Source organism: Rhinolophus ferrumequinum, chromosome 12, assembly GCF_004115265.2.
Source record: "Rhinolophus ferrumequinum isolate MPI-CBG mRhiFer1 chromosome 12, mRhiFer1_v1.p, whole genome shotgun sequence".
NCBI classification, from domain to species: Eukaryota; Metazoa; Chordata; class Mammalia; order Chiroptera; family Rhinolophidae; genus Rhinolophus; species Rhinolophus ferrumequinum.
This window is the reverse complement of record NC_046295.1, coordinates 45,008,518-45,080,606: the sequence shown is the minus strand read 5'-3', so window position 1 is coordinate 45,080,606 and position 72,089 is coordinate 45,008,518.

Below are 72,089 nucleotides of genomic sequence, written 5' to 3'. Positions count from 1 at the left end.
ATCAGTGTTATCGGCGGCGACCCCAACATTCATATGTTGAAGCCCTAACTCCCAGTACCTCAAAAAATGACTATACTTTGAGAGAGGTCTTTAAAGAGATAACTAAATTACAATGATGTCATTAGATAGGTCTTAATCCAATAAGACTGGTGTCCTTATAAGAAGAAATTAAGACATAGACATGTGCCATGTAAAGACACAGGGAAAAGACACTTACCAGCCAGGGAGAGTGGTCTCAGAAGAAATCAACCCTGCTGACACCTTGATCTAGCCTCTAGAGCTGTGAGAAAATACATCTCTGTTGTATAAGCCATTCAGTCTGTGGCACTTTGTTATGGCAGCCCCAATAAAGGAATATAATCAGTTATTATCATCTGTGCCAAGAATCATTTTCAGAGCATATGTATTCCTTAACTAATGAAAGCTATGCTTTATTAATGACAGAAGTCTTCAGTATAATATTTGAATATAAATTATATTAACCAATCATCTTAAAAGTCATATTTAGAACAACGTTTGCTCTAAAAATATGCTTGGGAGCCTTCTCAACAGCCTCAGTTCTTCCTTGACCAATTCATTCAGAAAGTGAGAAATCCTTCTTTCTAGTGTGCACTAGCTACTTGGGGCAATATCCAAAGGCCCAGGTACCCTCTTTTAGGAATGACATCCTCTCTCCCTGTTCCATTCACATGATTCGTACAGGAGCAGTAGCTACTCTCCCTCCCTTTCCTTTCCCTGTCTTTCTCCTGATAACATGACTTCCTTCGAAACATCCTTTTGTGGAATCTATCTATGCCTTCTATCTTGCCATAGGTGTTGATGTTTGTTCTCTACTTGGCTTCTCGAATCTGCTTGCATTTCAGAGTTTTGTTGACAGTCTCTTCTCTTTTGAAGTTTAAATGAGTTCTACTCAACAAGTGGTCCCCAGAACTGTTTGTTATTAGTTTTATTACCAGTTCAGGAGGAGATAAAAAGCTTTCAACAGTTGATTTACATTCTGGCACTAGCTATTTACCTCACCAAGGTCTGGTACTTGCAGAAGCACTGTCCTACTCTTTCTATTTGCCTCCTTTATCCCATGCCTTTGCCTGTACTTTGGAGCTCCAACAATCTAATTTCTTTTGTTTTACTTTTTTTCTCCCGTTTCCTAAAAGTAGATGTTTCTTTGGTTTCTTCATTTAACTTTGTCCCTGTGAGAATCTCCTCCTCTCCCTTGAATCTTTTTCCAACTTAGAGTATTATTACATATATCGATGGCTGCCCGTGAGACACTCTCTGACTGTACCATAATTCACTGGAAGAAATGTCATGTTGAACCTTTTGCCAGATGTAGTTCTTCTCTGCTCTTAAAAACATGTAGTAGAAGATCAAATTCTTTTCCTCTTCAGGAATTTGATTTCACATTTTACTTCCTGTGCCTTGCCTAAACTTGTTCACTGCTTTCACTAAAATAGTAAGTATATTGAGCTATGCTTGCTATAATATACCTTTTCAAATGTTTCACTTTCTTAAAAAAGAAAAAAAAATGGAAAGTGTGCTCAGGTAATCGTATTTCCAATGGGAAAGTGTTTCCAACAGAGTTCTTTCTGTTTTATTCTGAATTCTTGTTGTGGAGTTCTTTCTAGAATTCCATGTCCAACCTTCATACATGGATTAGGACACGTTACACTAAGACTTAGCATGCAGGTATTTGAGAAGGAGTATTCTTGGGCTCACTCCCCACCCGCATCTACTTCTATGGTCAAGTGGCGACTTATTTCTCCCTGGGAGTGATCTTTGCAGGGAAATGTTCTATCAAAGCCCTGCTCTTGCTTTGCCATCCCCCCAACCATAACCTATAGTGCAGTTAGAACAGAACATCAAGGGGTCCTGTGCTTTTTATTTCCTTCCTTGACCTGTTTCCTTTATTCTTTTGCAGATTCCTGTTTTCTTTCAGTTCCTCAGATTTTTCCTGATAAAGCCTCTTCTGCTGCTTTTGCAGGTCTCACCTTCCTCCAATTTCTCCATCATCTGGCACCATTCAGTGGCTTTTACTCCAGTGCTTCTCTTCTGCTTTTAGCACTTGCTCCTATAACTTTTTCTACACTTAACCATTTTTCTTCTGTGTAAATTCTTGATTTTACAAAAATACAGTTTTAAGACTGCAGGACTCAGATTCTCCTTGGGTCTGTCCTTTCTATTGGCTTTGCCCATAGATAATCACAAACTCTTCCAATAAATGGGACTGGCTGACTGGGTGGAGATTTGTAGAAGGTACTCTTGGAGGTAGGTTTTTATGGGATTTGTGCGATGAATGTCCTAACTTATTTCTCAGACTGAAATAACCTGAATGCTTTATGATATGCTTAAGGTCAACTTCTATTGCTTGTTCTATTTTAGTTAATGCTGAATAATGTCTCATCAGTTTTGTAGTACACCAATGTTGTTAAGCAGCGGTTCTTACCCTGGAGTCAAAGGTGGTAGAGCACAACTACTCAGAACTTGGGCTTTACAGTCAGACAGAATTGCATTCTAAATCTTGCTTTACTGCTCATGAGCTGTGTGGATAAGGGCAAGTATTCATCCTTTCTGGGCCTTTGCTTCCCATTATATCAAATGGAGATAATAATGTCTACTTTCAGGCTTCTAAGGATCCAAACTATACAAATAAATTTAATTTTCTGGATTTCCTGTTGGAAAAAAAATGGCTTAAGGAATATTTGGTGTGGTTCAAAAGAAAACTAGGTTACATGGTAGATGCACAATCATTTTAGGAAAACTTGGGGAAAATAAAAACTCAGGCAGAGTTTCTCCAGAGCAGCTGTTACTGAGATTCAGTGAATAGGCCCATTTGACTTCCTATAAAGACGAATATTTTGTATATATTTAAGACGCTGGGAGCAATGAAAACAATCAATAATTTAAAATAGAAACTCTAAATTAAAGTTGTAATGGTAGCCACTCCTACTTTGAAGGTACGTGTTTCCCAGGAAATAAGACTTAACCAGAAAATAAGCCCTAGTATGATTTTTCAGGATGACATCCCTGAACATAAGCCCTAATGCATCTTTTGAAGCAAAAATTGATATAGGACCCAGTCTTATTTTCGGGAAAATACTGTACTTATTTGTATTTGAGTAGCTTGTCACAAAAGCAATTTGATGTGACTTCCTCAAGAGTAAGTGGCCTAGAGTTATTTATCTAATAATTATTCCCAGTAGGGCTGAAGAGGCCAGGCTAAATGGTATGATGATGTCTCTAAGGTGTCCATCATATAGAAAATGCTCAAAAATCATAGCTATGATTATGCTTAGTTAATATAAGGGCTTTGAAATTGCATTCTGATTTTTATGCATCATATGAGTAGTATGAGGGTTGAACCTCATACTACTTATTCATATTCTTACATGGTTTATATTCATTAAACATATAGAGATATTTTAGCTTCCGTCTCAAATGTAGAATCATCTCGTAGTCTCTGTTGAAATTTGAAGATGTCTTGAGATTGATAATTACACCCATGGAACTTCACTTTAGATTTAGTGTAAAGAAAGCTCAGGCATATGTTTGTGATAAATCATTGTAAAAATCCAGAAACTGGCCTGGAACTGAAGAGATGTTTAGGTTTGAAGACTTGATATATCTGTTAGCTTTGGGTCAAGCTAATATTAATAGCTCCTCCTCATGTATCTAGAGATCTATTTAATTGTTCTGTGAATAAGTCCAGATTCTTTCTTTCGTTGATGATTCTTGAAGTTGTCCCTTGAGAGCTGCTGGTAATTGCCAGTGGTTATATGTGGCGAGACATAATTTTTTTTTTTTGGTGCCCTACAGTATCAAAAATCCTTGCTTTGAGACATTGTATATTGGCTAAGGATGTGGAGTCTTCCTTATCTATGAAAGCTCAAATTATATAGTTCATTTATCAGTGGTCACTCCCATACTGCCAGATGGCCTTATTTCATCAGACAAATACCCTGTTTTCCCCGAAAATAAGACCTAACCGGTCAGCTCTAATGCGTCTTTTGGAGCAAAAATTAATATAAGACTCAGTATTATATTATATTATATTATATTATATTATATTATATTATATTATATTATATTACAGTACATTAATAAGACTGGGTCTTATATTAGATTTTGCTCCAAAAGATGCATTAGAGCTGATTGTCCGGCTAGGTCTTACTTTTGGGGAAACACGGTAGGTATCTGGCACTTCCTACTATAATATGACTAATTCTAAATACAATGTTTATTTCTTACAGAGGTTAAATACTTCCCCCCCACCCCTGCCAAAAGTCAGTTAACATCAGAAATATATTTTCTACTCTGTTGAGCACAGGTCTCGCTAAACCACCTGACTAACTGGATTTTTGAAGGGTGTTGCAGTCCAGGAGTCTTGTTTTTTACTCTTATTTCCTTTTTCATCTTTCAGTAGTAATTTTATGACATGAAACATTTTCTGGCACCTTGGTTAACTACGTTCATGCATTCCTTTACACCTTCTAAAACTGTAAATGTAATCTAACACATGGCTGTTGGAGGGAGCCCAGGAAGTGGGATACTGCAAATCAGAGGTGTGGTAGGGGAGATGAGTGTGCACAGCAGATAACGGTACTTGATTAACTAGATTTAAATAGTGTTGGATGAATTTGCCAGGTGAAAATAAAAATTGTCAGTTCAGTTTAATTTCATGGTGAATCAAACAAGGAAATTAGATTCTGCTACTCTGTCAGTTTGACATCCACAGCGAGTGACAATTAGAGAGGATGAGAGAACTTATATTTACTTTGAAACTCTTGATTTTCTGATAGGCATGTAACTTTTATTTATCCTTGCCTTGCAGAAAAATGTGGCATAACAGTAGCATTAGTAGAGGTCGCTAGAACATTTAGGATACAGGCAGGAGGGGCAGAAGGGGCAGGTAGAGAAGCCAGAGCTCAGTTGTATGGTGTGGCATAATCAGATTGAAAGGTGTGCTGGAGAGGCAAAGCCCTTGGGTTGTTAGGCCAGAGGAGTTGAGAGCTGAAATGCAGATTATAAAACAGTGGTCACACCTCTTGCTTCAGCAGACAAGATTACATTAGAGCAAGTCAAGGGTGGACGGCAAGGAATGAAAGTGACTCTGACTTGTGCTGCAGCAGCCATGCCATTCAAGTTGGTTTTCAGTTTCTTCACAAGCCCATGATCAAAGCATTGAGCAATTGGGAGAACTCACATTTAAACAGAAATGCATTTCCAGATGTTCTCCCCCACTTGTAAAAGTGAATTTCGATTCCAAATTAGGGTTCAAGAGCACAGAAAAATCGGTAGAACTGAAGCATAAAATGATCACATGGGAAGTGGCTTCCTTAATTTGTAGTAAAGTTCCTGGCAAGAGGTAGATCTCAATAGCACGAGGAAATCATTTCCCAGCTGAATTTGCTCCCAAAGAAAATGTTTCAGAGTTGACTGAGAACCTTTGGGTAGCAAAGACAGCTTTGGGACATATAAACAGAATGAGAGGTAAAATATTGTTTGATTCAAGGAGAGTGATAGAGACTAAGATATTCTCATCTTTGATTTAATGGGTATATAATCACTTTTAAAGAATCCTACATCTTGTGGGTATACGGCCACAAGAAGGCATGGATAAGTGAATTCACATCTTTATCCAAAAGGTTTCACGGACGTGAGCATTCTCAGATCTCACTTCCTAAAAGAGCCTCTCTATCTCTCTCCCTCTCCTTCTGTTTCCCTCTATCTCTTTAGTTCTGTAAGGAGGGACACAATTCTGACTCCAACTAGATATTTATTTTCCAACAAAACAATGCACCAGTGTTCAGTGTAAGTTTTTTATTTACCCTTTCCCACATTAACCTTAGAAATTTTTATTATGAAATAACCAACACATACTAAGATGATGATAGAATAGTCAGTGAATGAAAGAATATGAACAGATACTTTTGTATTCTAATATTTTTGAACTGGGGTTGCCAGGTTGCCTGGGAGGTTTACCAACTGAAAACAAAAATCCTGTATTAGGAAAATTTGATAGCTATATGGAGCATATCTTTATAGTCATTGGTGATTTTGAATTTATTTCTTTAAGCTAGCGTGATCAAAGATAGGCTGAAAAGGAGAAATAAAGAGTCCTGCATAATTTGAAGGCGATGATTTTAACTGCTAATCAAATAGGACATATATGATTTTATGGAAATGTGGTAATTCATGGATGTGAAAGAGTGGAGAAAGGAAAATAAATTAATTATTTCTTATCTATGTCCCACTTTTCTTTCTACAAATTTAAAACAAGAAATGGAAGCAATGCACATTGCTTCAGCTATATAAAATCCCTAATATTTGATTAGTGCTTCTACCAGAATTCCAGTGTAAGTGGAGTACACTCATCCTGGGGTACTTCTTACATATAAATTCCAAAAGCATCTATTTAGAACCTGCTTCAACACTTTAAAAATGAGGTACAATAATGATAAACAACTTGAACTAGAAATAAATTAGCGTCACACAGCTCGACAGCCTTACATAAATCCTCACATTCTACATCTTGTGTTTTTGGTAGGCTAATTGATGTTTGAGTATATCATCTGAATTATACAAGCAAAATAAATATTTATGGGTGAAAAATTTTGTAATATTTGAGAAATCCAGAAAGGGACTCCCCTTGCTTGGTCTTAATACCAACTATATTCCTTAACAACTAAACAGCTACTATCTACTTATATAAAGTATAAGGTTATTTATCTCCATTTTGTTATTCTCTTTTCACTTCATTTCGTTTTATTTCATTTTCTTTTTTGCCAAAGTTTCTTTAGGGCAATTAAATCTTTAGTGGACCATAACCTGCAGTTCTATTTCATTGATAGCAAATACTTGAAACTGAAATTTAATATTTATTCTTTAGTTAATATTTTTGAGGGGTCCCTGAAGAAAAATACAGGCATAAGGCTATATGAGCTGTGCCTTTAAAGAGTTACTCACTATAAAATGCTAGAGGGCATTTATCTTTAATGCTATCCTGTCCTACCTTGAAATTGTTTGTGAAGATCCATTAGCAAAAAATGATATAAATAGGATCTCTGTGGTTTATTAAAAAGTTTCAAATTATGGTCCTGACTTTCCCTAAAATAAATACATTTCACTGCTAGCATATTAATTGCCAATTGGAACAGTCTATAGCTCGACCATAACACAATGCTATGCTTCATTACCTGCAGGGACTCCATTGAACCAGCCACTGGTTACATGCAGATATTCCAAATGATTTCATAAACATAGGAGCAGACAGTGTTAAGCAGTGATTCATTCCTACAAGACCATGTGATGCCCTGTAATTCTTTAATGGTGCCAAAGTGATCTATAGCACGAGTACATACTTCAGCTAGCTCAGCAAATGCCCAAGGCAAGCATCAGGAACATCTCTCCTCATAGGCATTTTGTGGGGATTTTTTGCACCTTGGAAAAGGACCTACAGCTTGCATAAAAAAAGACGTTTTAAGAATCTTGCACGTGCAGTTGCTCAGGGGGAATAAAAGGATTTTTTTTCCTCTTAAAGACATATTATTCTTTTATGGTGTTCACATGATCATTACAGCCAACGAAAAGAAGCAGGAGAGCTGTGCTGTCTCTGTCTTCCTGGCACCATTGCTGGGAGAGAAGATGGGACCTTTTCATATATTTTGAGATTCTTTATTCATTATACAAAAAGGTTCTTCTAAGGATACTCATCAGTAGCAAATTCCATCAACAGCAGAGCCTGGACACAGTGCATCTAGAAACCCGTGAGGTTACAACAGCAATCAACATTTTTCAGTGATGCACTCCAATTTTAAATGAGAAGTGTGGTAACTCTGTGATGTCAGACTGCATATTTTGATTAAAACGTTTCTGTATTGAATTTTTTATGGGCCCATTACTGGAGTCCCTGGGTGCATATAAACATTTTTTAGGACAATGCAATCCAGCAGAGAGGTGAGACTGGGCCTAGCATCATAAAATAGGAAACATTAAACCCCAATGGCCAGGGAGTACACAGTCCCCGAAATATCAGTGACCTGACTCTCCCTCAGGCCAAGGCCACTCTGAGAAGTAAATTATGTGCTTAGGGAAGAATATGAATAATGGAGGGCACTGAAGACATAGTTAGTGCTAGGAGGGTCTTATTTCTAAATACCATTGAACAGTTGAAGTAAGCCAACATATACTTGTTTATACAGAAAGAATGGGCTCTGCCAAGCCCTGGATTGAGACAGACATCCCAGGTTCCAGACTTGATTTGAACACAGTCTCTGTGGGATTTTGATAAATCAATTAAAATATCTGACGTTCAGATGCCTTCTTGTAAATGAAGAGATCAAACAATACCTGCCGGTCTTGGGCGTGCCATCCCAGACCAATCAAATGAGGGGGAAAATGTATCTGGAAAACCTGAAAGTGCATAACAAAGAGAAATTGCCATTATTTGATGATTAAGACTTCAAAAAGGCCTTCAAAATATTCTTTAAAAAGAAAACTAAAAATTCAAGGCTTTAAAACTATACTATCTCTTTCTAAGCCATTGTTTAAAGGCCTAGCTGCCCTTTTACCTTACTTGAACTAATTCTAGAAGTGATGGTATGGGCTCAGTGGAAATTCCCCAAAAGGTACACTCTACTGCTAAATAGGATGATGCCTGTTGGGCCAAGGAGTCGTGGCTCAGTGGCAAGAGCTGAGAGTGTTCTTTATGCTATGAAAATCTTGGCTCTAACTGGGGAACTAGGCTCCAACTTGGGAAAATTGCTTACAATGAACGTAGTTTTAATGAAGAGTTACATGCAGTTCACGTTTTATTGGAGAGGAAATCATAAGTTAGGTCTTTTTTTTTTTTGGTTTATTGAGATGATTTACATGGTTTTAAAGATGTGGAATAGCACTAACGTCAAATAATTCATGTGAATTTTGAAGGAATCTCAGCTGTCTTATTTTAGAATGGCTCCTATTTCTGTGTGATGTGATGTGTGTGTGTGTGTGTGTGTGTGCATGTGCTTTATGGTTTAGATGGAAAAGGGTAATTCTGGAAGAAGACTACATTAATGATCCAAAGTAATGAGAAATGCTAAAGATAAGTAGATGATTTGCTGGAGTCGTCAACTGTTGGGGAGAATACATGTAGCTGATATTAGCTCTTCAGCATTTAAGGGCAAGATTCTCATAAATAGTGAAGGGCTAGAAGCCATCTCAGATGATAAAATATAGTTTTAAAATATTCTAAAGTAGTTGTTAAAGATGATTGGAATTGATATTAATGTGCTTTGTAGTTCTTTATTAAGGTATGGTGGCTAAGGTGTGAAACTTTTATATATACAGAAGCACACACACATAAACAGGAATATAACACCCTTTTTTCTGAAGTGACTTCTAATTGGAAGAGCTTATATTTTCTCTGAAAATCAGTCCTGTTGGCATTCATTCTTTTCACACTTTGAAGGTTAAAGGGCTATCTTGGGTTGATTTGGAAGAAGAATACTCATGCTCACATGTTACATATCCTTATTATTGAATCAGTGGGCAGTTTGGATGTTTATTCCAATGTACAAACTAAATTGTAAAACAAATTGAGAAGTTTGATTTCATCGTATAAACTGAGCTAGAATGATTTATTCATTCTCAGGAAGATTTTTTTTTTTTTTGAGTTTCTTTTAAAAATCCAACAAACTTTTAGTTAACACTGTAGTCCTGGCTAGATGATAGGTGTTAGGAATGAAAGTTAAAGGATATGTAGTTCTTGCTTTCCAGTTGCCTAGAGTGGGAGAAGAAGACCTTTAACTTCACAATTACCAAGTTGAGGTAACTTGGAAACAAGTGAGCTGCAACATTAACAGAAATCAACCGAAACGCTCTGGAGGGACCAGGTATCCTTGGTGAGAGCCATTGCAGGGGTTCTAAGATCTGTCATTAAGACAGAAAAAATAAAAAGAACAGATAGGTAAAAATGAAGAAAAGTTATAGAGAGTCAAACAGGGAGCTAAAGGCATTGGGCTCAAAATATTTAGAGTATTGAATGCATGATGAATCATGTGTCTTCAAGAACAGCACTTACAATGTAAAGGTGCTTGGCAATTGTAAAAAGTGCTTTCATTTCTGATTTTCACTTCCTTTTTTATTATTAATTTCAGGTGTACAAAACAATGCAATAGTTAGACGTTTATATCCCTCACAAAGTGTACCCCCCTCCCCCAATCTACTACCCCTCTGACATCATATATAGCTGTTCCAGTTCCACTGGCTTTTACTTCCATTCTTGACTCCTCTCAAATCAGGCAAATAAAAGTTTGGGCATTTTTTTTTTTTTTTGAATCAATCAACTTTGCATTAATATACTAAAATAGCATGAATTTCTCTTAAACTGAAGATATTTGGTGATCTAATTTATTTGGGACATGGGACCACCACTGTGTTTGGTTGTCTAGGCTATTTGAAAATAAAACAAATAAGATGTCCTTTATTAGTTGTGTTAATATGTGGTTAAGATAAGTATCTTGAAATCTTTGAATACTGACCAGTTTCTCACTGTAAAGCTATAAGCACATTTGAAGAAAAGCACCCTCTGTATTTTTTTGCTTTGCCCCAAATACTTACAGGCTCTCTGACTAAAATGAGCTTAGAAGACACCTACGGTCTCTGTAATGCAAGGCCTAGAGGAATAATTGGTCTAGTTCTTGACTCCTTTTCCTAACACCCAACTTGCTGGCTTCTTGGATTTCTGTACCATGTCTCCTCTCATGATGGAGGGGTTTCTGGGCCTATTTCACCTTATTTGGTTCCATTAGATGATAGAAAGATAGATGATAGATGATAGAAAGATGGAGAAAGAATACACTATCATATGATAAAGAGAAAGACATAGTTTACCAGTTCAACTCCACAAGCCCCTTTGTTTGTGCTCCAATCCCAATTAAGTCGGTTTTACTGTGTGCTTCTAAACACTCCATTGGGTCCTTAATTGAAAATAAAGCTAACCTTTATCAGTATAGAGCTGGGTTTTCTGATGGAGACTGTTCTCAGCAGGTTGAGAGGTCCTTGGTGGTGTCCTAGTGCCTCACAGCCAAATGTCCATTGCTTAATCAATACAAGTCTCCTAGAGGACTCTTCTGTTTTTCTATCATACATTTTTTGGTGTCACTCAAATGGCAAAGGGACAAGTAAGAAAAATTTTAACTCCATTTAAAAAATTGAGCCTTTGAGAAAAAAAAATTTAACTGCATATAAAAAAAAAATCTAGCATTACACTATTAACCTGTGATATTGGGTTTGAGGGAGATAAAGGAGAATGTGCTATTGCCAAGTGTGTAAACGTCATTCATTTTATCTCCTTTAGAATGTGGTAGTTCAAACAGTATTCTGGTATATAAGGTCTAAGAAACAATGATGCAGGGAGTCGGGGCTAACTGTAAAGTATCAGATTACTTTCAATGTGTCAGTCTATTTGGCTTTGAAAAACTCTTTTTTTTGTGTGTATTATTGCCTGTACTTCTTTTTTTCTTACCAGTACAAGGCAGGGTTCCTTTCAGTACTGAATGTTCTGAAATAACAGTAAGATTGGGGAAAATTTGCTCTTTTTTTTTTTTTCACCACAGGAAACAATAGAACAGAAATCCGTTTTTTCACTAATTGTATCTGTCATACAACTTTAGAACTTACACAGAATTGTTTTCTTTAGAATGTCAGTGCGCAAATACCTATGATTTGTAGTGTTTTCTGGATTTTGGAATGATGAACTGACAAAAGGAAAGAATGCACTGAGTCAGCTTATCCTGACTCAGCATATAATTAGCTACGTGCAACTAACATGCTGGTGAGGGGGAAGCAACAATCTTTGTCTTCTGCCTGATCTCTTTATATGGCCATACAACAGCAAAAGTACAACCCCATTTCTTATGGATAGATTTAAAAATGTCCCCAAAGATTAAGAAAAGAATAACATAGGAATTCTTAATCTTTCTTTTGACATTGATTTTGCAAAGGTCCTGATATAATTCTCTCTCTGGTTGTGTCAAATTTTGAGGTTAATGCCTCAAGGAGTGTATAATTCCCCTTTCCTCACATCAGAGTTAGAAAAGGATTTAGTTTGACTGTAAGGGTTTATGGAATTTAAATGTACCTGTTTTTAATAGTTTGATTTGTATAGTGTAACTACAAAAGGACCAAGGAAACTGCAATAGAGCCTATGCTTTGAAATCTCTCTCTCTCTCTCTCTATCTCTCTCTCTTTCTCTCTCTCTCTTTCTATCAATAAAGGATACTCTTTAGGTTTAAGATGGCTTTATTGGTTTTGGTCTTCTGCACAAGAGGGGAGTGCCAGTGCTTATAACTACTGCTCTTGCATCCTGGAACTGAGTCTTTGAAACTGAAACCATATAGCTCCAGTTGTGTGGGTCATGATTTTTCCATTTAAACACATTAACCAAATTATGTAAATGCAAAGAATAACCTTTATTCACATTTTAGAATATCTCTCAAGCTCTATCTATCTATCTATCTATTGACCTGTCATTTTTATTTCTTTCTCTATCTCAGCCAAAACAAGAGATCTTGAAGATGAAAATTCTTCTAAAGAGCAAAAATTTCATCTCTTTCCTTAAAAATCAATACAGTTCTTTCCTGTCTGTGCTTTCATTATAAATTCTGCTTTAGAGGGTGATTATTCTACTGAGTATAATTGTAACTGGAATAGCAGTGGTATAACATCCATTTTGTCGCCTTCATTTTTTTCTCTGAAAAGTGTAGCATAGATCACTTTTGCTTTTAGAAAATCGCAAGAAACCAAACTCACCGAATTGTATACATTAATTATGTACACATTTTTGTATATCATTTATATCTCAAATGCTGGAAAAAGTAGAAAAACATAAGAAAGACAAAATGCATATTTTTTTCAGAGTCTGTAATTCCCAACCCATAAATTAAAATAATTTACTTTTAACTATATTTAAGAAACATATGTTAAACATTACCTAAAATTGCATGCTGGCTTTTGGTATCTTATAAAATAAATTGATTAAATGGTAGCATGATCCTTGAGGATTACCACAGAAAAGTCCTTTGGCCTATACAGGTTTTACTTGTGTTCAACTTTCACCAGACGGTTCTCTTTGAGTAGTATCTTAAAATTATACATCTGTTGATAGAGAAATTCATAATCTAAAAAGATATGCTTTGGGTAGTGTTCAGATTTGTATTTTAATTCTCACTTTCAAGAAGACAAATTAAAAATAAAATTAAGAATAACAACTCTAAATTTTTGGCCTCTGGGTCCATAATAATTTATTTATACTGTTCCTTCTGAGAAGAAAGAATGCCCAATTGTCACTGCCAGGTTGTGCTATTTAAGGCATTTCCTTTTTCTTTGTCACCACTCAAGTTATCTATTGCTGTATAATAAATCACCCCAAAATTGATTGATCAAAATACATTTGTTATAAGTATCTCTATTTGTGCTGTGGGTTGACTGGAATGGTACTTGTTCACGTTCTCTCATGAGGCTGCAGTTATCTGAATGTCCAAGATGACCACTCACTTGGCTGGCATTTGAGGCTGACTTCAGCTGGACTATTAATCACACATAAATGCTTCTCCATGTAGAAATCTATGGAACGTTATTTACTCTTTGTGGCTACTGCCTTTCTGAGTTCACACCTATGTAGTGGTTATAGATAGGCTTGGGGTCACTATTGATTATTATGACCAACAGTTAGGAAGGAAAGCTGGTTGCTGGGTAGGAGAGGAAGACAAACTGGAACCCACAAGTACCTTGGCATCTGTCTGTCCTTGTCTCTAACCAATGTTGACATCCAGAGTATAATGGCTGTTGTTTCACTTCTACCTCTCAAATCACATATAGCTTCACTTTTAGCCAACACTAAGCTGCAATCATACAGAATTGGGGATTCTGGGTAATGTTGCTCTTAATGTACAAAATGATGCTTCTAATGTAAAAAAGAACAATCCAGCACATTTCACTTTTTGTCAATTCAGTATCTATCCACTGTGCTTTTCATCATATCTAAGTTTCAAATGCAAACAGCAAAATCATGCTTCTGCCTAATATGCATCTGTCTCCTTTACAACTGAAAATATGTTAACTTTCTCCCCAGCAGAGGATTTACAAAACCCAAGTACATTTATTTTATTTATGATTGATAGTCATTCTTTCCCTGATGCTGAGCTTATAGAAATAGCCTCCTCTTAAACATTTCTTTTAAAAATAATAACAATTATAACTAGCTTGGAATACAGAGGAAAATTATCCCTAAGGCCACTATTGAAACTGCACAGTTTTATAAATTTAGTATATGTCTTCCTAATAATTTCCTACTACAATTATTATTATATATCATGAATTAATAATAGGCATTCAATTTTAACTTACCATTCGATTTGCTACTAAATTATCACTATATTTTCAGGTTGCTACTGAGCCTTCAGACTAATGGCTGCATAATATTCTACTCAGTGATTGTGGCATTGATTAATTTAACCCCATTCTTCTGACGTATATTTAGATTGCTTGTAATTTGTCACAGGTACAAATAGACCCATGTAGTAAAATATAATGCAGTCTCAGACAGATCTATGAAAGTGAAGCGCATGAAATTTGTACAATATACTTAAGAGTTATAAAGGAAATTCCATTCCCCTAAACTGAAAAATTTATGAGATTCATAACTATATTTCTTTTAAGACAATATGTTTCCAAAGTTATTCAGAGAAAGCTTTTGTTCTTTGCTTTGCAGAACACTGTCGACTAGTTTAATTCTAGTGAGTAACTGACTGAAACTAAAAATTTCTTGATTTCTTCTTATTTTGAAATTTTGTTACTTTGGAACCAATGCTTTTTACTTGTATCAGCAATTTCCTTTTTATCTTTTCTATCTTTTTAAAAATAATTTATAAAATAAATATAACATTCAATAATATATTAAAATAATTGCACAAACACTGCTGAAGAGAAAAAGTGATGGCAATCTTCCAAATCTGAATGTTCTGAAGAAGGACATAGCTTACGTTTATCCTTCAGCTAATATACAGATGTAAAAAATTGAGGTAATACAGTGATTTGGGATTGATATTGTGTAATGAGTATAAAAGTCTCACAAAAGTTGAAACTATAAAAAAATTGGGTGTTTTCCTAGAATACATCACTGATGTTTTCTGCCTGTCACCTTTCCCACATTGTGCGACATTTTAGGGTAAATAAATGGATTAAATGATATGAATATCTTATGACTTTGATAAATGGGAATACAGTGGGGGAGCATATAAATTAGACTACAATTATGTGGACAGAGAAATGTATTCTAGAAAATAACAATGTTTAAGCTTAGTTCTGGAAAGAAAAAAGGAATGAACTACGTAAAGGTAATGGAAATAAGGAATAAATGATGCTCCAGGCAGTTTGAAAGATACAAATTACCCATTAGGTTGGGGAATTGTTAGTGACTCAGCATGGCAGGAGTGAAAGTTGCATATGGCCAAAGAGTGGGTGGGTTGAAGTATGAGTTAGCAGAGTGGCTAGAAGAAAAAATCATGAAAGATGATATGAACTAACCTATGATTGATCTTTATACTGGAACCATTGGCAAGTTCTTCATGGAGGCATGGGATCAACATGATTAGATTTGTTTTCAGAAAGATTTTTTGGCAGCTATGAACAGTAGAAGTTGGATCTAAACAGTAGAAGTAGAATCTAAAGAGAGACCAGTTAGGAAAATATCATAATCCAGGAAAGATAAAGGAAAGGGATGAAGGAAGACAGTGGCAGTAGAGATGGAGAAGAGGAGAAGGTAATAGACATTATAGAGGTTAAGTTCACCAGGACTGTGCATGTGTATTTGGATATGGGGAGTGGGAAATGAGTAGGAGGAGTCTAAGGTGATTTTCCGACTTTTTTCTTTACAACTGTGTTCATGGTGATGTCATTCTGTAGGAGAGGGAGAATACAGGTGAAGAAGCAGTTTTATCGGTGTATATAAGGTGAGTTCAACTTCACTCATAGAAGTAGACACATCTATATGCTATCTAAGGAGGACTATTCATTAGGTTGGACATGTGAATATATGGATAGAGTTGGAGAAATAAACTTGGATAGTATTGGTAATAAGGGAATTAATCTTGAAAAGAGTTTTTGGATAATTCAGGGAGGAAATGTGGAGGACGAGGAGAGAGCGGCTAGGACAAATCTTTGGGAGCATATAGACACTGTTCAGCCCTGGAAAAAACAGAAAATATCAAAGAAGGCAGAGAAAAAGTATGGGGAAAAGTAAAATCCTTTAAATTTTTTATACATACTATGTGGGAAGGCTTTCTAATTTATGAGTCAGATAATCTGTGCTCTTGTGCTGTTTCTAGGCATGCAACCTTGGCTACCTCGTTTAGCATCACCAAATTTTTATTTCCTTCTACTCAAGATGAGGCTACAGCTCCTGCTGCCTGGCTTATAGGTTCATATCTGATAAGGTGATACATGTGGGAGCACCTTGGGAAAACTTCAAAGCACCATATAAATGTAAAATTTTATTGTTATTTTCTAGATAATGACTTCTCTTAACTACTTTTGCCCCTTCTTTTCTCTTTTCCACTGATTGAAATGTTAAGTGGGCTTATAATTTTATCCTTCTGTTATTGTGTCATCCTGGCATTGAAAGAAATTTTACTAAAACATTTCGGGACTGCCAAAAAGTCTAGGCCAAGAACTTCTAAGATATAGAACAGAGGAGACACTATATTGTTAAAGACTTACTAAGCTGCACACTTAAAATCGGGCTGACATTGGGTTAGTACTAAGTAAATCAATCTTTGGAAATTTGGTTATGTGTTTGGCATCACTATAAAGGCAATTGGAGGGAAATGGGTTTTCTAATTCAGGATAGATGGCTGAGTATAAATACATCTTAAAAGTATGTCCCAGGGGCAGGGATGCCTGCAGGCAAATTTAAAGTCATCAGAATTTGTCTTACTACCTACTTCTGCCTTGTACAGACTTTCCTCCTATTTCAGTCCTGTATGCTACATTTTCCCTACTTACTGCCATTGTAAAGAATTCTCTGGAACTTAGGGAATATAATATCACACACTCATTAATTTTCAGTATTAAAATATGAATATATTATTTTTTAAGAGCAGTGTTTCTCAAAGAGTGAATTGTGAACTATGTAGACTAACTGACTCAGGTAATTTTGACCCTCAATCCCAATGGAGAAGCACTTCTCTAAGAGTCTCTGTCTCTTTAAACATGAATGAAAGAAGAATGTAATGTTATTACAAAAGAAATGAATGAAAAATTAGTACAGTGTAATGGAAACAATGTGTTTGGAATAAAAACAAAACTTGATTTTTTTTCTTACTAAGTAGAAGTGCAGTGTTCTTAGTTAAGTCACTTAATCTCTTTGAAATTCTATCTGTTCATCTTTACAATGGATACAATAATAATAATAATAATAAATCCAATAAAAAAGTTAATCTCATAGAGTGGTTGTAAGCATTGAGTGGAGGGAGAGCGATTGTTGACGAAAGTAGTTTTAAAGCTCAGAAATAATGTATGTATAGATCATTATCTTTATTTTACCAAATGATGTAATATCTTGAGGGCTACACTTTTAAACACTTTTTATATTAAATTATATATTTTACTAATACTAAGAAAGCCTAACCTATAGATAGCTGGAATATACAAATAAGTGAAAATACAACCTACTAATTACACATAACTGTAACTATTTATAGATTTAGGTTTCTAATGTTATGAATATATTACAAGAAAAAACTTGATACCATATCAGAATTCCTGGGTTGGTGCTCAATAAATATTTTTTTGAATAGGTGAATGCATTTGGAATTGACTTATTTTATGTTGTTAGCACAAAGCTATTCCTTTTTATTATATTTTCTAAAAATTTCTCATAAGAATAAAAATATGAAAACTTTGTTAATACCTTATTGATGTAGAATCATGCAGGAGTATCAATATCAGTATGACAGCATATCAATAGTAATATAATGCAGAGAAATTCTGCCTTGAGAAATCCACTTGGGCTTAGTTCTTATGATTTAAAGAGTCATTACCTATCAATTCAATTATAATTTTATCTCAATGAAATGAACGTATGTCTGTCAATAACATTGTTTAGTCATTGTTTTAAACAAACCCATAATATACATAAGGAGATCAGATCTATAACCATTGCACTCCTAAGGGAAGAGTTATTTTTCACTCCTATGGTTTTTCACTCCTACTAAATATGGTGTTGCATTAAAGAGTGGGTTTTTTTTGTGTGTGGTTTATAGTGAGTATTGAATATTAGCTGACTCTACTTTAGAGTAGAAATTATCTGCCAATGAATATTAGTAAATATTTTAGAATTCTTTTGTTCCCAATTCCCTCCCTCTTTCTTGCCTTTTCTTCCTTTCAACCATCCATCCATCCTTCGTTCCTGTCATATTTGTTATAGATTGATTGTCTTCTACGTGCTATGGGATGTATCAGGTGACAGAACAGGCTTAAAAACAGTGGTTCTCAACTAAGGGCGATTTTGCCTCCTGGGGGACATTTGTCAATATCTGGACACATTTTTGCTTGTCACAACTGGGGGAGAGTAAACAGCATCTACTGGATACAGCTACAGATGCTGTTAAACACCTCACAATAAAAAGAACATTTCCCCAAAGAATTATCTGTTCTATATCTCAGTAGTGCTGAGGTGGAGAAACCCTGCCCTAAATCATTCCTCGGTGCTGGTATCTTCTCTACAATATCCCTGCCAGGTACTTTGTACCTCATCCGTTATGACCTCCGATATGGAATTGCAGATGACAATTATGCACAAAGCACGGAAGTCTTTGTATTACCGCTTGGAGGTTTCTGTTTCTTTCATAGTCGCCTTAATTATCTTGTGACAAACCACTGTTTTCTCTGTGTGTGATTATTGCTGTTTATTAACCACACCATTATGGCCACACTTTGTGTTATACATGAACACAAACAGGATGCTTTATGTGTATATATTTTTGGTTAGTGTGATCTTATTAGAAGAGTGAGAGGTCTGGTTTGTACTCTGCAGTGTTGTTTGAGAGGATTTCTAGATGGTGGTCAAGAGCACTCACTTGGAATCCGTATTTTCTGGATTTGAAAACTGGCTCTGATGTTTATTTCCTATGTGATCCCAGGCAAGTGGATTAACTTCTCTGTAAAATACAGATTTCACATGGATTGTATAGATACTTGTGTTGATGTAAGTACTGAATGAGTTACTGCTGTATTTCATTAATACAAAGCTGTTCTTGATTTAAAGGATCAGCATTATTTTAAGTACCAATAAGAAAGAGAAAATGATGCCGATTAAATTATTATACATCATCATGTATAAGGCATATTCTAATTCCACGGGTTGTTAAATTGTGAAAAATATGTGCATCTTAGAACGAATGAAAAACAGTGTACATAAAGCATTTAGAACTGTGCCTCTCAATGAGTGTGCTCTTAATATCCATTAGCACTTCAACTGAGATACTCATAGTGAACTTCCACTTTGAAAACAGGCAACACTGCTCAGACAGCACTCCAGCAGTGCAGCACTGCCAATACTCTTTTTCAGGAACAGGATTTATTTCCCCTCCCTTCCTCCCTTCCTTCTCTCTCTCTCTCTCTCTCTCTCTCTCTCTCTCTCTCTCTCTCTCTCTCTCTCATTCATTCTTGCTCTTTCTTTCTTTCTTTCTTTCTTTCTTTCTTTCTTTCTTTCTTTCTTTCTTTCTTTCTTTCTTTCTTTCTTTCTTTCTTTCTCTCTTTCTTGACAAACTTCTATTCACACATGTTTTAAAAGATCATTAATGATTTGAACACAACATTAATTGTACTATTAGGTAGAGAATCCACTGAAAAAATAAGTGCTGCCAAACAACTGGAAACATTTAATAGGCTGAAGACTTTTCGTTTGGAATGTCCTTCATTTACTTCTCTATTGGATTTGGTTCCATGTTCTGTGTCGTAGCCTGGTATTTTTTTCTTGACTCCCCTGTGTAAGAGTAACGCATTCTCTTGGGCTTTCACAGCATTCTGTATCCACATCTGTTTGTGTTCCTCTCTTTATACTGTATCTTAGTTTTTCTATGTATGCCTTTTCCATTTTAATATCAACACCTAGAGGACAGGGACCAGGTGTTAATCATCCCTATACTATATAGCTAGTACCTGGCACAATGTCAGATATGGACTATGTGCAAATTCATACTTTACAATTTGTTAGCCTCTTTTGTTCCATAAGATGTAGCAGGTATAGGTATGCAAGGACTAGAAACAAGACTAAGTCAATTGGTGAAATAGTCTCTGAAAGACTTAATGTGAGGTCAGACTTCAGTGTTCCATATTAAACGTAGAAAACATCACTTTTCAGATAAAGTAAGAATTTTCCATAATACTTCCATTAATCTCATATGCTTATAAATTACTGAGCCTAAGGAAACCTTGGCACATGACCTCTTACTGGGCTCCAATGTGAAGCTGGCTTCTGGTTTGTCCTTTCTTTTCCCCGCCTACATCTCATTTTGACATGGCTGATGAAACTGGAGGATGGCCCAAAAGGTTACACATCAGACAATCAGATGTGTAAGCCTACCAGGGGTGCATTTATAGCCATGCCTGTGAAATATAAGATTAAGTCCCAAAGTCAGGCAGGCAAAGACAACAGCACAGGTGGAAGATAATGGCTGGGAATCTGTTTTCTTATGATTAAGCCCAGAAGGAAGAGCCACACATTCCAAGAACAGAATGTTCAACCAAGGGGTTTGAAAAGAAAACCAAAGCAACCCATTCTGGGATTTGGGGAATGCAAAAATTAACTCCTAAAATGGAGCTTACATCATTATAAATAAACTTTGATCTCCTTTTACCCACGAGAGGTGAGACTAATTTCCATAGCTGCAAAAGTCATATTAGATGTGCTCTTGACTGAATGAAACTCTTTGCCCACATCAATCAGTCATATATCAAGGACGATAACAGGTTACTAGTTGCGATGTGGCTTATTGAATTCAATATGCCATCAAACATAATCCAGGAATATAGCTCATGGGTTCATTATTTTATGTGTATGCCAGTAGCTTTCCAAAACTTAGTCCTCTACCCAGAAATAGTAGTAAGAAAAGCAAAAAATAACCATAGTAGAATAAAAAGTTTTACTATCTAGTTATTGAATTTTGGAAAAGTGCTCAGGAGTTTTACATCCCAATTTATCTCCCTCTCTGAAAGGACACTTATCTTAATATTATACCTTCTGATCCTGGTTTCTATTTAGGCAGATAGTTGGAATATCAAGATAATATATTAACAACAGATGCAAACCTTTTCCTGGACTTCACAGTGGGGAGGCTGCTGCCTCAAAAAATCATTAATAGAATTTAAAGTCTCTCACTTACAGGTCATAGATTTGAAAAATGCTGCCTTTGTTGTATCCAAAAATCATTACTGTCTCATATGTGTCATCATCATGAACTTAGTCCAGATATCTCATTGGGTATTAATAAGTAGCATTTGTAAGCAGACAGAAAGTGATTTCTTTTTAAAAAGTGCCATATTGAATTACTATTTAATTCAGTATGAATTACTATTCTGGGTGATTGTTGAAGTCTTTTAATTTTTAAAATTAAAAAAATAAAAATAGAATAAAATTAACTTTTTGACGGACAGTTTTATACATACATTTGTATTGTCACCACCAAAATCAGACAGTTCCATCACCCCCAAAACTTCCCTTGTGCAATCACTTTATGGTCACAACACCCCCCAATCCTCACCCTGGCAAGTACTAATCTGTTATCTGTCACTAGAGTTTTGTTTTTGTGTGAACGTCTTATAATTGGAATCATACAGCATTAATATTTTGAGATTGCTTCTGTCATTCAGCATGATGACTCTGAGATTTACCCAAGTTGTTCTGTGTATCAATAATTTGTGCCTTTTTTCTGGCTGTGTAGTTTCCATTGTGTAAATGTACCACAGTTTGCTTATCCATTTGTTCATTGAAGAGTATTTGGGTTATTTTTAGTTTTTTGGCAATTATGAATACTGGTGCTATAAATATACACTTACAGGTTTTTGTGTGAACATAAACTTTAAGTTCACTAAGATAAATACCTAGGAGTGGGATTGCTGGGTCATATGGTAGGAGCATGCTTAACTTTACAAGAGAGGCTTTGTCCTTTGGAACTGTCATCATTGCATTGTATGCAACTTCCAGTGGCTTTTGCTCCCTCTTCAACATTTGGAACTGTTAGTAGTTTCTATTTTAGCCTTTCTGATCGGGGCATACTAATATCACATTATCATTTTAATTTGCGATTTTCTAATTGCTAATGATGTTGAACATCCTTACATGGGCTTATTTGACATCTGTATATCTTCTTTGATGAATTGTCTGTTCATGTCTTTTGTTCAATTTTTATCTGGGTTGTTTGTTTCTTACTATTGAGTTTTGATGCTCAGGATCCAACTGATTTGTATTGAATTTTTCTAGTCTGCAGTTTCTCTTTACATTTCCTTAATAGCATGTTTCATAGAGCAAAAGTTTTTAATTTTTATGAAGATCAATTTATCAATTTTTAAATGAATCAGACTTTTGGTGTTATATCTAAGAACTATGTGCTTAATCCCAGGTAACAAAATATTTCTTCTAAAAGTTTTATAGTTTAACATTTACATTCATGATCCATCTTGGGTTGATTTTTGTGGAAGGTGAATTTCTTTCCATTAGTGCTTTCATTATACATTTTTCCATCCTTTAACTTTTATCTTACCTATGTCTTTTAAATTGAGATGAGATTCACATAGACAAGATGTAGTTGGTTCGTGATCTTATCCATTCTGAGAATGTCATTCAATTGGTGCATTTATACCATTTGCATTTAATGCAGTTAGTGACATGTTTGCATTTAATTCGAACATTCGTTTCCTGTTTATTCTTCCTTTTCCTATACTACAGTTTCCCCCCTTTCTGCCTTTTCTTGAGATATTTGAATATTTTTAGTATATCATTTTAACTTACCAATTCTGTTTTTGTATATATAACTTTCTATAGTTTTTTCCTAGTTGTTTTGGAAATTGTAAAATATATATTTAACCTTTCATAATCTACTTCAAATTAGTATTTTCCATTTTATTTGGAACAAGAAACCTTAATCTGTTGTTGAGATTGGATAATTCCTATTGTTTATCTCCAACTTCATGGCTCTTTCCTCTTTCATCTCCATTCTGCTGTTTAGCCCTACCAGTGAAGTTTTGTGGGTTTTTTTTTCATTTGTTTTTGTTTCCAGTTTATTATTCTTTTAGTTTATTTATTATTTATTTCAGTTTATTAGTTCTAAAAATTCTATGTGGATCTTGTTTATATCTTCTACTTCTTTTTTTGAGAATTTCAATCTTTTTATTCAACTCAAGAGTGCTTGACTTTACTTTTTGATGTATACACATATTTTTAAAACAATTTACTACAAATTTTTAGGGCACAGATCATTTATATTCAGAGTGCATGTAATTATTTTGTTATTTAAATTTTTCAGTGGGTCAGAAATCACTTTTAACTAATTAGTCTAAATTAGCCAGGAAAATATTTTGATTCCTCATTATTGACAAATCTTGTCTTCCTAGGTAAGATAAACAAGCTAGCTTAGGCAGATAGCCTCTTTCTCTCCCCAACTAAATCACTAACTGATAAAATAGACTGAAGAGGAGAGAACAAGGAGAAACTAGCCTTGCCCAAACTGAGAAGAGTTTGGAAAGGGAGGAGCACTTACTTTCCAAGGTGGCTGAACCATAGTCCAAGCTTGGGCTGCTAAGGCATGCAACTTGCTCATTCGTATGATTATTTCAGATGCCTCACTCTTGATGTTCTTTAAAATTACAAGCAATGCACTGTGTGAGGCTTAGTTCAAGAGTGCTAAGTAATTGGTATCATCTATAGGAGGAAACCACCAAGATCATAATTTTTTCTGTCTTTATCACTAGAGATTGGGAATTATTATGGAATACTGGTACAATAAGAGCTATCATAGTAATTTCCATTTTTCTGCCATGTCCAATAAGTATGCCTTTAATGGTGCCTGGTTCTAAAGTGTGCTTAATTTGGTTGAAACACAGCATGGGTAAGGAAGACTTGGAATAGGATGAAAATTTTAACTAAGTAGTCATTCTGGGACACACGGGCAAGATGAGAATGTCAGCAGAATAGATTTAGGAAAGTGTTTGTGAGAATAAAACTAGAAGGTAGTAACTCTCTATCTGTGATGTATCAGCCATCTCTTCTGCCCCATTTCGGATGCCCTCAGCTTCTCCTGTCTATGGATCAGCTGCTGCTGTGGGCTCTGACGAACTTCACACAGATGTCATCTAGCAGTGTCTCTTACCTCTCCTTCAGAGCTTGTCTGTTCACTGAACATAGGATAGTGCAGGGTTCTGAAAGTCAGCAAGAGTTAACGCAATGCTTTGTGTAGCAAAAACCTTGATTGGTGGAAGCCAGTTGCAAATTATTTCCCTTTTTTCCTTCTTTCTCTGTGCACTCACAGAATGGTCCTGACATGCAGTTTATATGCTTTCCCAGAAGAGCTCAGGAAATCAAGCAATCAATAGCATTTATTGGCAGTCACCTGGTAACACATTTTCTTCTTAGCACCCCCACCATCCCTGCTTCACTCTCTGTGTCTCTCTTTTGCTCCCTGATACTGCAGTCCCTAATTATACTCTAGCACTTAAAGCTATGTCTAATGTCCCATTTTCGGGGAATGTTGGCCCAGACATATAATGATAGTATTATTACTTACTTAAGAAGCTTATGTGAGGTATAGTAAAATATGACACAATCATTTCCAGTTGAATATGGATAATAAATAATGTTTAGTTTACTGCAATGAAATTTGTTTGTTTCAATTTTCAAATTTAATCTCCACTTCCTCTTTGCACTGCTGCACAGTCAAGGGGACTCTGGTCTTCTGCTTTTTAACAGGTATGTGCTGGGGAATCTGTACTCAATAAATAGCTGTTAATTATTTTTTAGTGGTTTTAATAGAAACTTAAGCGCTACATAATATGGATGTGAAACTAATTTTTATATCCCCTCAGAATTACATGACACACTACAGGGAAATTTATAATATCTTTGGGTCTTTAAAATAATCATTTGAGGTAAGCGGAGAAGGAGGTCTATTTATCTTTCATAGGGCTAGAATTAGGGTTCAGGGAGATAAAGAGGCTTAGGTCACAGAGGAAATTATTTTCAGAACACAGAGTCATGGGTTGACCAACATTTTGTTCTTTCCCCCTTAATCTCTTACATTAGCAGCTTGCAAGCATCAGGTCTTGTAAAAGTATTTTGAATTCATTTATGGGCAAGCATCTCTAATACAGTCTGGTCTTTCAATTGATCTTAATTACTTAAAAAGTTTTCTAGTTTATATAATGTAATAGAAAACACATAATATGTGACAATGTGAACTTGAAATGAATGAAATGATTTTCTAAGGGAGCAAGCTGTATTTCACCTAGAATTTCATCTTTACACATCTTATGCTCTTTTATAAATGCTTATTATTTCAAGTGTGTTTCATTTGTTTATTTAAAAAATACATTTTTCAGTGCTCTTTGCTTTTCTCCACCAATCCTTACACATCCTCCTTAAAGGTCTCATTGGAACAAGATGTGTGATTGGCTATTTCTGCAAATAAGAAGAAAGGTTTCTGTTCTGTTTATTGAGGAGTTTTATTGTGTTATAGGGGAATTTATGTCCATAGCTCTAAGGTATACTAATAAGATATATAAACATAAATAATCAACATATGAAAAGCAAATACATTATATATAAGGTACATAATATACATACTGTGTTTTACATAACTATATAGTTTTCTTTATTTTTATATATCTGGATTAACTGTGTAATGTAAAAATTAAATAGTATTTTATAACATAAAATGTTTAAAAAGTTTTTGATAATAAAGCTAAGTTAAATGAAAATTCAGTATTTCTTTACTATAGTATACATCCCATTTTTTTTTCTCTTTATGATAGTTGGTGTCTGTTTTTCAACATGAGATTTCTGAAAGGATAGTTGAAGCATAAAATGTGTAATAATTAGTTACTGCTTAGGTATCAACAAATCCTACTTCAATACTTTCTGTATGTACAATAAAGGGGAAACTGAAATATTTTTTCTGTGTGTAAACATTCTCACTTCTCATACTTCATTAAATCAAGATGATATAAATCCCTGAAGACTGAAGTACAAATTTTAGAGCTGTATTGATTTAACCTTCCCTTTGTAAATATTTCATAGTTCCATAATGTGCAAATGCAGGCACACACAGAACAAAGGACTGCACTTTTCTGTTAGTATGCAGAGGGGGTAACTGACAGCTTTTATTATACAATTTAGAAAATAATACATATGAAAATATGTAAGGATATTTTGTCATTATTATGGATGTCAACAAGAATTGATGAAACATTGTTATTAAAGGAAGATTTCTATAGAGAATACTTTAAATTTGTCATTTTTCAAATATCAATCTTTTTACCTTTTATAATTTAAGATATTTTTCTCTTATTATTTTTCAAATTTTTTGTTGATCTTTTCAAGTAAGGAGTTTTTTTCATTGGTCTTTTATCTCTCCCTCATTGACACTGAAGAAACTCAGGATTTAAATATATGATATTATGGAAACTTCCATATTACGGCACTGTGAAGTCATGGTGGTATAAAAACAAATATATTTCAGTGAGGGATCCATCAAGAAAGAAGTAACTTTTTTCATCTAAGCGTTAGGAATAAGGCTGTAAAAACGACAAATATGTTATACTACTATTTAATGTTTTCTTTTTTTAAATTTTATGAAAAATAAAGCCATAGTCAACCTAGAATATTTTTATGAATGTTGATATATCAAGGCATAACGAAATTATTTTTGTCTGCTGCCGTACAAATGACATCAAAAAGAAGATGATTATTTGTTATTTCAATACTTACTTTGCTAAAAAGGAGGAGAGGAAATCGATCTGCAGGTGAATGGTAAGAGACCAGTATCATGAGATATCAGTATAACCTACTTTTATTAAATAAAAAGTTTGGTAATTACACACACACATACACATACACACAAACGTACATACTTGCACTGCACACGTACTTTAGGAAAAGAGTATTACAGACTTTTATAAACTAGCATCTCAGTGCTCTGAAACAAAATTCTAATGAAACAAGGTAAATTATATTCAGAATTCTAGAAATACAGTGATGAGGTTCACCTCTAGAGTTTTTGCAAACAGAGGTCAGGGCCTTTTGCTAGAGGGCAAACTTTAATCAGTACAGAATAAACTTTCAGAATTTAATCTGTGCCTAATTTTCTTATGAAATTTTCTCATGAAAACATAATAATATCGATATTATGGATCCGGAGAGAGAAGATATCTACCAAGAAGGACTCCTGCTGGTTAACTGGGCTCAAATTAAAAGCAGGGCTTAGCAGACATTTCTAAATGGGCTTTGCATGCAAGCCACACTTCAGGGAGAAGCCTACACTGAACTGCCTGCCTGCCCTGTGTTCCTGCCATTTCAGCCAGCCCTTATAAATGAGTTTCTGGAATCCTATTTCAATCAACAAGATGGAGACTTTCCATGTCCAATCAGAGCTGTGCAGCTATATCCCCAGTAGCATCTTCACAGACCAGTCAGAGCAGCTCCATTCTGACCAATCAGGACAGTGGGACCAATCAAGCTGTGAAGATTTGGAGTCCTCATTTGCATCAAGATGGACCAATCAGGGACCGGGGGCGGGAACTTCTCTCTCTATAAGCCAGCTTTCCTTTGGCTTGGGGAGTGCACTTTCCTTTTCCACTGAAGGCTGAAGACTGTGTTTCCCCACCTTGAAACAATAACATTTCAGTGGACCACAGCAAAGAAGAGTAGGTGGCACAGGACAGTCAGACCAGAGCAGATCTGTCTAGCCAGAGAGGGGCCTTGCCTTAGTGCTGCCTCACTCCAGGGCTGCCTCTAACACAGGCTGTTACATAGCCCTGCAGCTTCATAATTGAACCATAACACTATTGGGCTGTTCTACAGTCATGCTGTATCACAACTGAGCTATTTTCACGGAATAAAGTTTCCTTCTTCACTGCACTTCAAATTGGGCATTCCTGCTGGCATTGAATTGGCCCCAATGACTATGGTTGACAATATATGAAAGAAAGGTTAATCATATTCAGTTTCCTATACTAATTCTTTAAGACTGGATGGTTAGTTTTTTGTTACTGTATCAGTGGAGTGTTATGTGTTATATGTGTGTCAGTGTTCACACATACATGTGTGATATTGCACCATGTGATTTCATTTAAAGTGAGTTTTATTTTATTGGAGACAGTTTTGTTGATTTTAACACTTCTGATTATTCCCTCATAGTATTTTCTGTAGAAGAGGTGTAGATTTCTCATCAAATTAAAATTCAAATTAAAGCACAGGGGAAGTATGGCTACTCACAGATATACCTCCAAATCTGTGCTCTTATCATTGAATATACATAAGAAATCTTAATTGCGAATCATAGCCATTTTGCAATCTCAATGGCTATTTTTCCTTTGTTATTGTCAACTCCTTTTCCCATACATATTTCCAGGTCAAACCCTGGCTATTTCATTTCCCAATCTATTGTAATAACTGAAATATGGTTACTTATTTCTTTCTACAAATACTTATTGATCACTTACAATGTGCTAGATGTAGCCCTTCAATGTAACATTGGGTGTAGAAAGATCTATATCTTGAGGACAATCAGCCTTTCTTATCTGCCCCCTTCGTAAGTTTTAAATAGTGTCCAGGTATGAGGTAGTCACTTCTCATAAGATTAAATTACTTTACATGGGGGTATAAAAATAAATATTTCATTGAAGGATCCATTAAGGAAGAAGTAAGCTTTCTCATCTAAGGGTTGGGAAATTTTTCTTTTCTTTTTCTTTCTTTTTTTTTTTTTTTTTGCTTTGCAGATGTGTACCTCCGCTTCCCTTCCCAGAAGAGAAAAAGTGGGGGTCTTTACTGTCAGGCTGGTTGTGCGCCCGCCCACGCAAGCGCCAGTCTCTAGAGGCCAAGGTATGCCTAAGACCCTTTAGCCTCACACCTGCCCTTGACTTTCAGGAAGGGAGTGGGATGTTTTTCTAGCCATAGTGCCTCATAGAGGCCCCAGGGGAGCAGGAGCTGGGTGGGTGGAGTTATTCTACCTGGGGGGCACACTGGGACTAGATTCCAGTGCCTGACTCCTAAGGGCTCCAGCCAGTGGGGTGATGGGGCATCCACTGAGTTTTGGATGCCAATGAGGAATCATAGAGAGGGAAGAATAGGGTGACATCTGTGTGTTGGAAAGAACGTCTGACTGCTGTGAGCATGGATAGTGTGGGGAAGGCTTTTTCACAAATCAAAGGGGACGAAACAGGCTCTGAGAAGCAACTAGTGTAGCTTTGGGTTCTGACTTCCTGACTCTCTTGGGACACTGCTGCAGTGCCTCCTGATGCCCTCCAAGCCAAGTTCTCAGGCAGAGCTCACCCCCCACCGGCACCCCAGCTCCACCCTGGAGGACACGCTCTGACCCCAAAACTCGTTCATGCTTGCTCCCCACCCCCACTAGTGGATGGGAATTGTTCTGGGCCCTCATCCCCTCAGAAACACCCTGAGAGGCACATCCAGAGAGCACCAGCCTCCTGGATCAATGCTCATAGCCCAGGATCCCAGGGCCCTGTTGCCCTTTTGGGGAAACAAGTCTGTGAGAGCTCTGAAAGGCTGCTCCACCGGTTGACTTCTTCTAGGCCATGGTTCCCCAAGCAAACTGTGCTTGGAAAACATGTCTACAAGAGGGGGGAGACAAAGCAAACAAAGGGGACAGAAATTGCATACTGCATATTTATTTAGTTTCTTTATTCACCACTCAAATGAAAGTTAACAAATGCTTTTTGAATGTCATGTGCCAGGCAATCTGTAGCCATTTGAGAACTGTGAAGGGTGAGCAAAACAGACAAAACAATGCCTCAAGTAGCTTCCATTCTATTGGGGGAAATAGACAATGAACAATAAACGTATAAATCAATTTATATAAAAAAGAAAACTTAGATTAGGGTAAGTGTGATCAGGGCGGTGGTGGGCAGTGACAGTTTTACGTTTTACGTGGAATGATCAGGATAGACCTCCATGGAAAGGTGAGATTTAAGCTGAGATTTGAAAGAGGTGAGAAAATTAGACAATCAGATATTTCGGAAAAGACCTTTCAGACCAGAGAAGCATCTAGGGCACTTTGGAAATTACACTGACAAGGCCAGTGTGAGCTATTAGGGAGCTGCTGAGTAAAGTAAGAGAGGAAATAAATGATACAAGGCCATCGGTTGACCTCATTTAGGGTTGAAAGGAAACACTTGGCTGTTGTGGTGAGAACAGATGATCAAGGGGTAAATGCAGCAGCAACATAGGAGGAAGGAGGTCTACCGGTATCCACGTGGGAGATCATGGTGACTCAGGCTTGGGTGGTAGCAATGCAGATAGTGAAGTAATCAAATTTTGGATATTTTGAATGTATCCAAAGTTCTAGACAACGTGGTGTGAAAGAAAATGAGAAATCAAAATGTCATAGTTCGGGCCTGAACAATGGTGAAAATAGAGTCACCATCAAAAAAATTGAGGAATGCAGTAGAGTAGGTTTGGATGGGGCAAGATCAGGAGTTGAGTTTTAGACAAGCAAATGGAAAAGGTAATAAATCAGCTGGATGAATCTAAACTTCCCGAGAAAGTTCTGGGCTAGAGATATCAACTTATGATTTATTAGCATATAGAAAATATTGAAAGTCAATCAGGTTGGATGAGATCACCACTGGGAGTGAGTGTTGACAGATAATAAGCAAGCAGAGGTACATGAACTGTTGGATTATCCTAACATTAGGATGCTAGGGAGAAGAGCCTTCTTTTTCCCAAAGAAGATGGAGAAGGTGAAGTACATGAAAAACCACGTACAGTGTTTTATGCTGTAAGGTAAAGAGTATATCAAGGAGGAAGAAATGGTCAATTACAGTCAATGATGCTAAAAGGTCAAGAAAGGAGAGTACCGAGAATTCATGTTCAGAAAGGGGAGGTGTTCAAATGAAAGCCTTTAACTAAATCCCTTTTCTTTGCAAGATAAATACCAGAATCTTTCAAAAGGCAATAATGCTATAGTCATTAAAAACACATGTTTAGAATCAGATAGATCTGGACTTGAGTCCAAGCTCTGCCCCTCATTAGTTTGTGACTTTGGGGTAGTAACTTACCTCTCATGAACCTCAATTTCCTCACCTGGAAAATGTAATAATAATACTTACCTCAAAGGTGATTGGAGGGATTAAATACTTGAGTGCTGTTCTTCCTGATATTTGTTGTGTGCTAATAAATGGAAGTTGTTATGGTTATTGTAATTATAATTAAGTGTAATAGACGAGGCTGCCTCAGACGTGTCCTAAACCAACTATCCAGGCCAATTGCTCACGGTGGTCCAATATGGTACATCTGGTCTATCAGAGTTACTGCTTATCCTCCCCAGAATATTCTTTGTGTGTTCTCCCTTCCATCGTTAGTCCATGTGTTTTCTTCAGGATGGTTACTTCCCAGCCATCTCTGCATATCAGGATCCTACCCATTCTTCAAACTCTTGCTCAGGTCCTAATTTCTTCTGGGAAGCTCCCTTTATCATCCAGGCAGCTGCAGCTTTAATATCCTCAGAACTCATCTAACACTAATAACTGTACCATCAATCTGTCTCAAATACATACTGCGCCAAGAAGACTAATCTGTTTATGTGCTTTATGTCTCTGAACTACAGTGTGAGTTGTAACAGACTAGAGATTTCTGTGCTTTCTCAAAGGCATGGCCATCACGGTAAATTGTACAGTCCCTTAGGGTTGGTTGATGAATCATGATGTTACTTCTCAGGAGTGGGTTGCATACCTGGGCTCCTGCCTGCATCTGAGGGCTAGACTTTGGATCCTTTTGCCACAGTTAGACAAAGACCTCTTGAAAATTTAAAAGTCTTTTCAAGATGTTTGGCTGGTCAAAAAATGCTGTGAGATCTTGAGTGAGTGACTGTATTTCTCAAGATAATAAAAGGGTGACCTTTAGGACTAAATGAGAAAGTATATGCAAAACGCCTAAAAGATGCCCAACAGAGAGAAACACTAAAAGTAGTTATTGGCTATTATTAATCATTAAAGCACATTTTTGTATAAAACTTTGTGTTTCTGCAATGTGGGTATTTCAGAAGCCCATTTAAGTAAAATGTATTAGGGTCCTTATATGTGCTAGGTACTGTGCTGGTGGCTTTCTTAGATGCTATCACATTTAAAACAATCTTCAAAGACTGGCAAAACTTTTCCTTTTTTAGCAAACAAGTGATTTGAGTTTCAGAGTGGTTAAGCAACTTGTCTAATGCCACACATTTAAAATCTCCAGATTCCAAGTTTAATGCTGTCTCATGTGCGTTAATAATAATTATAATATCACTCTCTGTTAAGCAAGCGCTGAATCTGTACAGGGCATTATACTCACTTAATCCTATATTACATCACTTAATCCTTGCAATATATACCTATGAGGAGGCTGCCAAAGACTCAGTTGAGATTCAAGGAAGTCAGATGATTTGCCCAAGATCACACAGGTGGGGGTCATAGAACAAGGACTTAAAGCCAAGTCATCAGTTTGGTTCTGAAGTTAGTGGTCGTCCTATGCCTTTACAATATCCATAATTTTGGAGACTTATTCCTACTGAAAGAGAGTCAATTTGAGCAGGGGGAACACACATTTTTTGCCTCATTGTCACAACAGTGTAGACTGCTCCTGAAACGTCACAGGCTAGGAACAAATGGCCTGATCTCTCATTTGGTTTTTAATTGAACTACTCAAGGAACTTCTGAAATGCCTTTGGGATTTTGACTCCATATGTCTGCCTCTTTTCCTTTGAGTAACTACATTCTTCAAGCCTTAAAATAGCTGTGATACCTCTTCTGAGAAGCCTTTTCTTTTACTTCCATTCTCAACAGGTGCTGTATTTCAGATGTGTTCTCATGGTGACTTGGGCTAATCTCTACCACCCACCAACCACAAAGTTCTCCTTTTTTTCTCTCTCTGCTAAATTAGGTCTTTAATCTTTGTAACCATCACATAGTCTAGAACACGGAAGGTGCTTAAGAAAGTTTTTTGAATGCGCAAATAAACAAAAATTACTTCTCACCGGTATCTTTCGCTATTTCCTTCCAGTCAGTGATTTCATTTCTCAGCAAAAACAATTTCTTGTCTCTATTTTAAGACCATGCTTTTCCTCTGCTTCCCACTCTGACGTGGTTCCCTCTTCTATGTTGGAAACAAGAACTTCATTTTATTTAAGGAGATTTTACCACATCATTTTGAATTTCACGTATCATTTCTTTGTTCTTTAACCCCCATTACCTCTGCTCTGTCCAACTTTGGCAAGTGACATTTTCTCTGAAATTGAGTTTTGTTTCTTTTCATTCTTATCTGAATTCCTGGTTGCTTTTGCTTTTGGCTGGTCTATATATGTTTTAAAATATAGTTTCTTAATTAGCTAAAAACTATGTTGGAAATGCTCTTGAATGAAATATAACATAAATAGAAAATCATAAACACTAGTGTTGTGACAGTCCAAATCTCCTCTGATCCCAAGGATGAGATAAGGGGTATGGCCAGAATGATTTCTTCCCTATACATCCCTCAGTTATGGTATTTCCTAGTGACTCTAGGCTAGGCTGTTTGAACAGGCCAAAAGCTAATATCTGCTCTGGGCGAAAAAGGCATAATTCTTACTGATGTAGTTTCAATCATCTTACCACACTTTCTCCTCCCTTAATTAGATACTACAGAAAGCAGAGTTGGAAGTAGTTACTGGAGGGAGCTTCTATGATGAATGGCATGGCAGATACCTGAGACATGGTACATTTCTTTAGAGAAGACAACTGCATTATTATTACTAGAAATCCATAAGGGGCACTATAGCATACTGGCAATTGGCCAGGCAGTGTTCTTTGTCAGATTCAAGATCAAATTCTACTTCTGCAATTTCTTAAAGCTATCATCTTGGAAGAATTGTTTAACTTCCCTGACGTCCAGTTTACTCACCTTTAAGAACCTAATTATAGTTCATTAAAATTTTACAACATATGTATTATGTGACCATGTTTGCATGCAATAAGCACTCAATAAACGGTTATCAGACTAATACATGTTGTATAGCAGTTTACAAAGCATGTATACATGAAACCAATTCACAGGAATGATGGTCCCTACCTTCACTACATGTACTAGATAACCTAGTTGCTTTTATCTCTCTGTCTCCTCTTTAGATCTGTGCTATACAAAGCAAGACATACTTTTATATTCATATTTCAATCCCAGGGTCTAATAGAGTCCATGGAACATAGTAAACCTTCTTCAGTATTTTTAAAATTGAGCTTTAGAAAATTTCAGTGACTCCTTCAAGGTCTCTCAGAAAGGAAGTTGCTGACTCAATGTGGGTTGTATATAAGTCATCAAATCCAATGAGCTTTCCACTCTAAGTTTCTATGGTTGTGTGTCTACTAGCAATATTACATCCACTGATGGTCCATACATTTAAATAAATTGATTGTTAGGTATGAGTTTATTTTAACTAAAAATTTCATTATTTTAGCTTTAGTCTAATTAAATATTAGGTCTTAATATGGGGAGTAAGAATAAGGGCAAAGGCATTAAAAGATGTAGAATCTGCAGTACCTTTGTAGAGGTAGTTCTTCTTTAGAGTGAAGACTACAGCTAGAGTGGCATTTAGGTTAAGGTCTTGGTGGTTCATTTTTCGGGCTTATAGTTGATCATTTCTAAGGCATAATTACTGAGTTGGACACTCTCCATACATTTGCTATGGCAGTGACAATGTTTGCAAGCCTTTAAGTTATGTGGTTTCAGGTCAGAATGAAATTCTGTTCTCTGATTTCATTTTGTTTCGTATCTCTAGACAGATTCTTTCTATTAAGTGGTATATTCTTTCTCTCAATGGACATACTTTGAGAAATGGAGATGTTAAATAATTCACTTTTATCCCAGAGACTATCTCCTATATTTTAGAATGAAACATCGTATATGATGATCAACAGCTTTTTTGTGTTTTTTTCCTAATGGGTAATTAAAGACAGACTTTTAGTAACTTGACATTTTTGAAAACTACCACATTCCTTGGTGAGTCTATTTCACAAACTTCCCAACTAACATGAAGGCATTCAAAAGACCTAGAGAGAATACCGTGGTCCAAAATGAGAGAACCTGATACGTAAAATAAGGTAAAATCTAAATTATGTATAAAGACTTATAGCTGCTTGAAAGACACAATATATAAACTATTGATAGCTGTCAAAAAAAAAATGATTGTGTTTCACATGGGTTTATGTGTAGCTCAGGGAAGACCAATGAAGATTTCTGAAATTATGGTTTAGTGAAATGATGGCAAATAGATTTTCACTTGTCGATGAACCCAATGAAAAATAACCAGGAGTATTTTTTTTTTTTTAAAGATCTTAAAGCTACTTCTCTCTTAGTGAAGAAGAGTGCTATGCGTCAGCTGCAATGTGTATACAGTAAGTGCAGGAAGGAGAAATGACAACATACAAACTACCAGCTTGCCATTGTGAATCTGGCCAAAGCCCCAGATTAGTTCTGGAGAGAATGTGAATCCATTTTATTTCTTCTAGAACTTATCTAAATATATTCTGGATGTCCCTTTAGCAAGTCCCAGATAGTTTATCTTAACTTACTTCTTTTTCAGATTAAATCTACAGCAGATATCTGTAACATATCAACTAAATGGGGAGTAGATTATGGGTACTTTAAGTTCTTGAGTTGTTATATTTTTTAGGACTTGCTGACAACAGGAACAAACTTGGGCGGGTTTTTAATCTCTCTCTCCTTGAGGGACCCCTTTGGTGTGAGGTGAAACATACTACTCTTTGTGCTGTTCGGGCATCTCCAAATGAAACACCAAATGCAAATATTACAAGGCCATTTGTCAGAGTCTCTGTTTTAGGCCCTCACTGGCCTTGAGTTACCATAAAAAGAAATATTTTTTTCTTTAGCATAATTTTCCTCAGGTCATGTTTAACTATAGTTTAAATCAAGAAGGCCCAAAATGGATATCTTGCCTTTCACTGCTCTGCGGTGGCCACTCTGTAAGAGGCTTTCTATCTGTGCGTGGTTGCTTCAAAGGAATCTTTCCAAAATCTGCTCCCAAACTTAATAATTTACACTCCAACACAAGGCAAAGCTCTAAAACTTATTTGCTTAGGAGGTTGGATCCCCAAAGGTTGGTGTGTTGTGGACCAAAGACTTACATTATCAGGCTCCTGTTATAAAATGTGTGTGCATATAATCAGAGACCAATCAATTGTCTGCATTCCTAATTTCCCTCCATTACCTATAGGAAACCCACAAACGTGTCCCAAGTCATTCTTTCCTTCCTTTCTTCTCTTGTCCCTTCTTTTATCACTTCTTCCTTCCTTTCTTCCTATATCCCTTCCTTAGTCAGTCGATTCATCAAGGTATGATAAGTACTTACCGTGTGGTTTAAAATGGTAAATAAAGAATAGACATTACCTTCCCTCAAAGAATTTACTCCCCACTTGTTGGGAATATTGACTGAATAATATAATGAATTTATAAAACATTGGCAACGAATGTGTATTCTTTTAAAATGATGTGCATGAAGCCTTATTAAGTGGTCTTGAGCATGTTTTCCAGAAGGCCTCTGTGATCCATTCTTGCTTTTTGCCTGATTTTTGTATTTACAGCTAATGATATGAAAAAATATGAATGCCAGGAAATAAACACTCTTTCCCCCCATATTTTTAACAGTTTTCTCCCTATTTTATTCTTTTGATTCATCAGGTTAATCACAAAATTGTTACAGTGATCAGTTCCAAATAAAGATCTGTTGATGTGCAGCAGACACAATGGACGTAGTAGATGAACTGAACCTGACTCACGGGAGAAGTTGTTTTAAACACATCCTCCCTCCCTGCCACATGCATGTTAGCCTCCTGATAATTTTGAAGATGAGCTCAGCTGAATATATTAGATAAAGAGGTCTTTCCCCCCTTTCTTCCAGGGTTAGTGTTTGGTTTTAACAAGAACTTCAAAATTCATCTTTATGTGCTTCCTTATCTTTTTGCTCCACTGAGCTTTTTAAACATAAGTGCCCAGAAGCAGGACATACTCATCTTAGAACACTGGGGGCTCAGCACCTGACAATCACATGGTTCTTTTTACCACTCTTAGAATCAAATTTCAGGCCTTTGTTTCTTGCTCTCAATAGGGAAAAACCACCCTCTCAGCACTCGCAACTCGCGTTGCCTGCCCTGACTGAATCACCACATCTTGCTTCTTCATCAGCACGACCATGGGCATTGGGTTCAGGTTGTAGCACCCAGGGGTTAACCAGAAAAAGGGTTGACTTATTCTAATTGCTTGGGGCAAAACAAATAAACAGAAACCTTCCACAAAAGCAGACCCCACAGGGGATCTGTTGGTTTTTTGTACCAGGAATTCAAAAATCCAGTAGAGGTGCTCCGAGCAAAGAATTCGTTCCCATTCTTCACCCTGTAGAAGGAAATAATGATGCTTTTTATTACATAGTCTTGTTTTACAAAGTTCTAGGAAATGAGGAGTGACTTCACCATCACCCTTGCCCAACACACACATAAGTTAAAGTAAAAAGAATGTCCAGATACATTACAAATCAGAGAGTATAAAATAATAGGGCCATTTTGGAAGAGGGGCATTTTTGAAGAATAATTGTCAAATGATAAAATGTTAAATGTCTTCATAGTGACTCACATACATGATAAGAAGCTTTCAGCATTTGTCAGGTCACTTCAGTTGCTCTACAGTCCATAAGATCTCTAAGGAGAGATAAGGCAGGAATAAAAATAGAGAGAACTACTGTGTGTTCCCCCGCTCTCCTCCCTTTCCTCATTGTAGCAACCCCTTGGAGGTCTCATAGAAGCTGCTGATCTTTTTGTTGCTGTCCTGTATGCACTATTGTTCCCAGTAATCAGAGAAGGGAGGTTCTTTCAGGATCTCTTAAAGCGGGGCACGTGGCATTTGGTAATATGCAGGAGGAGAGAGGAATTTTGATTTTCCTTTGACTACACTTGGCATCTGGTTCAGCTACCCTCTGCTCTGCAAATCGAGTCACTTACTTGTATCTCATCCCAGGATCTGAAAGCAAGCCAGGCCTTGGGAAGTGAGTGTCTGGTGAGCCTTGGCTCAGTCACTTAGTGACTCAGTACCGCTTTGAGCTTGGATACCTGGGCTTCTGGCACCTGGACAACTGACTTGCTCCTTTCTGATTGACTCCTCCAGTAATTAGCCTCTACCTTGTCCCCTCATTACTATAATGGAATCCTTGACTTGAGCCTCTGTTACCCATTGTCATATAGGAAGTGCCTCCATAATGTCTCCTAGCTTTTAGGAGTGGGTTTCTTTATTCTGAACCCCAATTTCCCCAAGCTTAGATCTTTGACAACTCTACCCAGAGTTTCCCAACAAGACCCATTCACCTGCCTAAACTTTAACCAGTTGTGCACTGCTTCCTTTTTCATTGATATCTTTTTTTTTTTTTTTTTTGGTATGTACTTGAAGAGAATTTCAAGTCATAGAAATTTGCTAAGGTCTGGCACTCCTTTCTTAATGCTAATATGGGATTCGCAATAGACTGTGTCCCTAAATGCCTTTCTCTCAATGAGAAGTATTTGGTCTGGCTTTTAAGTTCATAGAATCTAATATCAGGAGGCTGATTACAGGCTCTTAATCTCACAATTCCCCATCAGGTAGGTAGAAATCTAAAAATGCTCCCCAAGATTCTGCACTCTAATTTTGGGAACCTGGGAATAGGATGAGAAATCGTTCCTATGATTATGTTATGCTGTATGGCACAGTTGACCTTGAGATGGGGAGATTATCCAGGTACAGCTCATCTGCTCATTTAGAACCCGTTTCAAAAACAGAGTTTTCTCCGGTGGGTAGGAGGAAGAAAAGTTAGAGAGATCTGATGCTTTCTTGTTGGTTTGAAGATGGAGGGGCCACACGTCAATGAACACAGGCAACTTTTTGGAGCTGAGAGTACCCCCACCCCGTGCCCTGGTTGACAGCCAGCCAGGAAAGGGACACCCAGTTTAACACCAACAAGGAACCAAATTCTGATAATAACTTTAATGAGCCTGGAAACAAATATTTTTTCTGGGCTTGCAGATAAGAACCCATCTGGATGACACCTTGATTTTGGCCTTGTCAGACCTTGAGTATGGAACCCAGTTACATCTACCTGAATTTCTGACCTACAAAATTAAGAGCTAATAAATGGTTATTTTAAGCTGCTCACTTTGTGGTAATTTGTTACAGCCGCGCAGTAAATATACCCATCTTCCTTACTGCCACCCAATCCTTGGTGGCAATAAATTATCAAAAAACAAGAAGTTTAAGTCTGAGTAAAATGTTTTACGTACTTGGAGACTTTTTAAACTTTTAGGTGCTTGAGTTTCACTGAAATTTTAAAATTAAAATGTGCAAGCTCTGATAGTCTCTTATTGACAAATAGCCTTGTAATATGTGCATTTGGTGTTTCATTTGGAGATGCCCGAACAGCACAAAGAGCAGTATGTTTCACCTCACGCCAAAGGGGTTCCTCGAGGAGAGAGATATAAAAACCCGCTCAAGTTTGTTCCTGTTGTCAGCAGTAATGATTGTCCATTATTGTCTTATCAAACATTCTAAGGTAAATACAATAACTTTTAAAAACTAATAGGAGGTTTCACATGCTGAGTAGAAAACGAACCCTGTCTCATAAACACAATGTGCTTCTCTTTGTATCTAATAAGAACTGACAGGAATGAGAGAGAATTAGGCTGTTGGCCTTAGTGAGACTGAAGTATTAAAAAGAAAACATCACAGCCATTTATTTATCAACGTTAGAGATTATTAACACGTTTAGTTTCAATTTGGTTTTACGACAATACACTTTGCTACATCATTTAATATTTGATTCACTTGGATTTATCTTTAGGGAAATTGTGCAGTATTAGCATAAATTCTGACTTTACTATATGATAAAATGTGAATGTTTTATGGAAGCACACCCAGTAAAATGGGCTTTATTGGATGAGTTCATTTAAGTGTAGCAATAGAGGAAAGGGATGTTTAATCATATAATGTCTTGGTAAGGGTATAAATTTAGATTCTGTTTTAATCTGGGAATGAACTTTAGTATTTTATTTACAAATGTGAATAACTAACATTGTTTATAGATGATACACAGATAGATAGATAGATAGATAATTTCTCCTGAAAAATTAAACTTGCCTGACTAATGGATATTTAGAGAATATGTTCTGACTAATTGAGTTTTCTATTTAACTGTGATTTTCTATTTTGCCCATGATAATTGAAAATTTTTCTCAAGTATACTATTCTACTTTTTTGCTTTAATAAGTGTACTATGCTGAAAATGAATATATTTCGAGCTGTCACAAGTTCAGTTATTATTAACTCAAGAGTTAATATCAACAACTTGAACTCATTCATATATTAAGATATTTGTTTTTAGAGTAAATTCATATATTACGTATTAATCTGAACTTTTTCATGTATCACCAGAAATTTCCTCTTAAAGTAGAATGCCGAGTAATAAGGATAGGTGTGAAATTTCCTTTGATTTTGGTTCCAGGTAACTGAGGGGCGTGTGTGAGTGTGTGCATCTGTGCACGTATAATTATGACAGTTACAAATTATAAAACTGTAGACAAACAGAAACACAAAAAGAAAAATATAAAAATCATGCATAATCTTACCTCACTGTTCATCTCTTACATTCTTTGAGTTTCTTTTTCTATTCATGAAATAATATTAATAATATATAATTATATTGAATACATTTGTTAACTATTAAATATTAAACAATATTAATTCTATAAAAATATAATTATCTTAAATATATTATGTAATATAGTATTAAATAATAAATATAGAATTCTTACGCTGATACCTAAATTTAAAGAAATATTTGAAATGTAGGCCACATATAGGAGAGCTGGAGAAGTCAGTCTTTAAGAAAGAGAGGGGTGATGGAAAGGGTAGAGTGTTAGAACTTCAAACATAAATATAAGCTACCTTTTTCTAATGGAAGAGAGAAATGACACAGAGTAATGGGTAATTTAGAAGGTGTTTATATTAGTCTTGGAATGGTGTCAGAGAGGCAAATATACACACATACTCAGACACATGTATATCCCGCCTGGACCTGGGTGGGTGGTAGTAAGGAAACACTGGGTTACTCAGAGTAAACCACGAAGAATTCCATCATTGATGAGTAATTGAGGGTGACTCTTTTCTCAACAATGCACAATCTGTTCGAGTCCTTGACTTTCAAAGAAATCAGTGTTACTGCACATGGAGGGAAATTTTCTAGTGTACTGAGGGGTATCTTTTCTTTCCCTGTTGGTTAAATCATACAATTTTAGAACTGGAACGAAACTTAGAAACATTTTAATACTTCCTTATTGAATAAAGGAGGGTCTTAAAATCCAGGCAGCGAAAGTGACATGCTGAGAATCACTAGACCTTTCTGATAATGGTCAAGAACTCGTGTCCCTTAATTTCGAGTCCACTGCCTTTCTTAACTGTACGATATCAATTAATAAACATTTATTGGGACAGGTCTACATTCTGGAAGATATTTAAATGTAGTGATCATAAAGAAATTTATTGCAATGATTCTGTCCTCAAGGCATGTACATATATGAATCAATTAGAAAACAAAACTATATATTATTAAGCTAATAATCATGTGAATTATACCAAGAGCAACAACAGATACTAGGAGAAAGAGGGTATTGGGCTAGAGCCATTAGAAAATGTTTTTTTGAAGTAGTATAGGTTTTGGAAGTAAATGGAAATGTTTTTCAGGGTTTAGAATGGAATTGCCTTTGGAAATAAGTATTGCAATAATTTTTAATTTTCAAAATTCTATGCTCGTTATTGTTTAAATTTTGTTGCTAACTTTGTTTTATTTCACTGTTATTAGAGAATTTAGTCTTTACAATTTATGCTGTAAAGTCTTCATTAGGATTTTTTTGCTGCATTTGACAGATACTTCAAAAATTTACTCTGTGATATATTAATCAAATCTTTATTATTTTTACTTTTCTGTAATTTACAATAATTTTCTTAGTTTATTTCTCTGTAAGAACTGTGGTTCTATTAACATTACATTTCTATTAATTTTTGCTTCATTCATCTTAACGCTATGTTATAAGCACATTAATGTTACTGATTTTTATATCTTTGTGGTGGTTTTTACTCACTTTATTAATATCAAATGGCCTTATTTCACTTAACGACTTTTTTCTTAAATTTATCTTTACCTGAAATTAATTTGTTCATTTTCCTTTTATTTGCCTGCTGATCTTTGCTTAATCCTTTTTTGTCTTTTCAGCTTAAGTGTACTTTTTTCAAAATAGTTCATAGCTTTTTAATATTCTTTGGTTACAGCTTTATTGAAGTGTAATTCATATACCTTAAAATTTATAAATTTAATGATTTTTAGTATATTCACAGAGTCATGAAACCATCATCATAATTTTAGAACAATTTTATTACCTCAAAACAAAATCCTGCACCCCTTAGTCATCATCTCCCAATCACCCCATCAGTCACCCTCAGCCCTGGGCAATCCGTAATCTACTTTCTGTTTCTATAGATTTACCTAGTCTGGACATTTCTTATAAATGGAATTGTACAATATGTGACTTTTTGTGTTTGGCTTCTTTCCATTTAGCATAATTTTTTCAAGGTTCATATACTTTGTAGCATCTATTAGTACTTTATTTCTTTTATGGTTGACTAATATTCCATTCTATGTATATATCGCATTTCTTTTATCCATTCATTACTTGATGAACATTTGAGTTATTTCAGTTTTTTAGCTATTACGAATAATGCTTCTATAACTATTTGTGTACAAGTTTTTGTGTGGATATGTGTTTTCATTTCTCTTGTGTATATCCCTTGGAGTGGGATTGTTGGGTCAAGTGGTAAATCTACGTTCAATTTTCTGAGAAACTTCCAAACTGTTTTCCAAAGTGGATGCATCATTTTACATCCCCACAGCAGTGGAGGTTTCCAATTTATCAATTTATTCACACCATTGCCAACAATTATTTTATATATATATATATTTTTTTTTAAATTACAGCTATCCTAGTGAGTGTGAAATCATATCTCATTGTGATTTTGATTTGTATTTTCCTGAAGATTAATGATACTGAACATCTTCTGTGCTTGTTGGCTTGTGCTTCTTTACCATCTTTGGGGAAATGTTTATTGGGTTTTGTTTTTTGTACAGTATGAGAACTATTTACATTCATTGACTAAACCAACATTTTTCTTTTTTTTAGAATTCTATGTTTCATATTTTTTGATATTTTACTATATGAACTCTACTTGTTTTAATCTTTCCAAGTGATTTGATGGTTATGAATGGTTACTTTCAATCATTCTGATGGTTCTATTTAAAATTTGTAAAATCTTTTTCTTACACATCTCTGGTTATTGAAACAAGATGAAAATTCAAAAATATCTCCTGAGATTTACTCCGGTAAAATGAGGCATTTACTAAATGTTTACTTCCACTTTTCACTCCATTCCAAGATTGTGTATATAGAAGTTTAAATATGAGGGCCAGATTGTTGCTATTAGATTATCGTAAAATCATGTTAACATATAATCATGTTAAAAACACTTATTTTTAAGATTATTTTGCATTCAATTCACATTTAGTAAGAATAATTTAGGAATGATTCTTTTTAATTGGTTTTGATGTGTAGTTGAAAAATTTTAAATTTATTTTTTTTCTTTTTTATTACGCTATTCTTTTTTTGTTCATCACTTAGTTGTGTATTGTTGTATAAATATAACTTTTTTCAAGAAAGGCATAAATTGGCATATATGAATACTGGTATAGCTGGAAAAAATTGCTGCTTTCACACATATATTAGATAGCAATGAAAGTTTAGATTTATAACCTTTTGTTTCAGAGATACATACTTCTGGATATTGTATATTGATGTTTGAGACTGTAAAATAAGCTTAATGATAAAAGCTTTTGGTGTGGTATATTTCATTTTTAGACTTCCTTTTTCTTTCCATATATTAAGGATATTTTTATTATTTTTATATTTAATATTTTCCAGAGTATGTTTATATATAATTTCTTTTTTTTTGTCATTTTGACCCTCTTTCATGACATTTTTTGTTCTCCATTTTTTTCACAGTTCCTAAAACTATTTTTAATTGCATCATTGAGGTGTTTTTATGTCAGAATTGCTCTTTTTTTCTTATGGTATTCAGTTTTAAACTGCCTTTTTCTATTTCAATTCAATCCCTTTCAATTTTATTAAATTATATTCAACCAATATCTAATAAGCGTTATCATATATGTAGGCTGTACTGAAGATAGATGATAGACACAAGCCTTGCTCTCATTGAACTTACAGTGTAGTTGACAAAAACATTAGAGTTGAGGTGCATACAATGAAAGGGGAAATACATGCTGCTAAATAGGCCTGAAATGAGAAATCTTATTTTGACAATGAGCTAAGGGAAGGCCTTCCAGAGAAAGTAATAAGTGAGGTGAAACTTAAGGATGGATACTGTTAAATAAGTCAGGGTCACAGTGATATTGGCAGTGGTGGTGGCTGTGTTGTGCTAAGGGCCAGAGAGATTACTCAGGCTACCTGTAAAAAAGCACAATAAAACAAAATCCAGGTAAACCATAAAGTAGGGGTCAACAAACTAGAAGTTATCATCTGATTTTGTAAATAAAGTTTTTTTGTTGACAGTCATGCTCATTTGTTCATATATTGTCTGTGGCTCCTTCCATGTGATGATGGCAGAGTTGAATAGTTGTAGAAGGACCATATCGCCCATGAAGTCTAAAATTTTGTCATCTGGCTCTATACAGAAAACATTTATCAACTCCTGCTAAGGAAGGGACAAAAACCTAGTTTTTAATCTATCTATCTGTTCACATGTCTATTTATCTGTTTATCTATAATGGTTGTGACACACCATAGGGTTGTGAGCCAGTAAGCATATTTTGTGGGAAGGTGAATTCGTATTATTACCTGTGAACCATGTGTGCGAAGCATGGGTAAAATGCCTGTTTCTCCCCACCAATATTATTCATGGATTTGTAGTTTATGGGAATTCTCAGATCTTGTCAATAACTAGTTGGCCAGCTTTTTTTTTTTTCTGTATGTTAGTATTTTAGAGAGAAATTATGAAACCACACAGAAACATCTACACAGATTTAATTGTAAAACTGAATTATGTATGTCACTTGAGATCTTAATAATAATAATCTATTTTTGTTGGGTTAGGAATTGATAACGTGACCTAACTTTCACCTTCTCAGCTGCTCTAATCTAGTTATTGATACCATTATTTCTTCAATTTACAAGTCTTAAAATATTCCAGTTAACCTTGACACTGTCCTCTCATTCTATCCATATTTTCCTTTCTTTCTGCTTGGAACAAAATAGTCCAAGCCCTTAAGGCACTGGCATGGGTGTGTTCCTTGTTCTGTTTTTCTCTAGTTGCCCTCCTATAAATCTATCTATGCATTTTGCCACGTTAAGATACAAAACACTAATTATCACTGGTGCTCCAATCCCTACTTTATTCAGAAAACTCCCATGCTGCTCCATTGTATACAGCACGTTTTGTGATACTCTGGCCTATCTGATGCTCTGCCTGCTTTGTATGGCCTATGAGCCAAGAATGATTTTTACATATTTAACGGCTGAAAAAAAAATCAAAAGAATAATACCATTGTCTGATGTGTGAAAATTATGTGAAATTCAAATTTTGCTATTCATAAACATAATTTCGTTGGGACACAGACACACTCATTCGTATTCTCTATGGCTGTTTTTACCCACAAGTAAAGTTCTATTAATTTCAACTTTAGTTCAGTAAGAGCTACCCATAACCCATATCCATAACCCATGGCAGCGTCAATGCAAATATTTATTTGCAGATGTTTATAATTTGGGAAAAATACTCCTAAAACTTGAAAGCCAAGTCTTGAAGAGATATTTGTACACCCATGTTCATAGCAGCATTATTCACGTTAACTAAAACATAGAAATAACCCAAATCTTCAACAGGATGAATGAATAAGCAACATGTAGTATATACATTAGAGAAGAAGTAAATTCGGACATATGCTACAACATGGATGAACCTTTAGGATATTATGGTAAATGAAATAAACCAGTTGTAAAAAGACAAATACTGTATGATTCCACTTACATGAGATACTCAGAGTAGTCAAATCATAAAGGTAGAAAGTAGAGTGGGCCAGGGTGTGTGTGTGTGGGGGTTATGGGGAGTTATTATTTAATCGGTATAGAGTTTTGGTTTTACAAGATGAAAAGTGTTATGGAAATGGATGGTGATGATGGTTGCACAACATTATGAATGTATTTAATACCATTGAATTGTACACTTAAAAATGGTTAGAGTGGTGAATTTTATGTTATGTGTATTTTACCAAAATAACAAAAAAAATTAAGGGATGAGGAAAGAGTCTTCAGAAGGTATCCATTCACCTAGTGCTGTTGGGAAACATAATAACAACAATGGAAAAAGGTTATATCCGCTAGCTCTTTTCCTTTTTATTCCACTAAAGTTTAAATATCACTGGATGTTAGAATTTCTTAAACAATACAGTTATATGTTATAAAAGTTATAAAATATGCAAATGAACTAACAATAATTAAATGGTATAATGATTAGATGATGTAACTTCAATAGGATGGATGATTATTATTATTTTATTAGTTGCAGGTATATAAAACAGCATAATGATTAGACATTCACACCCCTCACAAAGTGATAACACCCACAAGTCTCAAGTCTACCACCCTCTGACATCATACATAGCTATTACAATACCATTGACTTTATTCTCTATGTTGTACTTTACATCGTCTCTCTCTCTCTCTCTCTCCATGTATATGTGTATATATGTATATATGTATATGTATATAAAATTATAGTTGACATTCAATATGTCAGCTTCATGTGTACGGAGCAGTGGGTCAGGCATCTATACAATCTATGAAACGATCCCTCCAATAAATCCAGCACCCACCTGACACCCTACATAATTTTTACAACATTATTGATTATAATCCCCATACTGTATTTCACATCCCTGTGACTATTTAATGACTACCAATTTGTACTTTCTAATCTCTTCACCTTTTCACTTATCCCCCAACCCCCTTCCCATCTAACAACCATTAGTTTGTTCTCTGTATCTATGAGTCTATTTGTGTTTTGTTTGTTTGTTTATTCTGTTGTTTATATTTGACAGATAAGTGAGGTCATATGGTATTTGTCTTTCTCAATCTGACTTATTTCACTTAGCATAATGTCCACTAGGTCCATCCATGTTGTTGCAAATGGTAGGATCTCATTGTTTCTTTTATGGCAGAGTAATACTACATTCTATAAATGTACTACAATTTCTTTATCCAGTCATCTATTGATGGGCATTTCAGTTGTTGAAAATTGTGAAAACTGATAAACATAGAAAAATATTTTTATATAATGCCAAGAGGAAATAGAATTATTATGGGCATTGTGATTTTAATAATGTAAAAAAATATACAACATGCAAAAATGAAATTGTAGTTAGGCAAACTATGTGTCATTGATAACAGTTTTTCATTTATTCTTGCTATATTTTCTCTTACGTTGAAAATAAGTAAAAACAACCCCCTAAGAAGCTAAACTGCCTATAGTCTCAGGAAGGCTCTGTTTACCACATTCGTGACTCAACCTGTTGAAGGTTTGTGCACACAATCTACTAGTCCTCTAATGCTGCTATACACGCCATCTCACTTTTTCTGCCTAATTGCTCCTTCTATCAGACCTTTGCTTTTGAACAAAGTCATTTGCTGGGTTCTTCATCACCATTCCCATTCTAGGTCATCTTGGAGAAATCCAAGACTCTATTTAGTTTATTGTGTCAAATTGTCCACCTCACTCTGTTCATTACCCACCCACTGTGTATTGCAATACGATGACAAAAACTATATAAAAAAAGATTATATTAGAAATTCTTTAAGTTGCATTAAAAAATCCAATGATAAGAACAAATTCTAAATTTGCTTTGGATTACACTTTTCACAGCAATGACAAAATTGGCTAAGTCTGAACAATAATAACAAATGTCTCTCTTACTCAGATGAACCCTGTGTGGCATTTTCATTGCACGTAAAAGCAATTGCTTTCTCCTTGCACTCAAGATTGACTCATCATTATTGTTTAGTTCCTAATGAACACTGATAAAATATTCAGCAGTGCCTGAGATTTTTATCTTTTTCTTAAAGGAGTTTTGAAATGATGCTCTTGAGTGTATGACTAAAGGTATCCTATAATAAAAGCACATAAAAATGGGTCAACAAAATGAAAGTGTCAATAAAAATAGTCTCTATGATGACTTCTAAAGGATGCTTCCTGCTGACCTGGCTTTTATTTCTTCTTTAAATATTAATTGTTGATTTGCTGGTTTGAAAACTTAGCTTTCAGTACCAATAGGTCTGTAACTACATATTTCTGATTTTTTTTTATTTGAAAGAGAAAACTGGACTCTACTACTCCCACGAGGAGTGTTGGGTTTGTGTGCTACTTCCACCTGCATGTAATATGTTATTAGTACACTTGCTGAGTCTCCATGTCTCGTTTTTAATACATCGTTGTGCTAGAGAAGTTGGTAAGGAAATTCGCCCATGAAAAATAGCAGAGCAATAAAAAGGAAAAAATAAAGAGCAAAGGCAGCACTTTCCATTCTGAATGTATTTTTTCTTAATCCTATCTCAACTCCTCACACATCCCAAGGAGATAGTTCGACATAATGGGAATTATAAAGTTTCGTGTGTAACCATTTTTGGCCCTGCGATTTAAAAATGACATAATTCTCAGGGAGATTTTTCATTTATAAAACTGAGGATAATATCTATATCGCAAGGATTTTGTGAGAATTAATTTCGATAATGTTTACAAAACAGGTACCAGCCATTAGAGCATGTCATTTTCTTAATTGTATTCATAAAATCACTGGCTTCACCCTTAGTTTTTCTACCCTTATATATTTCTAACTACTCACTTATGTATTTGTTTGTTTTTATGTTGCCAAAGGACATGCTTCTTTGAAAGCTGCTTTAAATACTTCTGGGAAAAGTTGGAGTGTGCCAGTTATTAATTTATTGCTTTTCAGCACCAAACCCACACTTTTTTGTCCTACTTTGTGCTAGTGGAGCTGGACTCAACAACCAATATTTGTTCTTAGCCAGTGGCTCAATGGTAGGCTCTGCCAGCATAGAGCACAGAGGGAGGTTGTGAGGCTGAAGGAAGAAGGAAGGGATTTGTTCCTCCTCGGCTTTTACTTTAAACATGGTGGTGAGTGGCTCCGTTTGTGGAGGGCAGTGCAAGTTTCACTACACAGGTGGGTAAGAAGTCCTTACCACAGCCCTGAAATCCCCGTAGAAGTCTGAATGTCACTCTCATAGTCTCTATGTTTCCTGTTGTTTACTTTTTTCTCAGCCCCTATGGGAGGCAGCTGCTCCCTGCAGTTGGTATTGCTTTTCACCTTAGATTTCTCTTCTACCCCATCAGTTGTTGACCACATTTTACCATAATTCAACACCATAGTTAGCAGTTCTTTATTCGCTGTTCAAATCACTGGTGTGGCTTCCCTGTCCTGACCAGACACTGAGGGATACACAGAAAATAAGTATGGCTGACAGTATTGAATAGATTCAAAATGACTTTTTTGTTTAATAAATTTTAATACATTTAATAAAATTTTACTGTGACTATAAAAATTAGTAAGACCAAGTCCCTCCTCTCAAGGAACTCACAGGATAGTTGATTTGTTTTATATTATAGAATCATGTTGTGGAGAGATGTTTGAGATCACTTTGTTTATTTTTCCATTTTCTTTACAACTTGCTCCTAAAGCAACTATGGCATGTCACCTTTCGGTTGGGGCTTCAACATTTTCATGGCAGACAACTGTATTTTTGCCTTCACAGATTATTATCGTTTTCTTTCTTATATTAAAATAAAACAAACTGCCTATAATTTCCTTTATTGAAACAAATTCTAGCTTCTGGTATTGACCTATAAATATTTACTGGGCACCTTTTAAGTGCCAAACACTGTTCTAGATGTTAGAACAGTGATGAAAACATGTGTTCTTGGCCCTCACTGAATATGTGTAAAGGCAAAGAAGAAATAAGTCAACAAAGAAGCTAATGTGGAGAAGTAAGGAAATAAACCAGGTGGCGCATAGAAGGAGGGAGATGGATGCTCCTTTAGAGCAAATGGTGATCAGGGTCCTCTCTAAAGAGCATCATCGCGAGTGGGTTCGCATGTCAGAGGTCTGGTGGAAGCCAGTGTATCTATACAAAAGTAGGCACGAAAGCAGGTGGTATAAGATGAAGGTAAAATGGTGACAGGGCTGGAATTTTTTAGGGTTAGTACAATGGGAAATCCCATGAGGGTTTTAAGCAGGGAGTGCCATCGTTTGCTATGAAAAAAACAAGTCTTTTTTCCCCATGAATATTTTGCTTCAGGTTATTTCCCCTGTACCATTTCCCCTACTCTTCCCTATTCTCCCAACCCAGTGTTATCCCTTTTCAAGTTAAAAATTCTCAGCTCTTTCAATAGTCTTAGCTCTCTTGCATGCCAGTGGTTCCCTGGCCCCTACTATCATGACCATACTGAGGACTTGTTCTATTTACTTGTCTAGATCCCAGAATTAAACACTTTGTTTTGCATTGTAAATGTGATTTAACCAATGTAGATAAAGGGCAGCTGTCTGCTGATTTGAGTAATAGGTGGGTATTAGATGATTGTTAACATTTTTTAGAAGAAAACTGCTATGTTTTTTACTTTTACTGAGCCACTGCTTAGTTAATTTGAAATATGGTGAAGCCAGATTGTTTTCATCTTACTTTTCATTCTTGTAGAATTGAGTTCTTGAATCGGAATACAAAAGTTGGCATATTTTCAGTTTTAACTGTTGTCTTGTTGGTATTATCAAGTTTTTGTATCCTAATTATCTCTTTTTTTGGCAGCATCTAGGTATGTATAAATTGCCTTTCATAAATCTCCACAATGAAAATCAGATGTGAATGATTATGAAATCTGTGAGTGAACTTTAGAAATTAGCACTAGAATTCTGGCAGTGTCAAAGAGACTTGTGCAATTTCAGTTTCCAAGAATTCCTTAACATTATTTCATACTTTTCCATATCGGGTACTCTAGAAAAAAGAAGAAAGGGAGAACAGAAGGGAAGGAGGAGGAGGGAGGGAAGGAGGGAAGAAGGGATGAAAAGGAGGGAAGAAAGTCCCTTGATTTGGTGGTAAAATGCATAAACAATTCTTTTGTTAACTTTTATTTATGGCAACCTCCATGTGGAGCTGAGGAATAGATTTGAAGTCAATAGGGAAGTCTGTGAGAAATATTTCCTATCTATGCTGAGAAAAAGAGTTATGTTTGCATTAGAAGACATCTAAAACCTAGGATAAATGAGTGTTGTGGAAAAACATCTCTCAAAAATTATAATACACATAAGAGCCAGCTTATTCAAAAAAATAGTATAAAGCCTACCCACTATAGCAAAAAGTGAAAAAAATCTGGGATGCCACACTGACTGTAGCTATGTGGAACTTGGATTTTTCTTACTTCTTAGGGATGCGGTGATCCTTACCAGAGACTATGTATACATTTGCGACTAACATGTAGTAACACGTAGAATACTGCTTTGACTTTCATTAGAATTTTTTTTCTGTTATGTTTGGTTATAACCTAATCAGAGAAAATAAAATGGTTACTTTGAAGAACTTCTGTTTCCTGTTTGAAAGAATAGTTCTTTGTTTTTGCCAAAGTACCCAGACAAGGAAACAACTATTACTGTAGTGTCACACTGTCTTTGAAAGATAAAGATATGAATACTTTCAAAATGCAAAAGTGAGACCAAGTTGGCCAGTGGGGTTTAAAGTGGAAGGAGTGTTGTAGAGCTGGCTAAGTGTCTACCCGATAAACACTCACCCCTTAATACTTACCACCAAGACTGTAAGTTTGCTTGGGACAGCAGTGTGCCCAGAATAGGAAAAACTAGTTTTACAGCTTCCTTGCACTATGTGTAGTCATGTGACTCTGCCGTAATCAGTGAGATGGAAACAGAAGTCAATTGGGGTGGAATTCCGGAAATGCAAATGCTTTCCTGTTTTAAAGATTTTAAAAAGACAAGGTTAGCTGTCTTTTTGAGCAGGTTCTTTTTGTGCATGTGCCTTTTCTTTCTTAGAACGGGAATTTGAGACTGAAGCACCTTCTTGTAACCATGAGTCAACAAGTGGGAAGAGAAAAGCCACATAATAAGGATGGTGCAGCATACAGGGAGGTAGTGTGGGCATAACTGGCATAATGGATCTGCTGAACAGTCTGGGACCACTACCTCTGGGCTTCCTGTTCTGTGAGCAAAAGTAAACCATATGGTAATAGGGGTTTCTTTACAGTAGATGAATGCAGTCCCAACTGGTTGAAAAAAATGACCACAAAAATGAATACATTTGACTTGATGTTTTACAGGAAATTTGTTTTATGAAGTCAGCAATGTTGGGTCATACTGAGTCACGTCAATGTCTTAGATGGCTTATTTGATCATGTGAACAAAGCTTTCAAATAAATGTCATAAGGAAAATGTCTAATTTCTATTTCTAAGTGTTCCTCACAGTAGGCCAAAAATATTGGTTGAATTTAACTCTCTTTTTATTGAATATCATATTTCATAACGAGTGAAAAATAAAGGTGCAGATACTGTGGCTTTTTTTTTAGCTTTGCATGCTAGCATAAGGAGAGAGAGAGAGAAAAAAAGAAAGAGAGAGAGAGAGAGAGAGAGAGAGAGAGAGAGAGAGAGAGAGAGGTACACACTAGGCATTTCCTACAAACAAATACCCTGAAATAAAATGTCACATCTTTCTTTTTTCCAAGTCCTTCAATTGCAAGTAGGATTATGGGCTTTTGGCTGTTTGCCTATGTTTTAGTGCAAATTACCTGTAAGATGGGGGCCCTTAATCATAATGGATTCAGCCTGCCCTGCTATATAGTGCTGACAACTCATGTCTTATTAATAAGTATTTCAAGCATCCATTTCTGTATATCTTGTCTTGTATGACAGGGAAACATACCAATAAATCTTTTCTCCTCCATTCATCACAGCTTTTGACATCACTAGTCGTGAGGAAAGACAAAGCAGCATGGAGCTTAAGGAGATGTCACTGCCACCTCGTAACTTACATCGCAGAGAGTCTCTTGTCTTGAAATCGCAGGTAACTGTCTTACCATTGTTAAACAGCAATACTGATTTTTTGAAATTACCAGTGTGGCCAACATTAATTAATTCTATGTTCAGCATGTGTAGAACTGATCCATGTTTCATAAGGTTGACTACAGGAGCAAATGGTTTAGACACTGTTCTGTATTAAAAATCTTTCATCATCAATGATAGAATATGAAGTTTCTATAAACCTTTGAAATTCTATAGAACATTTTAAAACAGTTTCAATTTATTATTTTTATTGAGATTACTAGCAATGTTTTTGATTCTTAGCAAGATGAATATCTATAATATCCATGGATATTTCTTTCTGGTACAATAGTAGTTTGTTGATGATTGTTGAAGATTATTATTTTGCTAAGCCAGAATCTTGAGGGATCAATTTGTCTTTTTTTTTATCTGTCATTCTTCCCACCCACTCTTTAAAAAACTCTCTTTCTTTCTCTCTTTTTTGTCTCTGTCCCCCTCCTCAGAGAATTTTGAATTTTTCAGTTTCATTCTATCCTTATCACTTAAACCTTATTTCAAGACACCGCCATCATTCTCTAACTTAACCTTAGTAGCTTTCTAATCGATATCCTTGTCTTTATTCTTGATAGTTCTGCATTTTTTCCCCATACTCATTACATGCTAACCTTGTTTTTAAATTAATAGACATTTTTAGAACTGTTTTAAATTTACAGAACAAATTAGCAGATGTAGAATTTTCACCACCCCCCAAATAGTTTTCCCAATTCTGAACATCTGGCTTTAGTGTGGTACAATTGTTACAATTAATGAACCAATATTGAAACATTATCATTAACTGAAGTCAATAGTTTACATTAAGTTTCACTCTTTGTGTTATACAGTTCTATAGGTTTTTATAAATGCGTAATGTCATGTTTTCCCCATTACAGTTTTATACAGAATGGTTTTACCGCCCTAAGAAGTGCCCCGTGCTTGACCTATTCATCCCCTATCCCCTCCCTGAGCTTCTGGCAACCACAGATGTTTTTATTGTCTCTATAGTTCTGCCTTTTCTAGAATATCATATAGTTGGAATCAGATAGTATGTCGCCTTTTCAGACTGATTATATCTCAGCTTTGATTGGGCCTCAGTTCCTGGGCTATGACCTTTAGAAGGATTTCGTAGTCTTTTTTTTTTCACCTTTCCAGACAGGAAGTCTGGCATGAGCTGAAATTGGACAACTTTGCTTCTGCCAGGTCAGGTAAGGCTCTTTTATAATCATTTTCCCTGGACGACATATTTCTATTATGGAGAACTTCTGAATATATTTTAAAATTGTGTCTTTTGCCCTCCCTTTCCCCTTGCCTGAAACAGGAGGGAGTTTTGCTCAGATCTTCACTTTGAAGACCTGCTGGGGTTCCTGGAGTTAAAACTCACAAAAATGGAAATACTCCACAAAGACTGAGCCCCCAGAATTTTTTTTAATTGTAAAAGCATTTGATCAATTAAGAAACATATTTGTAACATGCGTAATATATGAATTAATAGGTAAAGAGCACTAAAAAAAAAGCCAACAATTTCAATGAAAATCAGGACAAAGGACATTACTAAGAAAGTCATATAAAAAAGATGTATCACTGAATATATTTTAGATGTTCAATCTTGCAAATATTTTTTTTTTAATGGTAAGAACACAACACGAGATCTATCCTCTTGACAGAGTTTTAATTGTGCAATACAGTATTGTTCACTGTAGGTACATGATGTACAGTAAATCTCTAGGATCTATTTATCTTACATAGCTGAAGCTTAATACCCATGAATTAACAACTCCTCATTTTCTTCTGCCCCTGGAGGCAGGAACTGATAGGAACACTTCAGTGGTAATTTTGATGAATTGCTGGAGGTTGAGTGTGGACTAGCTTGAGAGTTAAAGATTTCAGAAGATACTCCTGGAAGTTCTAACTTTCAAGCTAGTCCATACTGAGTGTTCGACAATTGATCAAAATTGCCATTTAAGCAGGCCTATCAGTTACTGTCTCCAGGGCTTCTGCTCCTGGGTAGTTCATCTTGGCTGTGATTCTCTATATTCTCCTGTCTCCCCAGATTTTGGGGTCGTGGTTTGTACTGTGACATCAATTCTCTGAAGGATCTCAGAAAAGTCATTGATTTTCAGTTTGTTCAGTTTTTTTCTCTTTTTGAGGATGGCAGTGATGACTTCCCAGTTGTTTATATGTTGGGGATGAAAGGGGAAGTACTAATTTTTTAGTCTAATAATTTTTTAATAATAGCTTTATTGAGATAGAATTCACATACCATACAATCTGCCCATTTGTAGTATACAATCTAATGGTTTTTCATATGTATTTACAGATATGCGCCACCATCACTACAATGAATTTTAGAACATTTTTATCATCTCCAAAAGAAAACCCATAACTTTACCTATCACCCCACTATCACAATCCCCAAACCTAAATGACTAGTAATAATCTACTTTCTGTCTTTGTAGTTTTGTTTATTCTGGATATTTTATACAAATGAAATTATATATGTGGTCTTTTGTGATAGTCTTCATTCACTTAATGTTTTCAAGATTCATCCATGTCATAACATATACAGTACTTCATTTTTTTTGGGTAATAAAATAATAATATACAAAATTATGAATCATATTCCATTGTATGGATATGCCACATTTTGTTTATTAATTCATCAGTTGATAGGCATTTGAATTATCACTATCTTCTGGCTACTATGAATAACACTTCTATAAACATTGTACAAATTTTTGTGTGGTCATATATTTTAATTTCTCTTAAGTATGTACCTGGCAGTGGGATTTCTTGGTCATATGGTAACTCTATATATAACCTTTTGAAGAACTATCAGAGTGTTAGCCTAAATGGCTATACCATTTTTCATATCTACCATCCATTTATGAATCTCTCTACGTCCTCACCAATACTTGTTATTATCTGATTTTTTAAATTATAGTCATCCTAATAGGTGTGAAGTGGTATCTCATTGTGCTTTTTATTTGCATTTCCCTCCTTGTTAATGATGTTGAGCATCTTTTCATGTTTGTATTGACCATTTGTGTATTTTCTTTGGAGAAATTGCCTATTTAGATCCATGCCCATTTGTTTTACTTTTTAAAATTGAATATGTTTTACATATTGTGTAAATTTAAGGTGTATGTGTTAATTTGACACATTTATATATTGTAATTTGATTGCCATTGTAGCGATATTTAACACCTCTGTCACATTACATAATTATCCTTTTTTTAGTGGTTGTGATAATTATTAGTCTCTTAGCATGTTTGCTGATTGTAGTATAACATTATTGTCTATAGTCATTATATTGTGAATTAACTCTCTAGGCTTGTTTACTGCTTGTTGCAAGTTTGTACCCTTAAACAATAGCAATCTTATTCACCGCCTCCATCACTTGTAACCACCATTTTACTCTTTGTTTTTTATGAGTTTGACTCTTAGATTCTAAATATAAGTGATATCATATAGAACTTGTATTTCTCTTTGCCCATTTTAATTGGGTTATTTGTCTTTTTGTTATTAAATTATAATATTTTTTATATAGTTTAGGTAAAATTTCGTTATATGAGGTGTGATTTCTAAATATTTTCACCCATTCTGTGGGTTCTTATCATTTTTTGGATTATTACATTACAATAGCATAAAGAAAAATAAAATAGGAATAATTTTAGCAAAATAAGTGCAAAACATATATTCTGAAAACTATGAAACAGTGTTGAAAAATTGAATGTAAAAGCATCACATATTCAAGGATTGGACTTCTTAATATTGTTGAGATGGCAACACTTCCCAAGCTGACTTATAGATTCTACACAATTCCTAACAGAATCCCAGCTGGCTTTTTATAGAAATTGGCAATTTGATTTTAAAATTTATCCAGAATTCCAAGAGATACAAAATAGCCAAAACTATCTTGAAAAAGAGCAAAGTTGGAGGATATACACTTCATGATTTCAAAACTTACTATAGTGAAACAGTATCAAGGCCTTGTGATATTAGCATAAGGATACACATATAGATCAGTGAAACAGAATTAATAGTCCAAAATAAACCCATGTGTCTGTGGTCAGCCTGTTATTGGCAAGGGTGCCCAGCAATTCAATGGGCAAAGAATAGTCTTTTCAACAAATGGTGCTGGGATAATTGGATAGCAACATGTAAAAGAAGGAAATTGGAGCCTCACTTCATGCCACATATAAAAATTAACTCAAAATGGATCAAAGATCTAAATGTAAGCGATAAAACTATAGAACTTTTAGAAGGAAACAGGGGTAATCTTCATGATGTTGGATTTGAAAATAGATTTTTAGATATGACATGAAACTCACAAGCAATAAAAGAAAAAAATAGATAAATTGGTCTTAAAAGTCCCAATATTTTAAAAAATAATATCTGATAAACTTCCTCTCTAGCTTAATATTTTTTCAATTGATCCCTATTGCCTTGAGATTATAGCCCCAACTTTTAAGCATATCATATAAACTTTTTAATTTAAAAATGCCACTTAATGAATTAAACATATTTTAACATAAAATAATACCTGTCTATCTACATATTTGTTTATATATTGATATCTTTACCTAGCATGTGTATGTAGCTGTATGGACATGTTTTAAATTGTCATAAACTTATATACTCACATATGCAATTATTTATTACTTATAAGTTTACTTATACTATATTCAACCAAAAAGTTCATGCAGTCTCCAAATTATGTAAATAAATATAACAGCTGCATAATCATTTTTTTCTCACAAGCTGGTATTATCTTGCTTGCTTCATTGATCAGACATTAGTTTTCTAAACAGAATTTTTTGAGAGCTACGTTTCATACTTTATATTCCACTTTTATAAAATCCCCAATCCAGGAAAGATTTAGTGTTTGCCACAGGGAGCTCAAACACAGAGAAAAACTGTGAACATACTCCTGGGAACATTATCACTGAAGTAAGCATGCCGAATCTGCAAACCTATCCTGCTTTAAGCTAACCCCTAATAGAGGAAAGCAATAACAACATGAGAGAATGGCAAGGAGGAGATGGTTATCTGAGATTTGACAATGGTTTTGTCATACTATTATGTACCTATAAACCAAGAAAGGCTAATTTCTTTATTCATATTTTTATTTTATTTTATTTTTTAATGAAAGTTTATTGGGGTGACAAGTGTTAGTAAAGTTACATAGGTTTCAGGTGTACAATTAAAGAATTACGATATTCCCAGCATTGTAATTATCACTGAGTATAAAAAGTACACGTTGTCTTCTCTCTGAGAGCTTACAGTCTAGTAGAAAGAAACACAAGAAAATAAGCAACTATAGTACAATTTGATAAGTCACACAGTAAAACAAGTAGCAGATGCTTTGAGAAATATCAAGGGGCATCTACTTGATTTATAAGGGGAGTGAGGAAATGTGTGTTGATGGAACATGCATCCAAGGTAACATCTCAACTTGTTAAGATTTGACAGGCAAAGAAGAGCAAAGAAGAGAGGAGGTTGGTGTTTGGCGAGTGGTGCTAAGAGAAACCACCCAGACCTTCCTTGTAGGACTTAGTCTCCAGCTGCTGGAGCACTGCTGACTGAGAGCCTTCAGATGTCAGGGCTGTCTGGACATTTGTCCTTGCCTAAGATCAAGCTCTGTATGCCCAAGGGCAACCTGCCTTCACTGACTGGTCTCTGTAAGAACATCAAGGCCTAGCCCACTCCCTATAACAGGTGGCAACTCTGAAGAGCCTTTTGAGCTTCAGATCTCCTTATGGGTCAGCTGAGACCTTTGTTGACACTACATCACAATCCAACTTTTTAATTTGCTGAATTCTATTTCTTTATCACTTTCCATTCCACAGCTCTTGATCCTAAGAGAAATCCATAAGAAATTCTCTATAATCTGTATCTCACAAATTTGCTACCTGGGGACCCCAAACTTTATCAGTTGGTATCAGGAGTGGTATGAGAAGACAGATGCTAAGATGAGATGCAGCAGCTATATCACCTATAAGTGAACTAGCAATGATGACTTCATCATTCAATGGAATATGAATATATTCCATTAATATATGAACATTAATAACCCTGGCACAAAGTAGATTTGTCATAGATAAAATTCTTTATTTTATTTTTAAATTACAGTTGACATACGATGTAATAGGTAAAATTTTTATCAGTGGTGAACTGACAAGACTATACCAGTTGTTTCAGTTACCTACTGCTATATAACAAACCACTCCAACATTTAGTGTACTAAAACAGAGTTTTGTGGGTTATCTAGGCTTAGCTGGGGAGTTATCATTTAGGGGCCCCCATGCTGTTGTTCTTTGGTGTTGAACAGAGCTGCAATCATCTAAAAGCTTAACTGAGCTAGATGTCTAAGATGGCTCACTCACCAGGCTGGTTGGTGAGTTGGTACTGCCTGTTGGCTGGGAACTCAGCTTGCGCTGTGAAGAAGTGCACCTATATGTGGTCTATTCACATGTTTTGGGTTTTTCATGACATGTAGTCTAGGATCAGAGAGGATACAGCCTAAGAAGTGTTCCAGGAGACCCTGGCAGAAAGTAAGTTCTTCTTATATCCTAAGTTCTCTACCTGTGCAGTATTACTAACACTGTATTGAATTGGTCAAAAGCAAGTCATGGGGCCAATTCAAACTCAAGAGAAATGGACTACACAAGCATTTGAATACTGGGAAACACGTTTCACTGCGGGAAGAGAAGATCTTTGGTGTCTAGATACCATATCAGGGCAATCTATCAAGTACTTGAGAAATCTCTCTCTCTCTCTCTCCCTCTGTCTCTCTTTCTCTGACAGATAATTATGACTATAAGGCCAGTTTAATTGGATGGCTGTTGTTAAGCATGATTGATTCTTTTGGAAAAAGATATAAAAATAAGGAAGTATTCAACTAGCAGTTAAACACTGACTATTAACATTATAGGGCCTGCTTAATAGCATGTAAAGAGGCTCGCATCTCAGCCAGAGGAAAGAAAAAAATCATACACTATTTTATCCCAAGGACATAAAGATATAAAGACAAAAGGTTCAGGGATAGTGGGCCTCCTCATATCCCCATTTATTTTTCTAGAATGGCCCCTTTAAAATCCAGATGAACCCTGCAGGATAACAAAGATTACTATAAACTCAACAATGGACTACTATAAACTTAATACTAACCAGATATGATATCTTTACTAGAGCAGATTAACATGGCTTCAGAAACATGGTATGTGGCCATTGATTAGACTAATGCTTCTTTTTCTATCTTATCAAGAAATTGGAGCAAAAACAGTTCACATTCATTGGAAGAGTGAAATATACACTTATAGCATTGACTCAAGATTGTATCAACTCTCTCACCCACTGTCATAATGTAGTATGAAGAGACTTAGACTGTCTGAGCATCTCAGAAAACATGACGCTGGTACCTATATTGATGACATTATGCCAATTAGACCAGACGATCAAGAAGCAGACAGTATGTTGGGAGCATTGTTAAGATATGTATATATCTTATATATATCTTAACAATGTGGTGTATATATATACTCTAGAAGGTGGAACATAAATTCTATGAAGTTTAAGTGGCTCACCACATTAGTAAGGTATTTAGGAGTCCAATATTCTGAGCCATTTCATGACATCCTTTCCAAAGGGAAGGAAAATCATTCCATCTCACATCTCCTTCCATAAATGAGGCTCAATGTGCCTCTTTGGGTTACAGAGGTAGATGATTCAACTCTTGAGTTTATACTATCTCCTATATATTGAGTGACATGAAAAGCTGCCAGCTTAGAGTGGGGACAAGAACCGTGAAGTATTCTGCATCATTGCAGGTCGCAGTTCAAGAGGCCCTGCTGTTTGGGCCATGTGATCAAGAAAATGTAACATTGGTGGTATCTGTGGTTAGATCAGATGCCATGTGGAGCTATGGCAAGTCCTAATAGGAGAACAACCATGAACACCCTGAGGATCTTGGTACAAGACAGTCATTGGCAGTGAAGAATCACACATCTTTGAAAACCAGAATGATATATAATACAATGATAATGGGTTCTGATAAAGATGGAACTGTTTATGGGTCCTCAAGTGATCATGAGCCACAATTGCGCCTTATAAGCTAAGCTTGGTCATACTCCTGAAGTCATAAGGTTTGGCAAGCCTAGCATTCCATAGTAACATGGAAGGGGTACATTCAGGATTGGGCATGAAAAGGGCTAGAGAATACATGTAAGCCACACATGTTGGTGACTCAGACTCATATCATTCACCTCTCTACCATCGGGCGTACCTTGTAGCTAGCTGACTGGTGAAGGAAGAAAAGCCAAACTAGGTTCCTGGGTGAATTGGCTTAGTACTATGTAAGTAAGCCAAAAAATGACAGCTGCTCAAAAACATCCCATCAGTGATGGCTTTGAAAGACAACAATTTAGAGAAATCATCACAATGGGCAGAGCTTTAGGCAGAATTGTAAGCAAAGTACCCCATGGTCACAATATATACAAACTCATGGGAAGTGGCAAGTAGCTTGGCTGATTGACCTGGAAGGAGAAAAATTGGTAAGATTGAGGACAAGGAGATCTGGAGTAAAGACTTGTGGATGGACTTATAGGAGTGAGTGTGCTTTGGTGTGAAGGTGTTTGAATTACATTTTAATGATCACCGGAAAGCATCCACCATAGAAGAAGTCTAAACAACCGAGAGGGCAATGTAGCTCAACCAGTTGGCGTAAGCCAGGCTTGGACATCAGACATCCCGGTGTTGACATAGTAAACATATGAATTTGATAGTCATGGTGTAGAGATGGAGGATATACATGGGACAATTGCAAACACTCTTATCACCAGTGCTGATCAAGCTAGTTTCAACCCTAAATATCTAATCTGCTAGCAACTGAAATGAGTTTTCAGCATGGCACCATCCCTTGAGGAGACTAATCAGCCAATTGGTGGCAAGCTGACTACCTAGATCTCTTCCTGGAAGGAACAGTGCACAGAAACTTTTGGATTGACAGTATTAAGACCTGTTGAAGGCAAACCTGAGGCATCAGCTTTGAGAAGATCATTGTATGTCATGCCATTCTCTAGGATGTTGTATATACCCTCAAACAATTTTTTTGTGCTGTTTCCTCAATATGGATCTTAGAATCAAGTGTTGACCACAGAAACTTCTCTGCTCACTATCACTCCAAGTGATCCCCTTTGGGAATTTGTGTTACCTATTCTCACAATTTGGGCTCTGTGGTTTTAGAGGCCCTGGTTCCTTAAGAAGAAACATTACCACCATCGGATACTGCAACAACATTGTAGAATCATAAGCTACCAGTTTCTGCCTGGATACTTCCTGTTTCATGTGTCAAAGGAGAAGTAGGCAAGAAGAGGAGCTATCACCCTAATAGACGAAACTGACCCTGACCATTAAGAAGGAGTAGGGCTGCTGTTAAACAATGATAAACAATTACATGTTTATCATTAAAGTGATCCATTTGGAAGCTTCCTGATATTCCCATACTCAGTTTTGATAGTAAATGAACAAATGTTGTACTTATAGTTATGGACACAGAAGGGTATGGCAATCAGAACTCTGTTTCTCAGAGATTTGAGTCTAGATTACCATTGGGTTTACCAAGACTAGCAGAGGTGCTATATGAAGGAGAAAGAAATGTAGGATAGATACTTGAGAAGGAGGAAAAATATTAGTTATGGTCTCAAGACCTCAGCAACAGGGCCTTATACTTCATCTCATTAACCTTGTAAGTTTTCTCTAATTAAAGAAGCCTACCAGGATTGTATATGAAAAAATGTTTCTGAGGGGCAAAATGTATCTGAGGGCTGCAGTAGAAACTTGGATGAACCTCAAGAATGACAAATGACTCTGGGATTTCTGTCAGTTAATAGTCCTTAGCCATCATCCCTTTCCAGAAATTGCCCTCCTTTAGAGAGATGCCATGCCCACGATCCTGTCCCCTTTCCTCGTGTAGCCTTTATCCAATGGCTGAACTATGTGGAAGTATAAAGGCCTTGCTCCCTCTCCATAATGAAGACAACTTGGAAGGGCCATCTTAACTTTGGAACTCCTTATGGGTTAGCTGATACCTTTGTCTACATTGCATAAGAACCTGGCTTCTTCCTCTGCCTAATTTTGCTCCCTTCCTTTCCCTTCTAGTTCTTTCCCTTCCCTTTCTTTCCCCAAATATTGATCCTGAGAGCACTCACTAATAAATTTTATGCACACCACCCTCCATCTTAGAGTCTGTTTTTCAAGGAACTCAATCTGCAACAGCTAGAGTTCAAGTAAGTGGGAACCTTTTGAAGGCAAGATTGAGCAAGATGCATTCATTTTTTTTTTTCTAGAAATGAAAGGGTAGTTTAGTAAGAAAAGAGGAAATTACAGGACTAAACAAGGGCCTTAGAAGTTAGGTGCCAGAACTAAGGAATTGACATTGAGGAGGGAGAGTAGCTGATGGATTTGAGTTATTTAAGAGAATTGGGTGATGTTCTGTTTCTTTGCTTGAGTGATTGATGGATGATGTTCTGTTTACAGTGATGGGGGAACACACACACACTAAAAAACACTAGGTTTGTGAGAGAAAATAATGAGTTTAATTTAGATATGATAAATTTGAGATATCTGTGGCACATCCAAATGGAGATGTCCAAAACTTCATTGGATATACAAAATTGGTAATATAGGACAGACTTCCAGGTTAAATATAGGTTTATATATTATCAACGTAAAATAGTTGAAGCTAGGGGAAACAGACCAGAGAATGTCTAGTGGATAAGATTAGATACTTTGAGGAGTAGAAGATTTAAATAATTTTCAGAAGATAGTCGCTTAAGAGAGGCAGGGTGAGTAAGTGGTAAGATGTAGTGCCGTGGAAGTAGTTAAAATGTTCTGTCTGCAAAATGTTCTTATAGTGAATATCTAAGCTTTCAGCTGTGATGTTATATTAAGAATAGATTCATAAAGTATTATTTTTAAAATTTTATTTGCTTTTAAAAAAATCAGATCTATTTTTCAGTTCCGTATAGTAAATTGACCTGAATTGGTTCCATTATCAGCCCTAGATATTATCATCACCATTCTTTCTCCTCTTTCTCATAGTGTAATACAGTTGGAAAACAAACTTAAAATGTTGAAAAGTTGTTGTTGATATGAAGTATGTGTTTAACACAAAACGTGCAGGAATCATGTATCTGTCATATCAATAGAACTGAAAATTTACATATATATATGTATGTGTATATACATGTATGTGTATATATATGTACATATATATACACATACATATATATACACATACATATATATATATCCAAAAAATGTATATACATTGTAAGAAAAGAAAAAACTGTATTAAAATTATGCTGATGGTAACCACTTTGAGCACCTCTTGTAATTGCTGAAGTCAAACGTGACTTGTATTCATCTTTTGTTATCGGTATATATTGAGTATTACAATTTTAATACAGTTTTTTCTCAAAGCGTGTATACATTTTTTGACATATAGTTGATTTGAGCCCCTCTTTCTCTATAAATTTTTCTATATTGCATATGTATATGTATGTATGTATGTGTGTATGTGTGCATCCTGTATGCTACAGATACGGCATGTGCTAGAACAAAGGGAGATGTAAATCAACAAAAGGAATATGATCCTAAACCCAAGGGATTCTGTGGTACTGTCATAGAAACAGACACATAAACCAACAGAACAGAATAGAGAGCAGAGATATAAACCCATGCGTGTATGGGCAACTAATCTTTGACCAGGATGTTAAGATACACAATGTGGAAAGGATAGTCTCTCAAATAAATGCTGTTTGGAGAACTAGATTTCTATATGCAAAAGAATGAAATCGGACCCTTATCTTAAACCATATACAAGCATTACTTCAAAATGCATTTGAGACCTAAATGTAAGACCTAAAACCATCATACTCCTAGAAGAAAACGGGAAAAAACTCCTTGATATTGGCAATGATTTTTTTTAGATATGACACCAAAAGCCAACAGGTATATGAAAATATGTTCCACTTCATTAGCTATTAGGGAAATGCAAATCAAAACCACAACGAGATACTACTTTACACCAGTTAGAATGGCTATTATCAACAAGACAAATAGTAACAAGTGTTGGAGAGACTGTGGAGAAAAAGGAACCCTCATACACTGTTGGTGGGAATGTAAGTTAGTACAGCCACTATGGAAAACAGTGTGGAGGTTACTCAAAAAATTAAGAATAGAACTACCACAATGACCCAGCAATCCTTCTTCTGGGTATCTACCCAAAGTATCTGAAAACATTTATCCTTAAAGAAGATATATGTACCACTATGTTTATTGCAGCGTTATTCACAGTGGCCAAGACATGGAAACAATCAAAGTATCCTTCGGTACATGATTGGATAAAGAAGATGTGGTACATATATATAATGGAATATTACTTGGCCGTAAGAAAAGCTGAAATAATGCTATTTGCAATAAACATGATGGATCTTGAGATTATCATGGTAAGCAAAATAAATCAGACAGAAAAAATCGAGAATCATATCATTTCACTCATACTTGTATGTGGGATATGAGACTGAAAGCAACAAATGATCAAGACAAACAAATGAGCAAAAACTCACAGACACAGACAACAGTTTAACACAGCCCAGAAGGTAAGGGGGGCATGGTACAAGAGGGTAAAGAGGGTCAAATATATGGTGACAGAAGGAGATTTGATTTTGGGTGGTGAACACGCAATGTAATCTATAGATGACGTATTATAGAATTGTTCACTTGAAACCTATATAATTTCATTAAGCAATATCACCCCAATAAATTTAATAAAAAGTAAAATAAAATAAATAAAACTTATCAATATTTCACTCAAAAAAGAAAAAAAGAAAACCATTCAAAGTCTGTAAAGGATTTGAACAGATATTTTACAAAAGAAGGTACACAAATTAGCACGTGAATAAGTGCTCAATATCACAATGAGATACTAGTAGGCAACCAGAAAACCTCCTTGAATAATAGTCTTAAGATTTGTACATTTGTTTGCAGGTATATTTTACCTCAAAAAAAAAAAAAAAAAAAAAAAGCAAAACACCAGAAAAAACCACACGACTGAATAAATTTTGAGCTCTAGTTAATGGCATGCATCCTGAGGTATTTAGCAAGCAGTATGGTGAGGGCTGTAGTTTACTTAGACATACATCAAATAATAAACTGCATAGACATATAGAGGGGTGGTAAGTTAGAAAAATATGTGATTAAACAAGTTTAGTAAAATGTTAATTGTAGAATCTACATGGTAGGGATAATTGTTCACTATAAATTTTTTTTCACTGCACTATATGTTTTAATGTTTCCATAGTAAAATGTTGGAATGTTATCTCAGATTTAATTGATGTAATGCAGGAATGTCTGAAGAGCACCAATGAGGATATATTGGAGGATAAATCTTCTAAATAAATATGAATTTCTTAAAACAATAATAACGTGTTGTGGGTTTTAAAATGTATGTAGCATTACAATATATGATAAGAAGAGTACAAAAGGAGGAAGGGAGATAAATGGAGTTAAAGTGTTCTAGGTTCTTGCATTGTCTGGAAAGCGTAAAAAATTTCAATTTAAAGTAGACACTAAAAATCTGGAATATATGTTTTAATCACCAAGGTAAATGATAAAATATGAATTAAATAATGTCTAAATAAAAAGCCAGCAGAAGGGTAAATTAAATAATTAAAAGTACTTGATAAAAGCAAAAAATGAAAAATAGAAACATAATAACAAATAAGAAAATATAAAGAGATGCAGATGTGGAAAAAACAAATACTGTAATTGTAGATATAAAACCATATATGTTAGTACTTATGGAAACTAAATAGATTAAATACTATAATTAAAAGATAAATATTGTTAGATTGGATTAAACAACAAAACCCATCTATGTACTGCTTATAAGAGACTCACCTTAAATACAAAGATGCATAAAATTTGAAAGCAAAAGGATATTTAAAAAAAACTATACGTACACTAACCAGAGTCAGTGAAGTTATAGTAATATCAGTCAAAGTAAACTTTAAGGGAAGAGATAAATGGTAAAGACAAAAGCAGGCATTTCATAATATTGGGTGAAATAATCAGAAAGAAATAATAAGCCTAAATTTATGTACATCTAACATAACCATTACAAGACAAAATCTGACAACTGGAGAAATAGATAAATCCACAATGATAGTAGGAGATTTTTAACACATCTCTCTCAATAAGTGATAGAACAAGCAGACAAAAAGAAAAAAATTATTAAAGACAGAAGATTTGAACTAAAGGAAATCAGCAAACTTTAAGTCTTATATAAGATCATGAACCAAGAATATTTAATAATAGCTGTATCAACAAAGGTAAGATGTGATACTGAGAATCAGAATTTTCTCTAATTGTTTGTGAGATTCCCTTGTTCATAGAATTTCTTTATGAAAGACCCTTGATTTACAAATTACTATGTTAATATGTTCTCAAAGAGTTCTGTTGAATATTTCACAGCAGTTATCTGCAAAGGACAGTGTTATGCTCCATTTTAAGCCATTTAAAAAAACCCATCGTTAAGTATCTTGATCTTTATTTCCCATCAATACAACTTCAATGACTTCAATGCCCTAAAACTGCATTGAAGATATTATATCAACTAAATTATATAACAAAGGATCCTTTTCCATGCTGTGAGTCAAGGATGGCTTGGGCACAAAGCCTTTTATAATCTGCCCAAACTTACCTACTAGTATTTCCCAAAGTAACTTCATTACTTCTAAAAATAATAAGAAAATTAAAACTGTATTAGCAACCTCTATGTGACAGATGCTATCTCAATAGGTACCAGAGGGATAAATATTCTCTAATAGCCATTTATAACTTGAAGGCAGTGTGCATCTTTTAGCAAAGTACTCATAATTGACACTCAGTAAAAGAATATTGATTGAATTCTTTTGAGCAGCTGCTTATTAGAGGATGCTTTATAAATGCTAGTTGAATAAAATTGTATTGGACAAAATCAAGAATGCTAATCCTATATTTATCGTTTACAAAGATGAGTGTGTATACCTTAGCAGAAGGTCTCACTTTGCCCAGATATGAAAGTTCCTGAAGCCCTAGGAGGCAGATTATAAAATGAATGTTTCTTTTGCTTTCCTCATTGATTGATTCCTTTCTTTATTCAACAAATAATTATTTATTGTACATTATGTATCAGAGACTAACGTACCAGTGACTAAGATTTATAGAGCTCTAGCCCCCCTAGTTTTTGTAAGTTCACATTTTAGTTTGGGAGGCCAATATGTTAAGAAAACCCTATCGACTTAAAACATAATTAATTATTTAATTGTGATTGTAGTAAGTGCTACAAAGAGGTCTAGTGTTGTAAAAGATATTATTACAAGGGATCTGGACCTAGTCATCATGGTGGTGGCAGGGAGTATGGTATGTGTGTCAAGGAATGTTTACTGAAGACTGTTTGCGCTATACTCTGACAATAAATTAGGTGACGTAGAAGGCCATGGCTATGTATCCCAAACTAAGGGAACAGCCTATGTGCAAAAGACATTCCTTGCTTAACAAATACAGTACACTTAATAAATTAAGCCAAATGTGAGAAAGTGAAGTGGTGGAGTGGAAAGGACTATATCCAGATCATGCAAAGCTTTTAAGAAATGTTAAGGATTTTCTTCTTTTTCCTCAGAGAACAGAAAGTCTCCAAAGGAATTTAAACAAGGGAGTGGAAGAATTTTTAAGAGATTACTTTGGATTGACTCGGGGCAAGAGTGTATGCTACGTAGGGAGGCCATTGGGACACACTGCCCATAGTGCAGGGAAAACTCCCTAATGACCTGGACTAACATGGTAAAAGTGGAACTAGAGAAAAATGGTTTCTTTCAAGGGGTATTTAGGATGTAGAACAGAGAAAAACTGGTCCTTGATATGATAAGTAGGGGTGAGGAGAGGGCAAAGTCATGGCTAGGTCCCTAGTTTAACTAAGTACATGCGGTGGTACTCTTCTTTGAAATTCTAAACAATAGGAGAACAGCAGGCCACAGGAGGACATTGATGATTTTCACTAAGAGCTGCCTGTGAGGAGATTGAGGTAGTTACATATGTTCATCTAAAGTTCAAAGGAAAGATGTGGGCAGGAAATAAGTAGTTGATAATCGGATGCCCAGGGAGTAAATGTAGAAGTAAAAGGAATTTAGTTTTGAACTTTGAGGAACTTTTTTATTTAAAGACCATATGGAAAGGTAGACACAGAATCAAAGGTGATATTTGTAAGAGGAAAACCTCTGGGTATGGTGTCATCTGAGGCAAGGGGAGAGTGTTTTGAGAATAAGGTGAGTAATAAATGGTATTCCTCAGAATGAAATCTTCTCATTGTATTTGAAGGTTTGCTTAGAGTTCTCTTTGAAATGTTAATGTTACCTGACTGCTTAGAGTGATTGTCTAGGTACTACAAGTGATAGAAAATATAATACTTCAGAACTGGTGACTTCATATTACTAAGAGAGCATGGTGCCAAATCTATTCTAGAATAACATTTATTTCTTGAATGGTATAATTTAGAATGTCTTCATTTAATTCACTATTCATGTTGTATTAGAAGTTAATATGACTTGTCAGTGCATTATTGTATTCACATTTTAAAGAATTCTTTCTGACATTAAGTATGAGCATCTCAAAGCCTGAATGTGTTTGAAATCATGCATAAATACAAGTTTTACACGATCAGTTACTTACATAGGACAGTCTCATTCCCTCGCCCATCCAGCAAATATTTCTTAATTGACTAATATATATGCCAGCAGTTACTAAATGCTGGGGATGTAAAACAAATCTTGAAACACATTTTTAATATACTATCACACTCTTGGGGAAAATATATGTGGGGTGAGGAGGAGGGGTTGAACCTGAAAAGATAGGTCAGAACTGGATTGTGAAGTATTTTCGGTACAAAGCTTGAAACTACAGTTTAATGTAACCAAATAATTAATGAGGAAAATTTCTTCTTTATAGACAATTTCTAGCTAGTGAATCAAGAAGAAATGATAAACTATCACATTTGCTTATAATACCTGATGAATTAATAGAAATAGGCAAAGACTGGTAACAAAAGTGAGACACAAATCAACATTACTTACCTCTTGATGCAAATATATGAGGCAACCTATGAAATTTTCTTGTCTAAACTGGAATCTGAAACAGATCAAGCCTCTAGATCTGACTGTCAATTCGTAGGAAAAATATAAAAAATAAGGGAATATGTTAAATGATACCATGGAAATGCAATCAGCAAAACCCAGGTAGAATAAGCAACCCATTTTCTTCAACAACAATGAAAGAAAGAAAAAAGAGGAGTGGACAGCCTTAGTAAAAGAGTAAAAGACACTTGAAAGACATAGAAGCAATTGCAATTTATGGTGCCTGTTGGACCCTGATTCGAACTGTAAAATAAAAATACATAAAATAAGTCAGGAATTATGAATGCTGCAATTAAGAAATTATAGTTAAATTTTAGGTGTGATAATGTTTTGTAATTTAGTTTAAAAAGAGTCCCTTTCTTATATTTCTTAGAGTTAAAAATAATATGATGTCTGACATTGCATCAATATAATCAGGGATAGGAAATAGAAGAAAATAAGTTGGTCATGAATTGTGAACTTTGAAACTAATTGGTGGATACGTGAGTTTATTTTATTATTTTGGTTACTTTTCTATAGGTTAAAAATTTCTATAATAGAAAGTGAAAAATAAAGGTTCTTAATCATAAGGAAAGGAAGGAAGAAAAGGGGGTAGCAATTTTTGATGACAGGAAGCTGAAACTAGGTAGTAATTGTAAAAATGTGGGTAGGAGATGCTGAGGGCTAAGCCAAAGCTTTGATGATGGAGATGGTGATGAGAAAGAGTTTGCAAAGCTTTCATTCAGAATCACTTGGATGTAGGAGGTTAGAGGACTCTAAGATTTGAATATTGGGCAATTTGATGATTAGATTATTCAGACAGTTTGCAGAGAAGCAAATGTCTCAGGGCGCATAATGTGTTCTTTTCATTAACGTAATAAGTTTGAGATTCTGGTAGATAGCCAGAGAGACCTTTCCAACAGAAAGTTGTTGATTTAACACCAAAACTGAGGAGAATCATGGGAACTAGACATTATTCAAATTAAAAAAAAAATTGACCAAGTTTATCTGGAGGGGTAAACTCAGCTCTGCTAATACCCCACCTTGCCCCTCCACACCTTCTCCACCAACAACCTGTCACCAACCCCTTCCTTTAAACCTACGCCCACATGGAACAAAATACTATCTATTGGATAGTTGCTAGTTGTTGTTTTTTCCTGAAACGACCAGGTTTGTTTGTTTTATTATGCAAAGTGATTCTTAAAATGAAGGGGTTTAAGGGACAGTTTGGGGAAAGATTTGAGTGAAACAATGTAGAGAAAGACAAATTTTATGAGAAGTAACTATGAGGAGAAATGTTTTGAGGCAAATGTGGAAA